General features: G+C 40.4%; 8 protein-coding genes and 1 non-coding gene across 13 annotated transcripts in view; 5 read left to right on the top strand and 4 right to left on the bottom strand.

Annotated features, from left to right (window-relative positions):
- nol4la (nucleolar protein 4-like a) overlaps positions 1 to 5,845 on the top strand; it is a 47,056-nt gene extending 41,211 nt beyond the window's left edge. For both annotated transcript variants that reach the window (XM_076275505.1, XM_076275504.1), the window contains exon 11: positions 1 to 5,845. This exon is cut by the window's left edge and continues 633 nt beyond it. The gene's annotated coding sequence lies outside the window, so the exon portion shown is untranslated.
- Positions 5,846 to 8,563: 2,718 nt separating this feature from the next.
- Positions 8,564 to 19,623, top strand: LOC143114398 (protein-tyrosine kinase 6-like). Its single transcript, XM_076275980.1, has 8 exons — positions 8,564 to 9,132; positions 10,244 to 10,365; positions 12,436 to 12,596; positions 13,239 to 13,407; positions 15,689 to 15,847; positions 17,771 to 17,952; positions 18,076 to 18,229; positions 18,495 to 19,623. Exons 1-8 carry the CDS (start codon positions 8,684 to 8,686, stop codon positions 18,728 to 18,730), a joined length of 1,632 nt encoding a protein of 543 aa, XP_076132095.1. The 5' UTR covers positions 8,564 to 8,683; the 3' UTR covers positions 18,731 to 19,623.
- Positions 19,624 to 25,910: 6,287 nt separating this feature from the next.
- ppdpfa (pancreatic progenitor cell differentiation and proliferation factor a) lies at positions 25,911 to 29,111 on the bottom strand. Its single transcript, XM_076276752.1, has 5 exons — positions 28,963 to 29,111; positions 27,035 to 27,132; positions 26,795 to 26,872; positions 26,553 to 26,643; positions 25,911 to 26,429 (listed from the first exon to the last, which is right to left on the bottom strand). The coding sequence occupies exons 2-5, from the start codon at positions 27,087 to 27,089 to the stop codon at positions 26,303 to 26,305; spliced, it is 351 nt and encodes a 116-aa protein (XP_076132867.1). The 5' UTR covers positions 27,090 to 27,132; positions 28,963 to 29,111; the 3' UTR covers positions 25,911 to 26,302.
- Positions 29,112 to 29,540: 429 nt separating this feature from the next.
- On the top strand, positions 29,541 to 29,612 carry trnae-cuc (transfer RNA glutamic acid (anticodon CUC)). The gene has a single exon. It is a non-coding gene; the product is annotated as a tRNA-Glu (tRNA).
- A 1,417-nt stretch (positions 29,613 to 31,029) lies between these two features.
- Positions 31,030 to 42,305, bottom strand: tpd52l2a (tpd52 like 2a). 4 transcript variants are annotated; one of them, XM_076277534.1, is made up of 8 exons: positions 42,150 to 42,305; positions 39,343 to 39,452; positions 38,969 to 39,117; positions 38,552 to 38,611; positions 36,511 to 36,558; positions 34,270 to 34,371; positions 31,572 to 31,620; positions 31,030 to 31,376 (listed from the first exon to the last, which is right to left on the bottom strand). In XM_076277534.1, the coding sequence occupies exons 1-8, from the start codon at positions 42,166 to 42,168 to the stop codon at positions 31,371 to 31,373; spliced, it is 543 nt and encodes a 180-aa protein (XP_076133649.1). In that variant the 5' UTR covers positions 42,169 to 42,305; the 3' UTR covers positions 31,030 to 31,370. The 4 variants fall into 4 exon arrangements, with proteins under 4 accessions (XP_076133649.1, XP_076133650.1, XP_076133651.1 ...); XM_076277535.1 differs by lacking the exon at positions 38,552 to 38,611; XM_076277536.1 differs by lacking the exons at positions 36,511 to 36,558; positions 38,552 to 38,611.
- Positions 42,306 to 42,384: 79 nt separating this feature from the next.
- Positions 42,385 to 44,242, top strand: wdr41 (WD repeat domain 41). Its single transcript, XM_076275707.1, has one exon. The coding sequence runs from the start codon at positions 42,510 to 42,512 to the stop codon at positions 43,860 to 43,862; it is 1,353 nt and encodes a 450-aa protein (XP_076131822.1). The 5' UTR covers positions 42,385 to 42,509; the 3' UTR covers positions 43,863 to 44,242.
- Positions 44,243 to 45,753: 1,511 nt separating this feature from the next.
- LOC143115002 (corticoliberin-like) lies at positions 45,754 to 46,209 on the top strand. The gene has a single exon (XM_076276840.1). It carries the CDS (start codon positions 45,754 to 45,756, stop codon positions 46,207 to 46,209), a length of 456 nt encoding a protein of 151 aa, XP_076132955.1.
- Positions 46,210 to 46,577: 368 nt separating this feature from the next.
- On the bottom strand, positions 46,578 to 59,474 carry dnajc5aa (DnaJ (Hsp40) homolog, subfamily C, member 5aa). The gene is made up of 5 exons (XM_076276931.1): positions 59,384 to 59,474; positions 52,043 to 52,177; positions 50,624 to 50,837; positions 50,215 to 50,386; positions 46,578 to 50,107 (listed from the first exon to the last, which is right to left on the bottom strand). Exons 2-5 carry the CDS (start codon positions 52,150 to 52,152, stop codon positions 49,998 to 50,000), a joined length of 606 nt encoding a protein of 201 aa, XP_076133046.1. The 5' UTR covers positions 52,153 to 52,177; positions 59,384 to 59,474; the 3' UTR covers positions 46,578 to 49,997.
- A 2,073-nt stretch (positions 59,475 to 61,547) lies between these two features.
- LOC143115001 (voltage-gated purine nucleotide uniporter SLC17A9-like) lies at positions 61,548 to 66,467 on the bottom strand. The gene is made up of 11 exons (XM_076276839.1): positions 66,308 to 66,467; positions 65,903 to 66,002; positions 65,269 to 65,393; positions 64,921 to 65,032; positions 64,692 to 64,788; positions 64,487 to 64,574; positions 64,339 to 64,373; positions 63,637 to 63,752; positions 63,138 to 63,193; positions 62,931 to 62,960; positions 61,548 to 62,735 (listed from the first exon to the last, which is right to left on the bottom strand). The coding sequence occupies exons 1-11, from the start codon at positions 66,465 to 66,467 to the stop codon at positions 62,593 to 62,595; spliced, it is 1,062 nt and encodes a 353-aa protein (XP_076132954.1). The 3' UTR covers positions 61,548 to 62,592.
- Between the last annotated feature and the right edge of the window lie 3,793 nt (positions 66,468 to 70,260).

Raw genomic sequence — 70,260 nt, 5'->3', positions numbered from 1 at the left:
AGGTGATAGGTGAAGACGAAGAGGAGCCATTTGGCTTTCACACTCAAAACAAACAGATTTTCCTCTTTTTTAAAAAAAAAAAAAGGAAAAAAAATACTCAGACTGTTCTCGCCACTTCCAGCTCTCTCAGCCCCTCGTTGCTTTGGTTCCCAGCTGGGCTCAGAGGTGGATGTGCAGCTCCTCGCTCGTGGACCTATGCATTGCACTCAGCACCGTTACGATAGAAACACAAGCTGACAACCCCCCCTCCACACACACACACCGCTCGGTCTTCTGACAATCCCGTGGCATCTCATTGGACCAGACCATCGCCTTGTATGTGTAGCACAGCTGCTGTCCTCCCCACTACCGCGAAATGACACATCTCGTAGACAGGGCTCAGATAGCCATCCCAGATCCAGATCCTCGGATGTAAGGGGGAAATGGAGGCAGGATGGAAGGCTGGAACAAACCTGTAACATCAACAGAAAAACAGATGGTGTGGAGACAGAAAGAGTGAGTTGTAGTGCAGGTTTCAGCAGTCTGTCTTCTGTCATAAGGACTTAATGTAGCTCTAGATTGACTCCATAGCCCTTTAACACGTCATTCTATCCATCGTCATCCTCTAATGATGTTTTGGGTGACGGGTCTTGATTCACACCTCATTCTCAGTTTTTTTTTGTATAGTTTATCACTTTTTAATTCATGCATTGAATTTTTCTCTGTTGTTTTCTGGACTCTGCTGCTACCAACCTGAACAGCTGGCACATTCAGACAAGCCTCTTAGCCTACGAATGCCAGAGACATTTACAAAAAAAAAGACCAAGATTAAAAAAATTTAAAGAAAAGTGCAAAACAGACAGAACAGCTGGTCTTTGCAGAGTCGCAACTGGCTCACTCTCTGTGCCACTACTTCAGGACTTCAGACTTTGAAACTCTGTCTCTTTGGGGCAGGACTTTACCTGGCTGTAAGGATTCCGGTAAGGATTCAAATTGTGACCCCACCCCATGCGGTAACTCACCTTGGTTGCCATCCGTCATTGGACTTGATTGCAGGCATGTAACGCCTCACAGAGAAGCTTCCCAGATGGCGTGTGACTCTAAAGGGGACCCAGCACCTCGCCTGGCCCAGTCAACTGCCTATACAAGGGTTTGCAGTTCAAGTGCCCGGCCCTCTTAGGTTAACTGCTGCCATAAGTCAAACTCTCTCTCTCTCTCTCTAACTCTCTCTCTCTCTCTGTCAGTCACACCCAAAATGCCATAACTGATGAAAATGCCGTATTTTTTGCAGATTGTAGCGTAGGCCTGAAGGATTTTCTTAGGTTAACGGATATTACTCCATTAGAGCCTTTTGTATCGTTTAGTACCATTGAAGCCAGAGGAATGAGACGTCAGATGTGGCAATGCTCCACACCAGGGCTTGCCAATAGTAAGTCTAGATGTAGTTTTGTGTTGATGGGTCACAAGTGCCATGTTCATAACCACCTTCCTTACTGCCTGTATCTCATCAACTGTTCACGGTCACCCACTACTTAAAGACCCGCTACTTTTTTGCTGTTGCTACAGACATGTTTTTTTTTTTCTTGCTGTTGCTACCTTTCAGCACTTCAGTCAGCGCTTGAGCGCAATCGTGTCCTGTAATTTGTCATTGGTCGCAGACCAAACACATAGCACATTTTGCAGAGGGTCCCTTGGCATGACACATTGCACACTATTCTGTTTCTGTGGCAAGAGGCTACGTGTCCCCTATGATGGGGGATTTAAAGATGTGTGTATACTCTAGGGTATGGGACAGGGAAGGGAAATGGGAATCGTGACAGTGCTCACTAATGAAAGCCATGGTCTTTGACCACTCTGTAACACAAAGTACATTTACAATTTAGCTAATCTAATCAACAGGAACTGACGATGCTATTGAAGTAGAACTTGAAGTGCAACCCAGATGATAATCAACAGAGATTTAGTGGATGCTGAATTCCTTACACATACACCAAACTCGAAACATGCACACATGCCTACATTTAGCATAGTAGCTGTACCCATAAACACACACGCACAATTAGTTGGATTGTGACTGACTGTTAATATATAGCTAGGCTGTCCCATTCCAGTTAGTTGGTCAGTTTGGCTGTAAGAGTTTATATGCAAAAGGAGCTATTGGACCAGCTGCAGCAAGTTTAGTGTCGTAGTACCTGACACTTCCGCCCAACCATCCCAGACAGAGAACAGTACTCTCATAAACCACTGTGAAACTCAACCCCTCATGAGAGCATTAGTCTCTTATTTCTTAGATGGAAATCGGACAAATCATCCCACAACTACAAATGACTACAGCTCCCATGATACATTGCAATGTATAGTCTTGTGTTGCGAAAGCTGCTTTTTCTCTGACCTCATGACTGAGTCACTTTCATTAGCAAAAAAAAAAAGAAACAAAGAAAGAATTTTGGGACTAATCAATTAGATGGAGTTAAAGGCACACATTGGTTAACAATAAAACAGATATTGTTTTATTTTAGGTGATGAAAAAAACAAATCTCCAGATTACCATTCAGTAGTGCCACAGCACCACGTTACCCAGTGACTTGAGTGAGAGCAGTCCCTGATAAGTATGGTAGCTCATTGCAATGTTGGATCCAGATGAGGTCTTTGTAGACTTCCATTACTACTTTCGTAGATGCCAGGCGTTATTCCTTGTAATGGTGGAGTTTCAAATAGTGCTCCTGTAACAGTCTCATTTCTCCTGTTGGTTTGCACATACTCGGACCAAATCACCCGCATTTGAGGAAAAACAACAACAACAACAACAAAAAAATGAAAACAAAGCAAAAGACAATCCTGGAATATGAGTCATTTTATGACAGTTGAAATTCCCAGGTAACAGCTAGATAAATTAGAGGTCTTTCTGAGTCTATGTAATGTCGGTGAGGATTTGTAATAGAAGGGGACAAACACAGCATATTTAATGACAGAGGGTGGGGTGGGTTTTTGTTGGCGGAGCACTCATCACTGAATAGACGTATGTGTATCTTATTTCTAGCTCTATTTTTGTTATCGATGTTTGCCATTGTTATTAATGAGACATTTTGGTTATCTTGTATTTGTTGTGTAAAGTATAAAGTGGTCTTTTCCAAGCTTTTTGTACATCACTGACATATTCATGATTTGCCCTGTATGTTCACAGTCAACATTCAAGGAGTGGGACTCAATGGCAATCACCCTGGCCACTACTTTATCATACAGTTCAATCTGACCCTACAGCAGAAATGCTCAGATATACTGTAATTAAAAACAGCATTTACTCATTGTTTGGTTTAACAGTAAGATGGGAAGATGTGACATAAAATTATGTGTTTGCTAATGCAAAACAAATGATTTTTAAATGAGTGTAACATGGTTTATTTTGTTTCACAACAAAGTTGTCATTTAAAACAACCTCCTGCTTTGGCGAATTATCACATATAACAGCAAATTTGTATTTTTGCCAGTGTTTCCTCTGCAATGTCTATGGCCAGGGTGATTACCAATGAGCATTTGTGTAGAGAAGGGCACCAAGGGCTTAATCTCTGAAAACTTAAAACCAGGGAAAGTGTTCATTTGGCCACACCATTACACGTCTCTCAATCAGCCTCATGAGGCACATCAATGTTACTGTGTGTGTATGTTTGCTGTGGTGATTCCAATAGAACACTCTCTGGTCCCTGAGTGTCTTCTTTTGAATTGTATTTCATTTCACGTTTTAGTTCAATTGCCAGTGAGATTCACATTTTAAATGACAGATGTAATGTAAAAAATTTTTTGGGGGGTTTTAAGCCCTGGGTTGAGGTTAAGCCCTGGGTGTCCGTGAGTTGCATTTCACATCCAAGGTGCAACTCAGAATTTAAAAAGCCTAAAATGAAGAAAGAAAAAAATGTTAAAACAATTCTTTTTTTAATTGCTGCCTAATGCAGCAGCAGTCGAATATGGTTCTAACCATTGCCTGTGTTATGTTTTGTTTTCTTTTTTGTGGTGCTTTGTATAGTTATTATGATTAATTATTGTTAATGTTATTATTTTGTTTGTTTCTACTTCTGTACCTTCTAGGAACAGCAGACCTATGCTCAGTTTCTCTTTGTATACCAATGTGAAGCTTTGTATTTTTTCCTTCTGGTTTTTGACTCAGTGAAAGTGTGATGTTTACATGTACAGATTTTAAACTGATTTTTCCTCCACTCCATACCCCCCCACCTCCCTTTCGCTACCTTCCTCTCTCTCACCCAGCCCAGGTAACTGTAATCAGACTCCAATCCCATGCTTTGAAAGGAAACGGGGCTTCTTTTTAGATGCAGAGAAGTCACGTCCATGTTTATTTGAACTGCAGTTGAGGTCCTTGCACTCTATATAGTCAGTAATATTTTTGCACAAAGAAAAAGCACAGCTGTGCTCAATGCTTTTCATGACAAAAGGTATACGTCTCTTCTAAAACCTCTTACGACCTTCTGAACCATCTGTAATCCATCACCTTGTGATGGAGGCTGTCACTACGGTCGAGTATGTCAACAGTCAACCACACCGACAAGCCTGGCCATTTTTGGGAATGTGGTGAAAGTGTATGGCTTTAACCCAGGAGACCTGAGTGTAGGGCGCACAGGGATGGTCGCCATCTGCCTTTACCACACGCTGTTTCTGAAGTGCTGTAACAAACAAACAAACCCAAAACCAACTCCCGTAGATGTTTTACCTCCTCAACCTTAAGGAGAAATGAAAATCACCCTACTTCTAGCGCCTTATGTTGTAATTCTCACAGCGAGATATAGCATTTAGGGTACAACTAAAGGCTTTGCAGACCAGGGGAGGGGGGTAAAGGACAGAAATCACACCTGGAGCCTGTGCAAGGGCCTTTTACATTAGACTCAGCGATTTCTGGCTTCCAACCTTGGGATGATGGCTTCAGACTGGGGGACCAGAGAGGGAAGGAGCTTCACATGGTGTCAAAGTGCACTATTCATACCTCTGCCCAACAATGCAACAAGACACTTGTTAAAGACGATTAAGCTAAGGTGGCCATCCAAGATTTAAAACAAAAAAAAAGTTTGTAGTTTTGACAATTCTTTCAGTATAGTGTTTGGCATATTGTGGACTTTTTGTGTGTTTTTGGGATTCTGATGTTTAATGGAAACGCCTTCAAAGGATCATTGTCTCTCTCTTTCTGCATGTCAGACCAAAGCTTTTTCCTGGGTTTGTAGATGCCGTGGCAGAGGCATGTTCCGGGGTGCGCTTTGACCTCTTGTAAAAGCTCCTTAGTGATGTAAAAGCCATTTCCCTCCCTCGGATAGTCTTAACAGGGGAACACAAGAACCTCAGGAAATGTTGAATCTCTGAGTTTGTTTTATATCGAGGCACATTTGTCTTGACTTAACAGTCCACGTTCTCTCTCGGATTCCATGTCATTTGTATTGGATTTACTATTGTTCCTTTTTTTATATTTATTATTGTGATTTAAAAGTGAAACATTTTTTCCAGTACTTGTGGCTGAATATTTTAATTCTTTAGAAAAGTGTTGATAAATATAAATATATATAAATATAAATATATGTGATGCGAAAATGGCGGGAAGATTCATGTCTGTTTGTTCCATGTAAAGAAGAAGAAAAAAAAAACAAAACAAAAAGAGGCTGAAAAATGGTCTGCCTCCTACATATCACTTTAAATGAGAGACTCCTACCCTTTCTGAGGTGACACTTTGACTTTTCAGTGTGATGTCGACGCTACAGTAAACTTGTTGGTTTCCCAACAGCCGCAGCATTGCTAGGTTCTTTCCTTGTGAGGTGTCTGTCACAAAGCTGAGTAAATGAATAAAACAGTGCCCTGAGATATCCAATGGAAACATGCTTGCGCCTGTGTTTTTTCTGCTTGTGTGTGTGTGTTTGGGGGTTGATTTTTGGAGTGCACAAAGCCTTTGTCTATCATCTCACATGTCACATAAAGCTACAGTATATTTATGATGATATACATTATTTAGGCCTAGTTTCTGCTTGTTAAATATACTGTAATTATACACCTAGATATAATATATTAAGTTAAGACATTTGGATTTAATAAGATTTATTAAGCATTTTATTGGTGCAAACACCACTTTAGTTCATGTTCATTATAGGGGGTTGATTTTGTTTATTTAAGAGAATCAAAGGTGACAAAAACACTAATATTTTATATCTCAAACAACCATTTGTAGTATACGAATCTACTGTATTTGTACTCTATCACCACAAATCCAGCTGGGTGTGAAATATAGGGTCATTATCAGTAGGCCTATATTATTGTTTCAGTGCACTTATCTGGTTTAAGTGGACACCATTCTTGGAACGAAATGTGCTGTAGTAAAGATAGTAGGCTTACTGCTTTAGTGGCTTCATCTGTTGATGCAAAGTTCTTTTCACACAGATGTGATCTCAATTTCGTCATGTGTAGGCCTAGCCTAATATTCAGTTATTATGACCGCTGCGGTGGTCAAATAGGTTTAGTCAGTTTTTTTTCTTCCTGATTTTTTTAATTGTTTTTTTTTTTTCCAGTGAACTTCCGTCAACGATTCCCGGGACACTGAAATTTGGTGCCCATGTACAGTAGTCCCACAAGGATAACACAGAACCGATGTTTTTCGTTTTGATCCATTGCCCACCCCGCCGCACTGGGCCCCCTGAAAGGATGGTAGGCCGGACACAGTTTTCTGTGAATATCTCGAGAACCGTAGGGCCTAGAATTAACTTTTTTTCGTATCTTGGTCTCAAGGGGTCATGTCAACCCATCCCATATCCACTCATTTGAGGTATAGCGCCACCTAGTTAAAAATGAAAAAGAAAAAACGAGGCATTGTAAACGCAGGTATCTTTGGCTGACATGTTCAAAACTGTACAACATTTGATGAGTATCATTATGACACCCTCTGAATGCATGCCAAGTTTCGTGGAATTCATGAAAAAAGTAGGCCTATATCCGTTTTCATATTAGCCAATAGGAGCCAATAGGCCTACTATAGGCTAGTTTAACTATAGAGCATTAGCAAATGGTTAACAAGCTAAGCTGTGATGGCAAGCAAAGGAAAAAGAAGCAAACATGATGGATCATAATGAACATTCATGCAATCATGGCTCCAAACGGGAAGTGTTAGAAAGAGAAGTGTGGTGAATATGTCGAGCAGAAACTGAAGTTGGTGACAATCAGTCCATGCACAGGTGACTAGTGAAGTTTCCATGGCACCTGCCAGCAATCAACAATGCAAAACAGTATGCACAATATACAATATGTGAAATTGTTCTACACTATTTAATCCTAGTCATAATGGTGGTACTTGGAGAGCCAATTGTTTTCTGAGGTGGTACTCATTGTAAAAAGTTTTAGAACCACTGATTTAAGGGGTTATTTTTCAAAAGTTTCCTCACAGGGGAACATCCCCCCGAACCCCCCTAGCCTTTGGGAGGCCCAAAAGTATTTTATGTCATTGGGCCCAAATTCTCCAGCAGCATGTGATACCTTGACTGGCAAAGTAGGCTTATGTGAGAAAGCAAGGGTGTGTGTGTTCGTGTAGCCTACTGCGTATGGTAGTGGGCCTATTTGGAAGAAAGTCCAGGGCCTTTTTTGTCCCAGTCCGTCCCTGCGCACACTCACATAATCACAAACACACACACACAGTATACAAGCATGCACACACACAGGCATGCACACACTCACGCGCACGCACACACACACACACACGTGCACACACACTCACGCACACATGCACACACCCCTACATCCACGCATATACGCACACTCACACACACACACAGACATAAACACACCCAGAAACACCTACACACACATACAAATACACACACATGCAGGCACACACACATACATACACAAATACACACACCCAACATACAAACACTAGAATGTTTTAAAAAGAAACTAAAAACTGAACTTTTTCATTCTGCATTAATTGATTAGTTTTTAGGTTTATTTTTATTTTTTATTTATTATTTATTTATTCTATTTTACCTCCTATTCATTCAGTGTTATTTCCCCTTGATCTATTTTTATTATTTTATTGTATTAATTACTATTGTTATTGCTGTTAATCTTTTATTTTTATTTTTGCTTCTTTTAAGCACATTGAATGACATTTTGTATGATAATGTGCTATATAAATAAACTTGAACTTGAACATAGATAAACACACACACAAACACCATTACCCCCCCCCACACACACACACACACACACACAAACACACTCACAAGCGCGCACGCACACACACACGCACACACACACAGAAGCATACACTAAAATAAACACACACTATGCACGCACTCATTTACACACACAAAAGTAGGAAATGGAGACAAATTGACAAGCATGATTTATTTTTGTGGCGAGAATGTGTGGGCGGCGGTCCTATTTTGTACCGCTCTGCGGTACATCTAGTTTTTGTAAGGGTTAGGCTATGAGACGTAAGCTAACCAGTTGGCTCTACACTGGTGACGAAGAGACTGAAAAAAGTAGCCTATGATACATGCCCTCAGTTTATTTATAACTGGCCAGGTTCATTTCCTTGTTCCAGTGATTTTACGCGAACCTTATTGCCTGGATTCCACTGTCTGCCCTTTAAAAGGTGCCGTGCACTTGTCACTTGACACTTCCGAGTCTGTCAGTCCTGGAGAGCGCGTGTGAACCATGCACTAGCAATATGCCTTTTGACTTGACAAAAATACGTGAATATTTCAACTGTTCAAATTGTCCTCCCTGGAAACATAAAAAAGACGGAGAAAACGGAGACAACCGTGAGACACATGACGGATACAACAACGATACATTTTCAGAGGATGAAGACCAAGAAGCTGAGGAAGAACCTGAACCCACAAAGTATTTCCCTCACAACTCCACAAAGCCAAAGAGAAATTTGCCGCCTCTGCCACTGCCACCAACGGATGAAAATCTAGGCATCTACAAGGCGCTGTGGCCGTTCGATGCGCGGGCAAAGGAGGAATTATCTTTTCAGACAGATGACTTGTTTAGAGTTACAGAGCGGACAGGGGACTGGTGGAAAGCGGAGAAACTCGTCAATGGAGAGGTGGTGGCCAGCGGTGTTGTACCCTATAATTATCTTGTTAAAGGAGACACATTAGAATCTCAGCCGTGAGTAAATACTTTTCCAATTTCGTTTTAGTATGGTTATTTTTCACGACGTGATAGGCCAATGTCTCTACTATTAGGGGTGTTGTTTTTGTTTTTGTCGATGGTAGGCTATGTTCAAATCACTCAGAATTGTACCTACTTTACTCACTATCTACGAACGATAAATTGATTGCGCTAATCATGACCATACTTGCCATTGAGGATACCGAGGTCTTTTTTCCATGCATGCTTCGGATACATTATGAGAGAAAGAAATATGTAGTTTATTATCAAGAAAGTCCTGATAAAGCCTCTGCAGCTGACAATGCAAATGTATTATTTGTTTATCATTATTTATAATATATGTATAATTTAGTAATATAGTTGGTAGTAATTTGGAAGTCATAAGTTAAACAAATGCTCTAATAATAAAAAAAAGTCTGACTTCCTGAAAGACAAAGTATGTTTCCAACATCATCAATCCTAAATACCATATGCATACTGTACACCTATGCAGACTAGTGGTTATTATGGACAGAGGGAACAAAAAAATCTTTTGTGTCAAGAAGACAGAGTTCCGGGGAACGAAACAAGAAAAAAATCTGCAGCATCAGAAGTGCCCAAGAGCACCAGTAGCCTCCATCATTCTCAAAAGGAAGATATTTAGAACCACCAACAGTTTTACTGCCTAGCCAAACAGAATAATTGAGGCTGAAGAGCCTTGGTCAAACAGGTAACCAAGAACGAAGTGGTCATTATGAATAGCGTCCAGAGACGAGACGAGAGAACCTTACAGATGGACAACTATCGTGCATAACTGTGTCAGGGACTGGTAGATGAGTCAGGAGAGAGGGAAAGATGGCTGCAGAAAGATATAGAGCAATCATGAGTGAAAACCTCCAGCTGCTCACCATGGGTTGAATGTTTACATTTCAACAAGACAATGACCTGAAGCATCTGTGGAGACCTGAAAATGGCTACACTGATGCAGTTCAAGTTGGTTGCGCTTGAATGATTCAGCCAAGTCAGCCAAGAAGTTAAGTCCTCAAGAAGACAGCTTCAGTCACCTCATGTATTATCACTGTAACTTTAGTTTAACATGTGATGTATTAACATGTGATGTATTTCCCAGGTGGTATTTTGGAAAGCTAAGTCGATTTGAGGCCCAAAACCTCCTCGTCACCTCTACAAATCCTGAAGGTGCATTCCTGGTGCGGCGCAGTGAGAAGGATGAAGTGGGATATGTCTTATCTGGTACTTTGGCCTTTGCACTCCTATAAAGCATAAGAGTTTACAGTAAACAGTTAATAGCTTCTCAGCAAATTTCAGTAATGAGTAACAATAGGGACACTTTGCAGATCTTATCAGACATTATCAAACTAAAATGTTAATAATGCTCTAGGTTTACAGTGAATGTACGTGGATCAGCACATTTCTTGTAAAGTTATGCAATATATTTTATGTCCTTTCATTTCTTCAATGACCCTGAATATCATGATACAACACAATAGGCTATATTTTGGCGATCTAAAATACATGGTCACTGGTGAATAGTTTAAACAAATTCTGGGGTTTGTTATGAAACGTTATCAAACGTCCGGCGCACTGGGCGCAAGAAGTTTGGGCCTTATGTTTCTTAATCAGTCATGGGTGTGTTTTTAAACCATGAGAGTGACATCTGTCATTCCCTTTAACAGCAAGCAGTGCAACTTCAAACAGTGCATTAGTATTTTGATGGTCACTGGCGCATTTGAAGGAATCTGCTGGCAGATAGACCGTATGGAACAGGTATTCCACTAAACCATGCTTTACTTAAACTACAGTATATAGCCTACACGCATCTGCCCTCATCTATTATTTGAACTCATTGGTAAAGTGAAGCTAACTTCACTGTATAACAGTTATACACAGTTACTTTCACTATTGACTGACAATAGGTTACCATTGAAAACATAGCCTGAAAAAAGCAACACTTACCCCAAAAATGTTCGAATGACTGAATAAAAAACCTAAGGATATTTATATTGCAGAGGAGTTGCTGCTTACATCTCGTGACAGTGCGTTTTCAGCTGCGCTCCATATGTGCCTCTCGCCTAATCACTTTTAAGCATCATTACCAATTTGCAAATTATGGTGAAAAACTACTCATTGTGAGACGTATTTCGTAATATCTTTATTATAATGATGTTTCCCATTGTAATCGTGTGCTTTGTAATGTTTTGCATGGTGAAAGTAATTGTGGTGAATAATTACTTAATATTAACTTAGACTGGCAAACTTCAGGAACACTCAGGAATCAGGTTTATTCTGTTACAAGCAGAGAGGGTAAAAATGGTCTATGGTCTATAGGCCATGGCACAGAGGCCACAGAGACTCTCTCTCTCTCTTCTTCAGTTTTCCATGTTCTAATTCTCATCAGTCTGACAATGCAAGTTAATCACTTTTGTATGGGTTAAACAAAGGAAGAATTGGCGGCAAAACAAGCCCACATGATTGGTTCTCCAGTTGGCATCAGACACACCTGCTCACACCTACTTCACACCTATCTGAAGAACATGAGGAGAGATATTTTATATATCAGAAATATCACTTATAGAATGTTCCAAACATTCTCACAATCAAATCATTACAATCCTTGTACTGAGACTATTACAATGATACCAAACATGAATATATTTACATTTCATGACACATGGATACATTATAGCAAGGTAACATCCTTTGTCTTGTGGATCTGATAGCCCTTGGAACCAATACATTAGCATTTCATTGGGGGAGGGGAGGATGTCTTTATTTAATGCCAAGATGGGCCACATGGCCACCAAAACCAGTCTTGAAACTCCAAAATAATTCCCATCAATGGATGTGCGCTGGTGGGCATTCCTGTGGACAAGAGAAGCAGGGTGTAGTTCACTGTTAATAATGTGCTCTTAAAATAACATATAAACAACTCGTCATGGATTTCTGACTAGGTTTCTCTTGGTCAGTGGCGTAATGCTTTTTAGGTAGTGTACGATAGCGATTTTTAGATAATGTGCTAGACCCCTCCTTAGGTTGTTAATTGCCACACCCCTTGGTTTTGCTCAGTAAAAGAGACGGGCATGGCGAAAAACTTGAGTGTACGATAGGAGCTTTGCGTCGTGATGATTATACGCTTTGCGCTGCGCTTTAGACCATCATGATAGGGCCCATTGACTCAGCTGACCTTTTGCTTTTGAATCATAGATAGGCCTCCTTTGATTCTCACTTCTCAGTGTAGGCCTGTAGATCTTGCCCATTCACACGTGTAGCAGTCATGTCTTGTTTTTTTTTGTACCCTTGCAGTGAAGGCAGATGATAAGGTGAAGCATTTCCAGGTCTTCCAGGGAGAGGAGGGGTGGTTCCATGTGGTTTCGAATCTGATGTTCCCAGATGTGGTGGCCCTGGTGACGCACTACAGAAGCCACTTGCTGTCCACCGTCCAGATTACAGAGGCCTGTGCCCAGGTAAGACCGTAAGACCTGTTAACTTACACTGCCAAGCCGGGCCTGATAAATACAGTATGTGCATGTGTGTGTGTGTGTGTGTGCATGTGTTTGTGTGTGTGTTGTGTGTGTGTGTGTGTGTGTGTATGTGTGTGTGTGTGTGTCCTGTGTGTGTGTAGATGTGTTTGTGTGGCATATTTTGTCTTGATTGTGACTGTGGTGTTCAATGTTACATCAACCTGCAACCTGCAGTAAGTGAGTACATACCGTAAGATGGAGGCTGCTGTAACATGAAACAAAATGATAAGAGGCACGCAACATTGGCCTTCATTTCTTTACTGATAACCATCTATCATGAAGGGAAGGATAGCAACAGTAGATTTGACACTAACACTAGAACAATTGCTATAAACAGGTCAGAAATTCCATACATTCTGGAGATGGGAAAACACCAGGTTTGCTGTAAACATCAATGAGTCATAAGCATTAGACGTGTGATTATGAAAGGCAGGTTTCATCAGACATCTCTGTCCTCATGTCTCACATTGTTATATATTTAGTCATCACAGTATCACTCAGGAAACCAGGACACCTAATTACAGTAGGAAACTGTAAGGAATGCTGTGTGTGTGTGTGTGCAACATAGGCTGTGTGTGTTGACAGAGGAAGCCAGAGCCACAGGATCTTTCCCATGCGACAGTGGAAGACTGGGAACTCCCCAAGGCTGAGTTCACTCTTGAAGAGCAGCTGGGCTCAGGTTACTTTTCAGAGGTGTACCGTGGAAAGTGGAAAGGCGTTGTCAATGTTGCTATCAAGGTCCTGAAGAAAAATGGTATGTCAGATGTATGGATATACTGTGTGTGTGTGTGTGTGTGTGTGTGTGTGTGTGTGTGTGTGTGTGTGTCTGTGTCTGTGTGTGTCTGTCTGTCTGTCTATTTATCTGTCTACGGTTTCTGCCTGTCTTCTGTATGTTTTACATAGTTTTACCATTACTTCATACAATAACATGCCCCTTTAAATGATTTGAATATTGCCATTCATATTGACATTGACATTGGCATTGATGGTAAGTTTTGAAGTACTCGTAACACTTTACTTGATGAGTGAGTTCATACCACATTCATAGCAGCTGTCATAAACTGCACATAAAGCATTCATGACTGTTTCATGAGACAAAACTCAACATTCATACCAAACCTTTCATGAATGTGGAAGACAGAACGACAACAACTTCAAAATAAAAAATAAAAGTCCAACAATCGCAAAGCAACATTGCCGTTTTTGTTCCAAACCTCTTACCTGATCACGTCACATCTGAGTCAATGGGCTAAATATTTCATGAATATCTTATGAAGTCTACATCAAATGTCACTTTACAAGTTGTGAAGTATTCATAATCACTGAGTTTAACACTGGGAGGTAAACTAGCCTACATTCAGCTGACCCATATTTTTGTAGCCTGGAACGGTTGGACATTCCCAGTAGCAAAAGATGAGAAATCATCTGCAAAGGTTACATCATAAAACAAATACATTTTTATGAAAAAATTGTTTGCTTGACCATGTTCTGTCTTTTTGGCACTAGAGCCCATTGACTCAGATGTGACGTGATCAGGTAAGAGGTTTGGAACAAAAACGGCAATGCTGCACAGTCATTTTTTCCACGTTAGTGGAAACCTGACGGGGAGTAATGCAGACTTTCCAGTCTCCCCTGTCTTTCAGTAGCTCCTGGATTACTAACCAACATCATTCAGTGCCATGTTTCCTCATGCTTGCTTGAGATACGTGGGTGGTGGAGGAAAGACTTCTTTTTCAAGCACAGATTATAGAGTTGAGATTGGCAGGTGGGAGGGCACCAAGATATACATTTTGTCTAATCAGTATTTATGTTATATACAGAATACCACAAAAGCTCTAGTTATAGTTAACTTTAGGTATAGTAATATGAGACATTGAAACAGTACTTAGTGTGGAATGAGGTTTTTACATGTCACGTTCAAATCAATTTGGATTTGCTGACTGTATACTTTGATATATCCACCCACTATTTGTATCTCACATATTCTCTCAGACAATCTTTGAATTACCCATATTCAGTGAATTCAGAATATAGAGTCACTGAGTTCACTTATGAATGATTTCAAATGTCTGTGAATCTTGCAGTGCTAACAAGAAGCCCTGAAGATGAAAATATGAATGAGTTGCCTTATATCAGATACACAGAAACTGACACCAGTACAACAGTGATAAATACATTTCATATTTTACCACACTGAGAGCATAGATGAATAGAAATTCCCTGACTTGTCTTATTCTCCTCTTACTCTCCTCCTCCTCTCCTCCCGTTCTCCTCTTACTCTCCTCCCGTTCTCCTCTTACTCTCCTCCCGTTCTCCTCTTACTCTCCTCCTGTTCTCCTCTTACTCTCCTCTTACTCTCCTCCTGTTCTCCTCCTGTTCTCTTACTCTCCTCCTGTTCTCCTCTTACTCTCCTCCTGTTCTCCTCCTGCTCTCCTCCTGTTCTCCTCTTACTCTCCTCCTGTTCTCCTCCTGTTCTCCTCCTGCTCTCCTCCCGTTCTCCTCTTACTCTCCTCCTGTTCTCCTGCTCTCCTCCTGTTCTCCTCTTACTCTCCTCCTGTTCTCCTCTTACTCTCCTCCTGTTCTCCTCCTGCTCTCCTCTTACTCTCCTCTTACTCTCCTCCTGTTCTCCTCTTACTCTCCTCCTGTTCTCCTCCTGCTCTCCTCCGGTTCTCCTCCTATTCTCCTCTTACTCTCCTCCTGTTCTCCTGCTCTCCTCCTGTTCTCCTCTTACTCTCCTCCTGTTCTCCTCCTGCTCTCCTCTTACTCTCCTCTTACTCTCCTCCTGTTCTCCTCTTACTCTCCTCCTGTTCTCCTCCTGCTCTCCTCCGGTTCTCCTCCTATTCTCCTCTTACTCTCCTCCTGTACTCCTCTTACTCTCCTCCTGTTCTCCTCCTGCTCTCATCTTACTCTCCTCCTGTTCTCATCTTACTCTCCTCCTGTTCTCCTCCTGTTATCTTACTCTCCTCCGGTTCTCCTCCTGTTCTCCTCTTACTCTCCTGCTGCTCTCCTCCTGCTCTCTTTCTGTTGTGTGTCAGATGCCCTGGATCACCGTGAGTTCCATCTGGAGACTCAGATTCTGAAGAGGTTGAGGCACAAGCACCTCATCTCACTCTTTGCCATCTGCACCGATGCCATGCCCTTCTACATCATCACCGAGCTCATGGCGAAGGGCAACCTGCTTCACTTCCTCAGAGGTTGTTGCCCCTCCCCCTTCCTTTAACCCCTCTCCGTCTGTGCCATCTTGTGTCAGTAGGACTTGGCGCATTTTTGGTGCATTTCTTAGTTTACTTTCCTCTTGCTCTTGAAATGAAATTGCCAAAACTACTAGTTTAACCTCCACATCATCTAGTCACTTATACACATCATAAAAGCAATATCTCATTATTTTGCACCAACAGCAAATGCTTTATGTGCATTATTGGTTCATTGCTTGAGTCATTACATGCAATTATGTTCAACCAGTTGTCAAATGTAATCTGTCAAGTATAATTTTGCCATTTCTATTCCATATATATTTTTTAAATATCCTCAAGATTCGTTAATTACTTATGTGTTTCACAATGGGTGAAGATAGAAGAATCAGTGAACAACCATTTCTTTAAGCTCAGAAGTGCATATCATGAATCTTCTTCAATTGTCAATACATATACATATGTATAGTGCTGCCAAAGGGTCGTTTCCTATATTCACATTTCTAATTTAGTGTATTTCCCCCTACTGTAAGATATTGTAGTACTGTAAAAAGGTATTAAAACAGTCTTTCATTCTGTTTGACAGTACTATAGGTCTTCCTTTCTTGTATGACATTGAATGACATCATCTGGTAACTATCTGCAATACAAACAGTATCTGACTGGATCTGCTCCTAGTTATTTTAATTCAATAATCAAGCCTTACATCCCCAACCGCCCACTGCGGTCTTCTAGTGAGCCTCTGTTGTGTCGACCAGTCATGAAAACTTAATTCCAGACTCTTTTCTTCAGTGGTTCCATGTTGGTGGAATGAATTACCCAGTGCTCTCCGTTCTTGTGGTAGTTTTGGGTCGTTTAAGAGGGGTCTAAAGACATTCCTATTCAACATATACTTAGTTGTTTAAGCACTTATGTGTTATGGTTTGTATAATGTTGTTTTATTTTAATTGGGCTGTTAATTAATATGACATTATTGTTTATTATTGATATTCTCCTTAATGTAGTCTTAGCATGTCATTGTTTTTATATTATTGATTGAATGGACATTATTGTTTTATTATTGCCTTTCCCCTTTTTTTCATTGCTTTTTTTATTAGGCTATTGATTGAATTGATTATTGTTTATTATAACTATTCTCCTTATTATATTTGACCAACATTCTAATCTGTTCTCTGTTCAATTTTAAATATTATTATGTTGTTTTGTATTTATCTGTCGCTTTGGACAAAGGCGTCTTTTAAATCCATAACCATAACCATAGTATTGTAGAAGTATACTGAATGAATTTATATAGATATATAGATTACTATAGATAGTAATAGAAGGGAAATTATTATCCTGGCCAATAATATTCCACATAAAGTAATGTGTAACATTGTACAGCTGAAATTGGTATGTCACACAGACAAAGATTAACATATCACATTTTCAATCATTTTCCTATACGTAACAAAATAGTTCTACTATTTTACTACTGTACTACTGTAATGTTACTGAAAACATGACTAACCATTTTAACTATCTTATTCATAATTAATGGTACAAGGACTTGTTACAGTTACATGCTTTTGCAGGTTATCCACTGTGTAGTGCAGTTTGTACTAATTGTATTGTGAAATGCACTTACTGTTGGGCAAACTTTAATGATTATTGGAGAAATGCACCAAAGTGACTGAGAACGAGTGTAAAGCCTACCCAGAAGAAAGGCCTGAATCTGGTCAAGCAAGTTTTTCTTTGAGATTTTTTTTTGTCTTTTGTCTTTCAACATATTATTTCTTCACCTACTTATGTATTCACATTCCTAAAATATGCACTGGTTACTTATTTTACTGGTTACAGCTTCTCTGTAAGTATTTGTTTTTATTATTTTTATTTTTTAACATTTGAGTAGGAGTAATCACTCATGTATCTCTCTCTCTGCTGCAGATCCAGAGGGACAGAGTATGGACTTACTCTCCCTGACGAACATGGCCATTCAGGTGTCCGATGGCATGGCCTACCTTGAGTCAGAGAACAGCATCCACCGTGACCTGGCCGCACGAAATGTCCTGGTGGGAGAGGGAAACATCTGCAAAGTGGCAGACTTTGGCCTTGCTCGAGTCATCAAGGTCGTCCATCAGACTAACTTTCAGTAGCTCTTTTTGTTTATATATCTATATATTTTAAATGTAATGTTAAACCTGTAATTTAGTTGTATAATGTAGTTACCTGTCATCAACATTTGACCTCAGGAGCCATTTTATGTTTCGGATGACAAGAAGATCCCGTATAAGTGGTGTGCTCCGGAAGCCATTAGCCACGGAAGGTTCTCGAACAAATCAGATGTCTGGTCGTTTGGAATACTGCTTTTTGAAATCTTCAGTTATGGAGGATCACCATACCCAAGTAAATGTTTGCACCAGCGTGGTAGTGTAGCTGTATGCATGTGTCTGATAGGTATTTCTACATGTGAAATTGTCAATTTGTGTACATACTACATTAGTGTTTAGAGTTATTTTTGTAAACAGACAGACAGACAGACAGACAGATAGATAGATAGATAGATAATTAGATAGATAGATAGATAGATAGATAGATAGATAGATAGATAGATAATACCTGATACAGGACATAAGCCCAACACTTCAGCTATGTTGTTTGCGTCTTGCAGCTTATGCAACCCATGAGATATTCCAGCTCATCAACAGCGGATATCGGTTGCCTTGCCCATCCAAATGTCCAAGGCACATTTATGACATCATGCTGATGTGCTGGAGCGATTCGCCAGAGGAACGACCCGACTTTAAGGAGCTCCGATCCCTTTTGCAGTCCTCTCATCGCTACGATGAGTGTACACCAGAGAGCTGTGTTGACGATCCAGAGGCACTAGGGGGCAGTGATGAGTGAGAGACAGAGCAGGATGCAACCATGTCTAGGGAGCAACCACACGGTGGCAGCCGTTGGAGAGAGACTTCACATCCATTGCACGCATGTGGGTTTAAGAACTGGGGTTCTGGGGTTCTGGTGGTGCCATGTGGGCTCTGTGGCAGACCGATATGCGACATGAACTAGGCAAACACCTCCGCCACATTCCTTTCAGTGGGCTGAAGATGTTGTGACATGTATTACTGTTTGGATCTGCGTGAGAATGCCAGTGCCTGTCTGGAACAATGTTGTTCTTACACTCTCAAACAGGATCTAGAATGTGTGTTTTTTTCTTCTGAAAACATGAATCTATGACCTAAATTACCAGAATGTGTTAAGTAATATATTATATATAATTAATTAATTGTGATGATCATTACAATGATCGGTAACACTTTACTTGAAGGTATATACATAAGAGGGACATGACACTGTCATAACTCTAACCCTAAGCCTAAGCTTAACCATAACCCTAACATGACATGATGACAAAAACTGAATGACACTTTGTCAAAATTCTGAATGACAAAAACCGAATGACACGTTTATGACTTGTTTGTAATGTTTATGACACGTTCATGACAGTGTCATGTTATTGTTATGTAGATACCTTCAAGTAAAGTGCAACCCAATGATCTTCCTTTCACTACCTTTTAATTGAGAACCCTCTGAATGATACCTGCGTATACTGCAAGCATACTGTATATGTTGAACAGTAGGTACTTTTGAGCCACTGCTGTCTGAAATGGGGCCTTGATAACAAAACAAACCCATGATGATTACATCATACATATACTACAATATGTTGTGACATATGAATATTACTCAGTGACATATAATACATTGACAGATGAAAATGCAGAGAATTGATTTTATAGCTGTCATTATTGTCTGGGTTTTTTTCCTCTTCATTCAGGTCTAATTGAAGGTCACAAATTATTATAGTGACAGTGTCACACATTATTAACAACCTCAGAAAAGAGTTATGTAAACAAGTAAAGTACGGTACGTACTGTGTGTTTGCTATTGTAGGGCCAAATTTGGTGGAGTGTCCCAGGTGATGTTTTTGCCAACTCCTACCTCCTGCCAACAAATTGGGGAATTCCTAGACCACCGACACTGCCATTTTCTCATCTGGGGGTCATGCTTGCGTGCTGGCAGTTTCAGATGCTTGTGGAAAACGTGAGGAAGGAACCTGATATGTTGCTCTCTGGTTGAGGCTCAAGACATGTCCCAATCACTTGGATTGAATGGGTTTTTCCACTCCTTACCACAAGGTTGCAGTAGCCTGCTTTGGCAACAGGGTGTCACTAGAGAGGAGTGTTTATCCAATCCAAACAAATATCTCAACCCAAAGCCTGGCACATTTCAATGCCCCAAGCTCATGTTCCAACTAGTTAAAACAAGACATCAGACAGAGACAGACATAATTCAGAAAGAGATAGATAGATAGATTGTTTCAACAAGATAAAGCTTGTGTTTCACAGTTCACTATGATAACAAGAATAAAGCATATTGCTTTAATTGCAAAGCCTTATAGTACTCCTTGCCCAGTATTACCATGTTACGGCCGGCTCGTTTACTGACCGCAACATAAAGGGAGACAGGCAACCAAGTTCCAATTTATAATTTTATTTATAATATTTATTAAGATTAAGCAAAAATAATATTACCAAACATAAAGTGTCTAGGGGGAAAATGAGTGTTGGTGTGCGTGTATGTGTGAATGCAATGTCAGCATCAGTATGTAAGATAACTAAATGGTAGACAAAGGAAGATAGCAAGATTAGAGAGAGAAAGAGTAAAGTGCCAGTGCAGAGGAAAGTCTAAATGGCGCCTGCAAGAGAGAAGAAAAGTGCCTAAAGGGGAGGAGAGGAGAACTCCTTATATAACCACACCCTGATGCAGGTGTACACAATCAACCTAATTTACCTAATCAGGCCCTACCTGCCCGTGCACTGACAAGGAGAGGCCTGAAGGGGGACAGGGGGTCATGACATACCACAATAATTGTGAATACTAATAGTGATTTATAACAAAGTAATAGTGAGACACAGATTGATTACAAAGTCCTTGAAACCATCTACAGTTACAATGTTCTCATCATTTCTTTTTACTGTGGAGATGCTGTCATGCAGACCTGCCTCTTTCTCTCATTGCTTTGCTCACATGCACATTCACACAACCAGATGGTCACGACCATGCTTTGTGCATGCCCCCTACGCATGCTGCACCAAAAATAGACCCTCAGTCGGGCTGTTGCTTTTAATACAGCAGGCAGCCAGATAAACCCGTCTCAGCACCTCGCCAGAAATGGAACGGTGTAAATATTACTTTTCAACTTTAATGGCTTTGGTTACTTCCAGTATATTCTCCTGTCTGACCACTGACCGGCAGGTAACCAGACACTTGGAGATGTCCAGCTTGGAAAAGGTTAAGAGTAGGGCATAGATGTTGGGTAACCTTTTTCAAACCAGGAGGTATTTCTCACAGGTCGTGAGTATATGTTTTGTGAGCTCTCACTGCTGCATGGAGGCAACAGGAGGTAGCAGCCGCCACGGCATTGCCCCCCCCTCCAAATTTGCCCCAGATTCCTCATTTACCCTGATGACCTCAATGAAGCGCTGTGGCAAATGTTCAAGGGGTGACCCCATATGCCTGTACGGGGAAAGAAATGCATCCCAGGGCTGGTGTGAAAGCACCAACCAGAGAGCTAGTAATGAGAGAGATAGGGCTAGTGGGCTATAGTTTCCAACATCACATCAAGGGGCCTACAAATGTGGCGGTCCACCGAGATTTGTCCCTGTATGCCTGATGACCAACACATCACTGGACACACTACCCCTGCTGTGTTCTGGTGGAGCGTCCAGCCCGTGGGATGAGAAGAGGGGGAAATGGAGACGAGTCTGATTAGTCACCCGGTCATGTCAGTCATAACTACTGGCACACACCTTGGTCATAAGCTGAACACGACAGCTCTTTTTACATTATTCAGTGGGTCAAATGTGGTCACCATGTTTCTTTGAGAGGAAGCTCTTGTCTCAATATTTCAATTAATATTTTTTTCCAAAACATATACCTACTAAAAGTCTCATCCTGTAAGTAAATAAAGCAGAAGAAAATACAGAGTATATTGATTAATTAGAACTGTTTATGACAACATGTTATTCACTAAAACCCATAAAATTGTGGGAGCTGAACTGGAGTGCATCACTTCAATATCTGACAAAGGACCCTGAACAAACTGATCAACATCTTGGACAATGAGTGTCATCCACTCCACAGCACTATTGTAAAGCAGAAGAGCCTGATCAGCTGGAGACTTCGCTCACTGCCTTGCACAACAGACAGACTGAGGAAGTAATTTGTCCCCAGGGCCATTGAACTGTTCAATGCTTCACCTAAGGGAAGAGCAGAGATAGACTTCTCCGCATAGTCTGTCTGCCTCTTCACCCCCTCCATGTTTGGATACTGTCTGTCCACTAGCCACTTTTTACCACTGTCTTACTGCCTCACTGTTTGCGTGCTATATTAGCACATATGCATAACCCTTCCCTCCATGCCACAGCTGAATTGTGGCCACACTTATACCTTTTTTTAATATAGTCATATATACATAATATAGTCATATATATACTGTATATTTAAGAATCACAGGCTCAGTCCCTGCCTCAGTCATTGCAAGCGCCTCTTGATTAATCACCCACTATGTGGATACTGTTTTTAGAATTGATTTAGTTTAAGTGTTATTTAGTATAATTTGTATTTTAGTATATTTAGTATATTCTTTATCTTCTACTGTCCTTATTGCTTAGTTGTGTTTTTTATATTATATACTTTTAATTACTTTTTTCTGCTGTTAGTGAATGTGTGTGTGATGTCTATGCTACTGAGACCTTGAATTTCCCCTAGGGATCAATAAAGTATCTATCTATCTATATATCTAAAAGCCCAAAAAAGCTTTAACCTTTCACACGGTTACGTGGAGTTGTTTGTCAAATCTAGGAATTTCTCAGTGCTTCCCTTCATTTAGAGTCATTGGGTGCGCCAGACAGACAGGGACTTCTCCAGCCGGCCCCATAGGTTTGACTAGAACACCCGTACCAATCAGAGCTCTCTGTTTTTTTTGTTTTTTTTTGTCATAGACAGGGATTGCGAGGTTACTCTGTATAAAGGTGAACATGTGTTTTAGGGTCTGCAAAGCAGCGGAAATGTGTGTGTGTTTGTGTGTGTGTGTGTGTGTGAGAGAGAGAGAATGTTGGAGGTATGAGAGATGCTTTTCACATGTTACTAAGCAGCAATAAACAAGAGAGATAAACAAACGATAATAGTTCAACATCAAAAGGGTTTTAAGCAAAGCTGATTATTGCTGTTATTATTTTTTGAACATTGATACGGTGGCCAACAAATTCATGTTTTGATAACTGTTAGCTTTCACTGGCTGACTGCCTTTGTTTTGATAGCAGCCCATACAAACACTCTTGAGAATATATTCTTGTAGTCCAGGTGCTGTTTTTCAGCTGATGTATACATACATGACACATGATACTGGCACTCTCAGTGGGCTACAAGGAAGCACATTTGTCAGTAACTTAGATCTAAACGTGGACTTCAAGCTTGGTACTTCAAGTCTGTATTTTGAGATTTGCCCAGGGCATCACCATGCCACGTGGCACTGCCACAACGTGACCAAGTAACCCCTCAGGATGCCACCCAAAACGCACGTGCGTGTTAAGACCCCCGCCCCCCACCCAAGTTTCACCGATGTATCCCAGGAGCTTTAAGAATGACTTGCTTAGTGGCTGCTGAGAATAGGAGCCATTGTGACACATGTGAAACACAAGGCAGCATTAGTGAGCAGTGGGTAGACGTTTATAAAATAAGGAGCACATTAAAGGAATCGAGATTACACCCATGTCCAGTTGCTGCTTAATTTCCTGTAATATATTGTTTATGGCTATTCAGACTACCTCCTATAATGGCCCCCAACAAAAGATAGATTTTGATCTCCAGGGTAAGGTTGTGTGAATTTGGTGAGACCAACCAAAGAATAAACTACATACATAATGTGTGTAACATGCATAATTTGCTGTTGATGATTTCCCCTCATGTTTTGATGAAATAGACGGTAATGAGGGAGAGCATGTAAAAATGTATTACATTTAGAAGTTTAGTTTACAGAACCGCTATATAACAGGGGTGAGGACTTGAGAGCACACTTAAATATAGCCCAAATATGGAGTTTATTTCAGTTCAGGTATTTGGAACAACATGTCTTATGCTTGTGTGTTTCTAGTCCATCAGAAAGAGAAGTGGACATTGGAGAGTGAAGGGTCAAGTGAGGGGCCGAGGGTAGGGAAACCTTTGGCATCTCTCTGACAACTCTTCTAGAGGAAAAAATGCATTTGCCCTTTCAATTGACTTTTCACCTACTGAACACTAAGTGTCTCTTGGTAGGCTATATGGTATGGAAGTCCTTTGAATTATTTTGGCCTCCCATTTTATGGCATATTGCCCTTCATTTAAGAGCAGCAGGATGTGCCTCTGGTCTCTGCTCTTAATTTTTCGGGACAGCGACTGCGCCTGCAGGTGGAAAACCGTAACGGTTTCCCCATAGTGTGTCACATCGTGCTCCCAATCGACAAACAAACTGCTAGGAACAGGTTGCACATCGGTCTCTTATCTGAAAGCACAGCAGAGCCCGAGGTTACACAACCAGGGATTGTGTGTTTGAGAGTGAACGAAGATGTGGGTGAGGGCCTGGTCCCAGTGGAAATAATAACAGATTAAGGAAAGATAATGTGTGAACAAGAGAACACAGGCGGGCCTGAGTCTGTTGCAGTGTTGTTCTTCCTGATCTGATCGTTGTATTTACGAATCTTGTGAAACAGATGTTCTAGCATGTGTTAACGGAAACTCCACTGAAGCTGTCAAACGTTATAGCTTTTCAGTGGAACCTCTTGATACTTGAGTTATGATACAAATTCAAATTCAAACAATGAATACTTTTTGTATTTCCAGCATTTCATCTGGCTTTTGCCAATAATATGCACATATGTCACATGTAAAGCAAGTCCTCGATCAACTGGTAACAAAATAGTTGTTGAGAAAAGAAAGCAAATGTCAACATGTATGACGAACAAAGGGAATTAACAACATAACAATATCATGATGTTCACTGTAGGTAGTAGAGCTCCTCGGTTTTGTAAATCCTGAGGATATGGTCCCTCTTTCTCTCTGGTGGGGAGACCTCACACATTGACCTCTCTTACTTAACAGAACTATAAATGTGCCCTATGACTGCTGCTTGCTGCTTGCCAAATGGAAACATCCCAAAGGAAAGGAAATTGGCCCAGTATCTTGGACCGAAAACTATGTCTCTTTGTAGGCTATATAGCATAACATCCCTCATTCAACCCCCACACCTCCAAACTATTTGCTCCTGGCTGTCTCACCAGCAGGTGCAGTATTATATAAAGGGTATTAGTGACTAGTTTGGATCTCATCTTATCTAACTAGGTATTTTAATCATGTCCAGGAGCTTTAAAGCCATGCACTCTGCGCTCAATCACACAGATGGTTGAAGGCCAGTGGAAAACAAACCTGACGTTAGTTAGTCAGTGTTTCCAGCTGGCAGATTAAGGGGTCACTCTGTACAATTAGATTGTTTTGTCTGTGCCATTGTAGCGCACAGGTGATAACAAAATAAAGTATATCAACAACAACTTATGTAAACCATTATAGACATAGTAGGAATAATTTGTTACAAATAATTTTTATTAGTAGTATTTATTATGTTTACAGGGATACTAGTACTGTTCACATGTGCTCTACCATGTAGAATGTTACTAAATGTATAAAGACTTCGTTACAACCAATGTATAGTTAAACCTTCGTAGTTATTACAAATGAAACATGGTTATAACCTGTGTAGAAAGTAGCAGAATGGTATTTGTTGTATTTGACTAGATGTGGATCAGCCATATCTGCAGATCCAATATCTAATATTTTCAATGGTAGCTTTAGAGGCGTGAATAAAATAGACTATAAGCAAATTCTGACTTTCCTAATTAAATAGGTAATCAGAGAAATCAATGGGAAACCTGACCAATCTGGTTATTGCTTTGACAAGGTTTTGAAAAGATAAGATGGTAAGCAGGAAGAAGCTTCAAAAGCAACTTTATTCAATGCAAACATGATGACAATGAGAGCACAGTAACAAACAGGATTATGCTCTACAGGCTTCAAGCCACAAAATGACAACTTTTTTGGCCTCTTTCACATTTTATTATATAGTAATTACAAAACCAGGAAAAATACTTACAAATAGTTTTACAACAGTCTATCTACAGAGTAAAAAAAGCTAATATTTAAAACAGAGCCACCAACGCCTGTATCTTCCTGAGATGGCATCTGGGGGTTGACGGATGGATGAGGTTAGGAGGGTCAAGCTTGGGGTCGGGCTAGAACAGGAGCAGGGTGGGTTAGGAGTTCCAGGCCCGGGTGGGATGGGGAGGTGTGGGGAGGGGTAGGGGTGGTGTTTGGGTGGTGGGCTCAGGGGGAGGGGGAAGTTCCTGCCTCCGCCTTCCCAGAGTCGCTGGTTTCGCTGGACTGCCTCTTCAGCACCATCTCCCTGGCTATGCAGGTCACCTGCCCATTGGATACGGTGTAGGTCCCGTCCCTGTACACCATCAAGGAAAGATAAATGATCTATTAGTTTTACATTCTGATTGGCACCCCTTCACCATTCATTTTAGAGAGTCAGGCTTTCTATAGGTTTCCATTGTTTCGCATGTTGACTTACTTCTTTGAGTCGGTGCCGCTGGGCATTCCAGGCTGGCCCTTTGCAAAGAAGAAGGAAGACCACCAGTGACCTGAGTCTTGTCTGGCTACACCTGAAACAATGAATGCAAATAAGTTAACGTATAAAGACTTGTAGGAAACTTCAGTAAAATTAAAATGGTAGTGTGATAACTACAAATCCATCATTTCAGTATATACTTTCAGTAATATGTTGCTTAGCATTAACTTTGTGGCCATTCTTACCTGGTGGGTGAGGAATGACCTCCCCTGAATACTCCGAACTGCCACAGGAACTGTTGCTAGATGTTGATCCTATGCGCCCTGCAAAAATGTATGAAAGAAATGTATGAGAAATGTATAAGAATGTGTACAATTTCACCCTTAATATAGGTAACTCAATTTTATTACAATGTCACTTCAAGATATTATAGGCTGATCAAAATAATATAAATTGATGAATAATTGCTTCTGACTCATACTCACTTCGGTAGTAGTCATGGGTGGCGATGAGAGATCCGCTGGATGGAATTGCTGCCATTTTTCTTGAAAATGTACACGTCAACCTTGTAAAGATGGAAAATCTGTAGGCAAAAATAAAGTGACCCACATGAGTGTTGGGAAATGACTGCAAAGAGATACAGGCATGAGGTAACGACTGGACAGATGGAGGTCTTTCAGGCAGAACAGCGGTCAAAGGATATCGGACTTTAACATGAGTTTTGTTTGCGTTCATTTAGTCAAGGTCTTCCCAGCAGGTATCATGCAATGCTTCATTGCTTCATATAACAAGGCTCCCCTATCAAAACTTTTTTCAGCTTTGTAGTTACGAAAAGGACTACAGAACAGAGTTGTAATTCTTGTAAGGACAACTCTATATCAGGTTAGTCTGCTACATTCAAGAGCTGGAGGCCCTTAAGAGGATGGGGTTTTGTAAATGCTTTAAGGGCAGTGGCCTGCTATGGCCTCTCTGCCTTCTCCACATTCCCCTACAGAACCTGAGTTCTGGTGTTATGTGCAGACAGCTGGAGCAGGAGTAGGATTCCATTCCCCCTCCAGACTTCTGCCAGCAGCTTAGGAGCCAGTTACTGCCCAGGGCATGGGTCCGTGCGTGCCTGGTGCATGCATGCACTAGCTCCTATTGTAGGCTTAGGTCTACTGAACAAAACCAACTACTGTGTCCTGTGTGCATACTACATTGCATGAACCACTCCTGGCTGCGTGACTAGAATATTTGGGGCTCCAACAGTACCCTTGACATTTTACAAGCCATAAGTATAAAGACAATTACATGATAAATATAGCTGGCTAAAATCCCTCATGGCACAAATGTTTTAGCCACTTCATAGCCAGTCTACTTCAGAAACAGTGGCTCAATTTTCCCCATCAATTTTTGCCCACTGCCTTTTCAATTAAATTGGAAAAATGTTGTGAGTGCTTTTGCCTGCCATTCTCATTGTGGGAAAGGACAAGCAAAGCGCCTGTATCAAGTTCCAGATTGAGGCGGATTTTAATACCGTGCGTGCGGGCAGGCTAATGCCCGTTTGTGCCACATAGCGCACCTCTCAAGGATAAATCGATAGCTCTCACATCTAGATGGAAGCAGCATGCGCATAAATGCAAAACCGACTTAGAGACGCTAGATTTGATATCGCCCACAGTAGGATAGCCTACTTGAAGGGACGTAATTTCGCACGTGCCACGTGCATTAAAAATCATTCGCACAGCTGGACAGACACACGTGACACTTGCAAAGCAGAGAGGGTGCCAGTGATGCCAAGGAGGACAGCGACAGCTGACACAAGCAGGCATACTGAGGTGGGGTGCATTTGGATGCTTACCTCACAACAACCCTTTTCTGGTAGAGAACGTGTAAATGAAATTTGATAGCCTACTTCTCCGTCTAATGATATTCATACTATGATAAAGAACTGAAAAACAACAAGAAAAAGAAAACAAAGCCTTTCTCAGTTTAACCGACGCAGACGAATCTGCCATGTTGCTAAAAACAAATGAGTCTCAGAATTTAGGAGAACCCCTCCATAGGGTATAGGCCTATAGGGCCTTCAATTAGGCTAAAACAGTGATATGTCAGTATTAAGCTAGACTAGGCTACTACTAATGATTGCAATGGCCTATACTGATAGACATCCATGGGTCCTTCTTTATCTTCAATCACAGATTTGATTTGACCTTGTCTGTGTCTCAATGCTACACCAACCTGTACAGGTGAGGTCAGCACGAAGACAACATTTCTGGAAAGACCTCTTGGTGACGGTTATATTTGTGTATGCTATGGCCCATTGGCAAATACCTATATTGGCTACATTTGGTCCCTATAATAACTTTGGCATTGGCCTGCAGACCATGCACACACCAATATTCTACACAAATTTCTCAAATGTCTTCCTTACCTTTTAAATATGGTGTAGCCTACGGTGATGTGGAAGGAACACCAACTGCGATTCAGGATGACGGTCGGAAGAGAAGGCGAGTAAACGCTAAGCGACAGGGCCCATTTGATGAGTTTGTCAGGTGAGACGCTCGATAGGTCCTTCTTTAGCTTCAGGTTTGATCTGGTATAGTGGGATGAACCTGTTTATAGCTTAGGTTAACATGACGTCAAGCTACGATCCTCCTCCTGGGAGGCGCTAGGACTAGACAGGCACTGTCGTGTCAGTTTCCATGCACGAAAATGTTGCCAAACATGAGGAACGCAGCCAGCTGTCGCTCTCTGCAGGGAGAAAATTCAAGGACAGAGAGAAGCACGTAAACAACATGATGCTGCCCATGCGTGTTTGACAACATTGTAACAGGTCTCATTGTGTCCGAGGCAACTGCCATTTCCATTAGCCTACCATTCTAATTTGATGGTAACCTTTTTAATTCATCATGGTTGTGATGAATTGGACTCAACATTTTCTCAATAGAACATAACCTTAAAATAACACCAAATACAATGAATATATCATCGTAGATTCGTGAGTGTACATCCCTGGTGGTCTAGTGGTTAGGATTCGGCGCTCTCACCGCCGCGGCCCGGGTTCGATTCCCGGTCAGGGAAGGAATGTTTTGTTCTCGTCCTGTTAACCAGCATAAATGGTTGTGTATTATTACTATAGCCTACAATCCGTAACACGTCAGAGAATTGTATGGAAATGCCACGGCACACATTAAGAAGTGGGAAACCGTATCCTAATAGGCAAGTAGCCTACATATGGCTGCGTTAGCCTACCTACAACGTGGAAACATTTAGTGGCACCTTATCGCCACCTATTGCCACTTTGAAAAATTCGTTCTGACTAACAAAATATTAACATGTAAAAAACCACACTATTAGGCATTTTTTAATCCACTCATTATTCTTTTGCTCTAAAATAATACCACAGACATAGGCTACTGTTTTCTATCCTTTATTGAAGTCACCAAAAGCAATAAATATCCATTGTAACTTGAATCAAAGTACTGTCAAAAATTAATATATGTATACTAGTACTATCATAATTAAAATGTGATCCCCATGGCCATTGATCATGACACAACCCACCCGACCTTACATCAGACACTTGACCTGTTAAACTGAGTGCTTATGCAAAATGTAGTTCCCACAAATGCACCCAAGGCCGCTATTGCAATGTGTATTTTAACTATTCCTTAAATGTTTTGACTGAGAGGTAACGTCACTTCATTTTCTGACAATAGTCTGATACAGCTTCTCCACAATAACACAAAAGACAATCTACAATGAGAAACAAACACCAGGTTTTAACATAAATTCTGGCAAATATAATCTTGCCACCCTCAAAAGAAAAGAAAAGCCCTATTGTGCATTTAGACATTTAAGTTACTGTGACCAGGATTTTGCATAGAATAAACCATCCTGCTCTTCTGACATCACAGTGGGAGCATAACAAATTGCTTCATGCACAGATTTTAAATGAGTGTAAAACGAATGGTTAAATGAGCCCTGTATCTGATTTCAAACAATGTAGTATCACTAGTGTTTTAAAAAACATTTGGTTCAAGACCACAATGTGGCTTGCAAACTATACATAGCCCTTTTTTACTGCCAATCAATCCAAGTCATAAATGAGACATCTTACATTCAATATAAACAAGTAACAATGTCTACAGAGGCTACAAATGTCAGTTGCTGCGGCGGGTCTTTTGTAAGTGTGTAAATAGTCTGGTTGTTTTAAAATGCCCTTGAAGACTGATCCTGGATTAGGAGCAGCAATTACAAAGGGTATATCATTCAAAACAGTCTGAGGTCTGCAAAGTCTAATAACATTTATCATTAAACATTCAAGCCAAAAAGCAGACAGGGTAGATTGTAAAACTACATTTATAAGAAGGGCCAACGTTCCTTTCCAAATATAAACGGAAACACAGACTGATACAAAAAGGTGAGTATATGCCAGACCAACTCCAATGTTAATTCACGGTAAAAACAACTAGAATTCAGATTTCTTTTCTTAGGTTTGGACAACGTATTTTAACTTCTGCTGCAAAATCTGAGCATAGATTTCATATCATTAAGGCGGTGCAGCATTAAAAGTGAACTGTACAGAAATGAACAAAAATAAATATATCTCTAGAGTTGAGTTTATCGAAGACAGTTCAGTTGTGCTTGTCCCTTTTCCGTATACAAATGTATTAGTACATTCACAACAGCTGGTTTAAGGAGTGCAGTTAAGAGGTTATATCGAGGGGTGTTTTCACTGGAGGGCTTGATACCATCAGATATTCTTCACCATGTCACCGGGCACAGGCTAGCTTGTTCTTTATCAGGAGTGAAAGGAGAGAGAGAGCTGAGTCCTTGTTACTTCTGTGGAAAGACAGAACAAAAATTTACAAAAAATAAGCAAACAGTCCCTGGGTGACTACCGTACAACATGCTCTTTATGCTTAAAGCCATACACCACTAGACTAGCTTTTTCCACATTACAATTAGAGGGGTAAAATGAAGAAATGGCCAAACTGGAGCAAGTCAGAGAAGACAGAGATAAGAAAGGCATCTCACCCTCAGGCTTCCCACCCGCTCTTCAAAGGACCTGAAGGAGGGCGAGCTCCTGCGAAGAGCAAAGGGAACACGTATGGCAACAAGTCTCTCTGTCTCGTTAGTAGTTACGGACACAGGTTAACAAACTAGCACAATCTTTCGTCATATCAGACTGAACATCACATCCTCACTTTTCTAACACAGAATACAATGTACATCTAAATATATTACAAACTCATTAATTGCCCTAATAAACCTAGCCAGTATTACTGGAATATGACAACATTGAGTGATTCAATAGCCAAAATGGAGTTTTGAAAAGATACTCCTCCATTGTTTAATTTGTGTTGTGAGTCTGAGTGAGATATGTGGTACAGGTGGCTGTGCGCACTGTGATGACATTCTATGACAATGCTTTACCTCATAGATGGCATACTTAAGGAGTGATGCACGGAGTAACCAAGTCTTCAGTGCGGAGGAGGCAGGCAGAGGCAGCGTTAAGGCAAGCAGACGAGGTTAGAGCCACAGACAGTGGAAGACAGAAGGAGCACAGGCCATGCAGCACATTCAGATCAATCCCCACAGCCAGATACATCTCAATTCCCAAAATGACGAAGAAAGTGTAAAGTTACGTTTTAAACCATTTTAAAGCATGAAAACAACTTCTGAGTGTATACTTTAGAGGAAAAGAAGTTTAGGGGTGTAATAAACTGCTGGAGTCTCTTTATGGGAGGTCCCACAGGCATTGTAGCAGGAGAAACATTATGCAATTCAGACTGATTTGGTCTTCTTCTCTCTTCAATGGGGCCTGTCTCAAAACGTTCAGCACAGTCAAGGTTATATCTTCCTGATACTGTTAACCATTTTAGTGTTAGCTACAGCAAGAGATGCATTGTGAAAACCCCATGGGAGCACACACAACTGTGCTGTTGAAGTATCAGTATCGGCTGATACAAACCATCAAAAAGTTAACGAAAGTTGTGGCCTGGTAAGAGAGATTTTTTTTTTTAAATACAGTGGGTCAACTGTATGCACATAGCAAAAATACCAATGAGCGAGTAATGATCAGCCGCAAACTGAAGATAATGGAACAGTTAAAAGGGAGGGTGGCTACCTCCATTTTCTGTTTATGACCTTAAATCAGTTGCCCAAGGGCATGTTAGCAGAGAAGCAAATAGTGTAACACAACCCAGTAAAAAGTGAGCCACTATTGTTAGAAAGTATATTTTTGGTTAGACCAAACTAAGGGAGCAAGTTAATCCCTAATGACTGCACTGTGAGACAGGCCCCTGGTGTAGAATGTTCAGTTTTATAACATATGACCACGGACCACACAATACAGATTCTTTAATACCATGCAACACAAGTACTTGAGATCCAGTCTACAAAGATACAACAGTGTATTCTTACTCTGGATTTGGTCAAACTAAACTAAACTAACCCCCTGTGTTGTGTGCTATACCTCCACACTGTCTTACCTAGGCGTGTTATAAAAGGGCAGAGCCCTGCAGAGCCATCAGGCAGCATTAAAGGAAGGAAACATGGCAGTGAGTGAGAAAGAACATTTTTCATGGTCACGGTCAAGGTCAAATGAAGACAAACAGTGACACACACACAATGCATAATAGAGCTGTATTTGGTATTCCACTTCAATAAGAAGTGGCAAATTTAGTTTATTTTCTCCCTTCACAGTAACAGTCTCTATCAGCTAAGTTGACTGTCTGAGGAGATGAAGGCCACAGATCTGGGCTGAACTACCAAGGCGGTCAAGGTCAAGGTGACAGAACATTGCAACATTGTAGCATATGACAGAGGTGGCTTTTAGCTAGATGGATGACAGCAGGCTAAGTAAAATAGCGATGTTTCAAAGCTAAAGTTCATCAGAATCTTGGGATACGCCCGCTTGACAACGGGAGAGATAGAACTAACGACTGGCCTTTGGCCGTAGCAACCATCCATTTAGAACTAGTAACGGCAGTTTGTCCTGTGAGTTGAGAAATTAGTTGATATGTGTCGGAAGAAATTAGTTCTACAAACAAGACAGTTTTAGCGATTAAAACGTTTAAATTGTAACAGGAAATGAACACAACGCAAGTGGCAACAGTGGAATAAGCGGGATAATGGACTCCACGGTGGTCTGTTCACAGAAGTTAATGCACGGTCGAGGTTGTAAAACGGCCCTCCGCTTCACGTCGGGGCCGTTTTACAACCTCGACCGTGCATTAACTTCTGTGAACAGACCACCATGTCGTCCATTATCCCTTACATGTTTCATCTCCCCCAGAAAAACCTAACCCACAGACAAGATTCAGTGTCTACATGTCAAAGGCAATATGATAATAGCTTTCTTTAGCTTTACTTGCTTACTTATCTTTAATAGTTCTAATAACTGTAATAGCTGTTTTTTTTTACTGATAGCAGTCTTCATCATGAAACTGATTTGTATCCAGGTCAACAAACCATTAGCAACATATAAAAAAAAAATCATTTGGAAGGCTATACCCCCACCTCCTGGTTAGTAGAGCTCAATCACAGAGATTTGTTACAAAGTCCAGTGCATACACATTAGTAGTATTAAGAGCATATTGTAGAAGCACTACTGAGCACATCTGATTATAGCCTCTATACAAATGATTGCATTAATATGCAGAGCCCATGACCCAGGGTGGAAAAGCAGTGATGTTTGGAAAGACTGAGTGTTTAGATGATGAAGTCTCACCTCATGGTCCCAATTCTCTCGCTGATGGCTGCACCCATGCTGGACAAGGCTGCGGAGGTCACCTGGCCTGCCTGGGAGAGAGTCTCCTGGGTCTTCTTATACCTGCAGAGTGGGAAATCACAGTGGCGAGAAACCAAGCAGGGGAAACAGAAGACAAGGGAGATGAGGTTCACAGAGAAAGGGGAAAGAGAAAGCGAGAGGGGGAAAAAAAAAAAACCACACACTAGATTTGTTTCTGTGAAGACTTCAAAGCGTGTGTGACAGTAGTGTCTGCATCACAGTTAGTGGCGTTTCATCCAATTCTGTGCGATGGGGAGTGGTGGTAGAGTATCACAGCTGGAAATGACCACAAGGCCTGTTTCACACTGAATGAGTTGGGTTTGCATGACGGCTTCAGAACGGCTTGATTTTCATTTTAGTGCCCACGTTCACGGGTAAGCTGTTCATGAAAATCAGTAAAGATTAAGAGGTTCCACAGTGCATCCAGTGTGAAACAGGCCTTGGAATAGAGGAACTTTTGCTGGCTCTCCTCTCCTACATTTGTACACATAACACAGGTGTGCACAGAGGCTCTCTGTACACTGGTGTTCAGACACATAATTATTAAAGAACAGAGAGCAGACAGAAAGGGAGAGGTTAATGTGTTACCAAGAGAGGGAAAGTTGGGTTTCCAAGAAATCACATACTTTGTTTTGACATACTCTGCAAGAACAACTTCCGAAACAACGCATCACCCAACAATTCAAATATTATCTTAGCATTACTGACTAAAATCTAATTCTCTCATCAATGACACAAAAGTAAATGTTTCAAAATCCTAAACCTTCAACTGCATTACTAATCACTTTCCTCAATGACTCCTGAATGAATCACCCTCAGTCACACAAACAAAGCACTCATCTTCCCTGCAGTCCAAACACACATGGGCTTAGTGGTTATAAATAAAGTACAGCACACTGAGACTGCACAGCTTCAGTGAAAGTTGTAAACAGGCATGTGCCGGCATGTGTAGACTAGACACACACTCACTATAAACTCCTGCTTAGACTCTTTTAGCATGGACCTCCCTGTTTTTGTGTGTGTGTGTGTGTGTGTGTGTGTGTGTGTGTGTGTGTGTGTGCCCACCATGGATACAGCTATGGTCTCTGTGCTAATATCATTACTTGTGTGCCTGGGCTATGCTAATCACAGTGCCCTGATCCAGGTTAACCCGCCAATCCAATCAGCTGTTCCCTCAGTCCTCTCTGTGCACTCCCATGTGAGAGGAGGGAGGAGTGATGCCGCTCTCAGGCCACCAAAGCTACCCATCCCGCCCCGCCATCCCAACCTGCCCTCCACAAGCCCTCTTGCGCTCACTCGAGTTACCACAGTGAATGAACACGCCCAGCCCAGTAGGGAGGGAGCAGGGGAGGCCTTAGGTTTCAGGTGGAGGGAACCGGTGTTCTCCCCTGTGCTGTACTGGAAAGCACATGCTAAAAAGCATGTAGGGGATTAGGCAACTATGGCTCCTCGAGGGCAGAATGCCGACACTTGGTCATGGAGAGACTCATTGCACAAACACAGAGTTTCTCTATGACATCTGATCACATGACCATGCTGTCAGACAGGGGGTAACCACAATGTCAAATAATATGAGTAGCTGATTTAGTTTAGAAGGTACTACTGACTTGGGTGGATTTCTCCTCCCTTACTTACTTCTTTTCTTTTTCAACATTTCCTCATCTAAGGCTTATTATGCCAATTCCACTGTGCTGCCAAGCACACAAAGCTTGATAAACCTTTCTTTAATTCCTAAGATGAAATGTATGGCATCTGAGCATCTTTTACAGCACTCTAATAAATAAAATGTATTATCATCATTATTAATCACACAGATTAGGGTTATTAATGAGTTAGAAACAGGAACAACTTTCAAGTCCATTGTTTGAAGTTCTGGCATTCAATATGATAAAGTACAGGTCTCTTTACTAATGCACTTTTTAGCGTGCATTAGTACCAATGTAATCAGTGCACCAAGTATTAATGTCCAAAATTTGAGGCCTTGAGCATAATTAAACTAATATGGTTGATACACAAAGAGAAGGTTAGCCTCAGATCTGAAACTAGTTCCCACCCGCTGTACTGTAGCCCTTGTCTGTTAGCATGTTAACATTCAGCCAAATGATGGCAGGGGAATGAAAAGAACTCTAAGCTAATTCTGAAATGAAAGCAACAACTAGCAACAGATGAATCAAAACTCACGCGTCAGATTGGCTTATGTCGTCCAGAGTGGCAGAGGCTGTAAGGTAACTACAGAGACACACAGATAGCTTTAGATTACAAGAGAAATGTCCTCCCACAAACACAAGCAGGGAATGGGTGTATAAACATAAACATTTAACACTGACATGGGATTGTGGGAGGATAGAGAGAGGAAATCCTTGTTATGCTCTCTTATATATGCTATTCACGGTTCTAAACTGATGCTACATACAGCATGACCTGGGAGAGCTGCTGGAACAAAATAATGACTTCCCTTCCCTGGACAATTGCAAACTTGTGCCACTAATAAATAACTGCTGGCATCAAGACAGGCAAGCAAGCATGGATGGTGAAGCATAAATATTTTTCAGCTAATTAGGGGGAAAGATGGCAAAGGCCTTTAGATTTAATGTCCTGTGCGATGCACCATTATTCAAAACCTCATTATGTAAAAATATGTGTTCGCTCATAAGAGAGGTCTAGAGGGATGTTAAGAATTATAATAAATAATTTCACTGGTAAATCTTTTATAAACAGGGCAGCTGGAGGACAGTTTGTTGAATGGCGTCAGTCAGTCCTAACATCATCTAACACCTTAAAACAAGTTTAGCAGACAATCAGCCTGGTAGGTAGGGGGCCTGAGGTCAAGCCAGCAACACAGGTGCCATTCTAAGGACAAGATTGGCTCAGATCTGACAGTTGTCACCACACTCTCATAATTACTCATTATGCTCAAACATCTTCAACATTGTGTTCTGGCCATGTGATGTGTGTGTATCCATGGAGGAGGATCAGGAGAAACTTAGAAGCCTTGTTCCTGCACATGGTTTATCCTGTGCATCTTAATTCTAGCAGATGCAAGGGTAATTGCCTTCTCACATTACATTACTCTGACATGCATGTGTCCAAGTGGCTCTACTCCGCTAAAGGAATGTCTGATCTAAGCCATCTTTGAAAACTAGGGGGAAATGCTACACGAATGAAATTAGCCAGCTAAATCTGTCTTTGATAGAAAAGATTGGTAAATTTCCCTGTCCACATGTTTTGGATACATTAAATAATGAAATACTACATTAGAAATGCACATGAAGGGACTCCATGAACCAGACAACAGTTAAGTGTTCTTCTGACTGTCCATATTCACCAGAGTCTTTTTAAGGGTCTGTCATGCAAGACAATACAGATGGTGGTAAACAAAGTATCTGGACTGGAGTCAACAAAAGTCAATTACAACTGCTGTTGACTGCTGCTCTACATCAAAGGTTCTCAACCTTTTTGGGGCTAAGACACACCAAAGGTCAAACTGAAACGCCAAAGCACACCAACTTATGGTTACTGATTATACATTATGTCACATAGCTTTTTTTTAAATTATATGGTATATGGTCACGTCATTATAAGGTATATGCTTAAGTCATGTTGACATGGATACATTTAAAAATAGCCCTATAGCCCATTTCATGAGCCTGTATAAAAACATATTGAGCTCCTCAAAATGTCATTGCACACCTCACTTTGCCTCAGCACACTAGTTGAGGACCAATGCTCTATATAACAAACTATGTCTACCATTTAAACTTCAACTTGCCTACAAAATGTATAGTATGGGGTTGTAATGTGCTATTTCTGCTTTTGGCGTATTTCACCATAGGCTCACCCTACAACAGTTTTTTTGTACGAGATTTAGCTGGCAACTCCAAATAAGCATAAGCTGTACAGTAGGCAACAGACAATAGATGTCTTAAAGGAACATGTCAATGTTTTATATAAGTGGATACATCGCCTTCTCTTCTCTGTCCCTTTTAGTTATAGGCTAGCTATAGGTAGACTGGTCTAACCCACTCCCAGTGAATTATGCTAAACTAGACTAATGTTGTCAGACTGGATTATTAAATGCACAGAGAAGAGAATGATATATATCCTTTTATCTGAGTCTGGGGTAGATAAGATGGCAAATAAGATAATTTTCCCAAAAGCTGATGTGGTCTTTTAACAAAGGGGAGCTAAGCTGAAGTTAAAAGAAACAAAAATGGTGACTCACGCATTTGAGTGGGTAATGCTTTCATTCCACTGTCCAAGTTTCTCTTTGGTTTGCACATAGCTAGAAATAAAAACCAAATCTATTTATTCTACTAGAGTGGATATGGGAATTATTTTCTTTTGTGCTAATTTGAGAAACCTAAAAGATTGACTTTCCTAAAACCAGCCTCTCAATTGCTTTGTACAACTGTTATCTTACAGTTGGTGTGTACACGTCATGTTTGATGAAAGGTGACTTTACAGAGATACATACAGCATAAATAATAGCAAGTGTGTACTTAAGCCATGTGACACGATACATATTCATATGTACATATTCTTAGGAGAGGCAAAGAATACTAGACTTTTTTTAAGCTGTATGGACTCGTTATAAGCTCCCATACTATGGAGGGACAGATCTGAGAGGAGAAGCACTCACGCATTGGAGGACTGGACATCCTGCCATCCCTTTGAGATGTTCTGTTTGATCTCGTTGAGCGGACTGATACCCAGTTGTCTTTTGATGTCTCCAGCATGCCTCTCCTTAGCAGCCAAGACCTGCCTTAAGGTCTGAATCTCATCCTCCACCTACAACAGAGCAAGAGTGAGCCCAACATTTACCCAAGGTAAGACTAGGAACGGCATCCTTTTTGTCATGTCAACTGGAATCAGTAGAAAAAGTCCATTTTGTACACTGTATGAAAGGGATCCCTCTTAACGCATGTGCGAGTCTACAATATTGACATTCAGTGCACACATGAAACACAGGGATGGAAATTACACCATACATCACATCCCATAATATCACCTTACCTTAGTGAGTTCCACTCTCAACTCCTCTGCTTCCTCTTCAGTGAGACCAGGGGGCAGGGTTCCACCGGTGGCACCCTCCATTGATCCGGTCATCCTGGCACTTCCAAAACCTTTAACACAAAAGACCAATTCATTTTAGCAACATAGCCTACCATTCACAATCAAATCTCAGAGATGAACTGTCTTACTACCCGATAAACGGGGATGACGGCACGCTCAAATCAAAGTCGAGCATTAGGCCACCTTACATTTTTTAATCGCTTGAATTGTAATACATTGTATTGTGTCTATACGTATGACTGTGCCCCCACCCCATCAGCAACAAGATTGTAAAGTTTGCAGATGACACGACGGTAGTTGGACTCCTCTCAGCCGAGGTGGGTGAGCTAGCATACAGGGACGAGGTGGAGCGTCTGGCAGTGGTGCTCAGTCAACAACCTGGTCCTCAACACCACAAAAACAAAGGAGCTGGTCATTGCCTTTAGAAAGAACAAGTCAGACATTCAACCACTCTTCATCGGCGGGGCCTGTGTGGAGAGGGTTCCGGTGTTCAGGTTTCTGGGCATTGAGCTGGAGGACGACCTGACATGGTGCGCCAACACCAAGGAGCTACTGAAGAAGGCGCAGCAGAGACTGTACTTCCTGAGAACTCAGAACACCCAGAATACCCCAGAATCTGCTTCTCGCCTTCTATCACTGCTCCTTAGAGAGTGTGCTCACGTATTGACTGTGTGTTTTGGTAGCTGCACATCCTCAGAGAGGAAGGCGCTTCACAGGGTCGTCAGGGCAGCAGAGAAGACCATAGGCTGCCCCCTCCCCACGCTGGAAGAGATCTACGCCTCCAGATGCCGTAAGAAGGCAACAGACATTTCAAAGGACCCTTCACACCCAGGTCAATGTCACTTTCAGCTCTTGCCTTCAGGCAGGAGATACAGAACAATGAAAACCAGGACAAACTGTTTAAAAAATAGTTTCTATCCGAAGGCAAGGCAATCATGGCCCTTAACTCTTCAAATTTGAAATAGTCTGTTCTCGGCCCCTAACCCACTGTGCAAATTCTATGGTGGAGTAATGCTCTTTTTACCAGTGAAATATGTACAGAACCATTCCTGTTCATAACCAGTGCAATATATGTTTATATTATTTTTATATTTTTATATATGTGCATTTTTTAAACTATTTATTATTGTTGTTATGCAAACCTCATGAGTTGACAGCACTTTCAAATATCGTTGTACCTTTGCAAAAAGTGTCAATGACAATAAAGACTACCTAATCTAATCTAATCTATTGTACAACTTCCAATGCATACTTATAGCTTAAGCCCGTTACCCGTCTCAAAGTCAGTAACATTAATTGTTGTCCAACCAACATTAAAACGAGTTTGACAGCATTTGCGTTAACAGTGAGACTCGCCTCGCAAGTAGGGGTGTGACTTTCAAAACCGATGTCTCGAATCAGTGTCGAGGCTTTGAAGCACAAGTGTTTCGAAACACTGCTTCGAAACGTGGTTCAAAACAGCCATGTCATGTGACCACTGCTTCGAAACATCGTTCAAAATCCCCATGTCATGTGACCAAAGTTAAGTGAACCTTCGGTGCATTTCACCGGTGTCGGCAGGCGTGCCCGTGCATTCAATTAACAGTGTAGACTATTATTAAGCAATAACTATGATGGTGTAGTAGTGGTTAGTGAGGGCGTTTTTTGCACGGTACGCCTAGCCCAGGCTGCTCAAATGTGGTTCGATCCCCGTTTGATTTAAGGTATTGTTTCAGATCGTATCTGTTTATGTTTTCTTACTTCATCATTAACCACACAGTTTAAACTCAGAATGGTCAAAAATCGAGTTTTTATAAGAAGAAAGTGATTTAGAGAACACTAGCGGCAGCAATAAGAATCTCTTTATTGTCACTTCATGTGGTCTCCCATCCAGTAATTGACCAAGGGCATGACTGCTTAGCTTATGACAAAGACTGAACACAGGTAACACAGCAAGCCACACACTTTAAAGACTACATCTACAATACGAAGCATTTCACAGATTTGTTTCACCCTAAACAGCTCTGAGGTGTCGGAATTGTTTCGAAGCTTCGGAACAATTCGGCACAGTGTTTCATAAAGCCTCGCTTTGCCCATCCCTGCTCACAAGTCATCGTGTTAGGCAACCATTAGTCATCAAAAACGTCCGCATACATGCAGCCATACAACCCCCGAAAGAAAAGATGCTAGACTCAAGAGTGCTTTTCTAATCCTGAATTCCATACCAAGTTGTCCATTGACAGTAGCTGTGTCTCATTTCAGGAGCCATTGATTAACGTTGACTACCGACTGTCTCTTGATTATCGGACGAAACCTCACTGCCTGCGTGATTAATGTGAGCGTCTGCGAAGTCATTTTAATGTTCTACACTGACAACGTGAAAAGACACACGACAATATTTTTCATATCTGCAAAGCTAACGTTAAGTTACCAATCGCGACAGCAGTTGCCGCACCAGTTGCGTCAGCTAGCCTACTTTCCAACTTAGCTAAATTAGCAACCACTAGCTAACTGACGCGATGTATAAGTATACTCTTTTGATCCCGTGAGGGAAATGTTCAAACAACTATCACGACCATTTAAACCACGACGAAAACCCAAATAGTATGAAATACCAAACGATGAATAACAATATATTGACAAAGATATTAGGTTACGCAAAGATCAGTATCGGCAGGCCAGCTAGCCAACGTCAAATCAATTAGGCTAGGTAACTTAACCATAACGTTAACCAAAGTTAGCTGCGTTTGAGTACTTTGAAGTCTTACCATTATTAACAGAATCCATACTTAGAGGGGTATCACCGAAACACCTGTCCCGAAGAGAAGGGGCTGTTATCGAAAATCACTAATTCAGTAAAACTGAAAGCAAGCAACCGTGAGTGAATGCACAGACCTCACTGGAATGTTTACCTTTAACGTTGCCCGTTTCAATTTAGAAATGTGTCATCACTACGCGCCACTTTTCCGGAACACGATGATGACGTTTAAAAAAACAAAAAACATCAGGATATGTTATGGTGTCGATGGACCTTTGCTGATGGCATATTGAAATGATATAACAGAAGACATCTAGGAAAGGGTAATTATTCTGTCTGTCTTATCAAGATTGCATCAAAAAAATCGATCATGTTGCGATGGATTCTTGGTGGTCGTGAAGCACAGGGTGTAGTGGAGAAAAACTCCGTGCTGTTCAGTGGGGAGGAACAACCCAAAAACTGTTTCACGGAGCTGCAGGTCTTGAAAGGACACTTTGATATTGTTAGATATGTGGTGCAAATTGATGATATCAGATTTGCATCTGCCGGAGATGATGGTCTGGTGTTGGTGTGGAATGTGGAGACAGGAGAGCGACTGCTAGAGCTGAGAGGACACACTCAGCAAATCACTGCACTGGTGACATACACTATCACCCAAGAGGAAGTAACACACACATTTCTTATCACAGCCTCGTCTGACCGATCAGTCAGTCTTTGGGATCCAGACACTGGAAATCGTGTTCAGACAGTATCTGACCTACAGTCTTCAATCAAGTGCCTCTTAGTGCTGGAGTGGCACAACATGTGGCTTTCTGGAGGAAATGACTTGTGTGTTTGGAATAGAGGTTTCCAGCTGCTTAGCCAGACTGAACAACACAGCGACACAGGAGTCACTGCCATGGTGGAGCTTCCCAGGAACTATGTAGCAGCTGCAGTGGACAGGGAGATAATCATTTATGAACTCAAGGTTTCATCCACGGGGTCAGATGTGTCCATCACAGCATTCCGACACTTGGCCAACCATCAGGACAGCATCAGAGCCCTCATCAATGTTAGTGATAAGTTATTTGCTAGTGGCTCTCATATTGGTGAACTCATCATATGGGATTCTATTGAATGGACCATTCATGCTGATGAAGAGATTGTTTTGGAGGAATTTCATTATGATGGGCCAGAGATCAGGCTGGGGTCTCAGAAACAGAGTGACATGTCCATCCAGCATCTTGTGTCTGATGGAGAACTTGTAGTTGTAGCAGTGGGTAGCGGACTATATGTTTATGATATCCAAAAAAAGTGTGTAGTGGCATACAGAAAGGTGGCCCATGATTCTGACATCTTGCACACTAAGCTGCTGTCTCCAAGTAAGCTGATATCATGCTCTGAAGATGGAAATGTAAAGATATGGGAACTTCAAGACCTCCCACTCGCCGCAGAGCCTGCCTCAGCAGGCTTCTTTGGAATGTGGTCCTTCGGGCGGTCCAACAAGCAAGGTCCATCTCCGAAAAAGGCTCTGGAAGACCCAGGCCTCAAGACCCTGGAGTTCATGGGTGATTTAATTGGCCATTCTGGAGCTGTGCAGATGTTTCTGAACTTTGGCAAGAGAGGCTTGGTGACATGCTCCTCTGACCACCTGCTGATCATTTGGAGGGATGGGGAGATGCAGTCCCACTTGCGTAGTCTGGAACTATTCCAGAAACTTGAAGATAATCAGGGTCTGTATTAAATAGAACCTCACAGACCACAACCAGCTCTCATAGTCTTTTATGGACATATTTAATATTATTTGATTTCATTTGTGTGTTGTACATGCACTGCCCTAAATATACAATAATAATGTAGGAAAATGTTATAATTGTGATTTGTGCCTGAAGTTCATTTGAATATTGTAAATCAGTCTGATCTTACGGTAAAATTTTATCGTCTGTATGCATTTTATTAACCGTTAAATCTAAAACTCACTTGTGTTTAGATGGATTGCCTTGTCTTCTCTATTGAATAAATGTTTAAATGAATGTATTAAATCTTATAAGAGCAAAAATATAAATGGTAGTAAAACAATGAGACGCTACAATAAATTCAGTATGATTATTCCCCTTTTTTATATACATATTCAAACTCTCTTGTTATTGATTATTTCACTATAAGCCTACTTGTTTTTTATAAGCTATGACAACTGAGTGTTACACATAAGCCTACAAATTGACATCTATAAGAGGACTAGCATACACCATTGAATTGATGATGTAGTCGCAAGCAAGGACAATTACTCAAAGATTTAAAAAACAAAAATGCAGTGCCCACAAGTGAAGTCAGCCAATACCACATTTAATTTGGAATTATAGCCCCTATGTAAATAAAATCATTAAAAACAAAACATTAAAAGCTGTTATTCTGATGGAGGCCCACATAATGCCTACTCATCTCACCTTTAATATGTGTGGTCCATGGTTTTAAAGTGATGGAGTGGTAGTCATAGAGTGATGGAGTGGTAGCCATAGAGTGGTAGAGAAGTTTTTTGTTGTTTGGTTTGTTTCAGACAGGAAAACAACATTATGAACAAAAAAGGGTCTGAAAGGGTTTAATTATGAGATATCCATCAGAATAAAGTCCTTGTATGCCAGATAAGTGTTTTGGGCCCCTTTTCTTTAAACTTATAATAAGCATGTCATAAGTTATGGCACATGCCATCAGCTATTCCAAAATCTAAAGACGGAATTGTAGTCTCTTATGCCTATGCAAGCAACTTACTCTGGCTGTTTATCATGTATCTATGATTTGAAAAACAGTGGGATCATCATGATAAAAAACAATCCTGTGTACTAAAAAAACACTGGGACAAAATGAATGTCTTAAATGCTAACAAAATATGGTATGCTATTTCCAAACAACAAAACAAATTCAACATCTGTTTAATTTGTTATTCATAGCATTCTGACCAAAGATACTGACATTAAAAACCTCCCACAGGAAGAGAATACTGTCAGATTTGAAATGATAATTTTCTAGCTGCTCAGTCAGATGAAATAGCATCTAAATATAATAATATGAATAATATGAATAATACCATACAGGGTTCAGGCTCAAAATACAAAAACAATATTGTGTTTTACATCAATACATTCCCTAGCCTATAATTATGTCTCACTCATGGTCTGAAAACAATCTTGGTTCAGTGAACCATCCGGTCCCATTTCTCTTCTGTCGTCATTTGTTATGTCTAAATCCGACAGATTGACAGACATGGTAACATGTCCCAGAGGTGCTTAGTGGTTCATATGGGATTTAATTCTTACACTGTATACTCATTCTATAAAGCTATACCCACCTCTTATCAGACACACCATCCTGATCTTGTGTTGAAGGCTTTTGTATATCTCCGGTCTTGGTAAGTGCACAAAACTGCAGAACTTTGTAGATATATTAATGATTTGACACAATTGCATTTATTCATCACTCAACAGTCAACATCAGTTATATTTGGACACCTTTTGTGTCATTTATTATGTACCAAAGCTTGTAGATTTTGTAATATAGACATGGTTTCAGGTGTTCAAAAAGGTGTACTTCATATTAGTGTTCATTTTTAACCTTTTAATAGCTAGTTTGTGGCAGACATGAGAAAGGCCATCACCCCCTTGCTTGTGTATGGCATTCTGCTCTGTGCCTACTTGCCATGGAGTTACTGCCACCCAGTGGACATCTTGAGTCCCTGCAGCAGGAGATTTCGTCCCGCTTTGTGCTCTGGTTGGGGCTGTAAACTGAATGGAGTGGCAGGAGATCCTTTCCCCGGACCATCTGAAGATGAACTGGATTTTACTGGTGAGATTCCATCGCTGCCAACTAACAAAAGCCCAAGCGAGGAGGATCCAGAACTCCAGAATTTATTTGTAGAGGAACAGAAAGGGGGGAATGCAGATTCGCGGCTGAGGAGGATTGCATCGGCTGGAAAACCAACTTCACTGGATCTGACGTTTCATCTCCTGAGAGAGCTGATGGAAACATCAAGATCAGAGAAAATGTCACAGAAGGCGCAAATGAACAAAAAACTACTCCACACTCTTGGTAAATAAATCTTGAACAGATAAAAAGCTGATGGTTATTTAAAAAATTAAATATTTATAGATTGCCGTAAATTTATTTATAGCTCCATGCTCTGTAATTCCAATTCAGCTAGAAGAAATGTTGGACACTGATTTGTATTATGCTGTGAAAATGCTGTCTTCTTATTCTCAAATCATGTTGACTTGAAATAATCAAATTATCTTAATAATATCGTAATAAAGTTTTCAATCCAATAGGTATCCTTACTGACTAAGACAAGACATTGATACAATAGCATTTCTGTAACACCTGTGGTTTTTGAGAGAAAACAACACACTGTATTTTTAAATGTTCAGAAACATTTATTTTACAACAGCAAATCAGATAAATGTTTTTTTTTCTCTTCCAGACATACAATAACCATGCTACAACATAAAGGTCTGTTATTATACCTCATATTTCAGTGTATGTACATGAGACCTTAACCATTAGACCATGGGTAGCATAGCTTCGCCACATCCAAATTACATACAATTTGAAGCTAGGACAGTTCATCAGACAAAATAAGATAATAAAATAAAAAACGCATCAACTTACCATATCACTATTATTACACTAAGCACTGTCTTCGTTTTGAAGACTCTTTTTTTTCTAAAGAATCTTTTTCCTGATCTTTTTCTTCAGTACAATAGACTTCTTTTTTACACATTGCATTCAACTCAAAACAAGTTGCATTTTTCCAACATATCGATAAAGAAGCTGTAGTAGCTGTCAGATGTTTTGGGGGGGAAAGTGTGTGAAATGCAACGTTAGGGACCACAGGGGCCAAAACGACCACTGAGAGCAAGTAATTAAGAGCAGAAGAGAGAAGGCAAGGAGGCAGAGGAGGAATGCTCACAAACTCATTGTAAACAGTTCAAACTCACATTATTGGCATTTCACAAACAACAACAAAAGAAGAGTACGTATGGCTGGATATGGCTGGTTTTTGTGGTCAATCACAACAATGTCCAACAATAAATAAACAAACAGGAAATTAGAAAATTACCAGAATCTGATTGTGGTGGCTATCATCTTATAAAATAACTAAATTATAGCTTTTGAGAGTGATATTACAACATAAACATGATGTGACAACTAAATGGCTGAGAATGAAATGACTTGCGTATAACTGCGGCTCAGTGTTTACATTTATGAGATCAACATTTTATTGATATTTAAATTACATATTGAAACATCTGTTATTGGTCACTGGAGGAACTGCCAGTGGTTGACACTCACTGTGATCACTTATGATCTGATTATGAGGAAGCTGTTACTCTGTACTCCATAGCATAATGGGGACCTACCCTACGGTACGTAGGAATTCCACTTCACGAACATGAAAACAACACCAACAATTATACACCTTATAAAATGTCATGATTATACAACATGATGATGAAACAAAAAATGGAACACAAAATTTGAAAAAAATAAATAGTACTTATTGTGGCCTGATGACACAAAATATGTCATGGTGTAAAAAGATATCAGACAGGGGTCCTTGGCTGCAGACATTTAAAATCAGCTCATTTCCATAGAGACAAAAAATAATTCAAATGAACTGCTGTGAACACAAGAGGAAGTGATAAGAATGTTCCGTTACGTCAAATCAGTGCCCAATCTGAACACATTACACTCTTAATCTACTGTATGTTGGGAAAGGACTCTTCCCATCAGACTGCACAACTGGCCATTTTGAGTTTTAGTCTTAAGATGTCTCTTTAGATCATGAGGTTGTGAATATCCTCACCTTACTGTAAAGTAAATCTTATAATAATCAGTTCATATATTTCCACCAAATCTAAGTACAACGGTTACTTAAACATCACCACAATTAAAGAATGAGTACACCAACAGTGCAAAAACCACAGGTGAATGTCATTTTGACACATGTAACCCAACCCACTGCATCCATTTAATAACAAACCCCTTTCCTGTTCTTGATAAGATAAACTATTCCCATGAAACAGATGCACAGATTACAAGACCTGTCCTTAACCAATGAAGCTCTAATGTTCTCAATCCTGAGAAGAAATGACTCCAATAATTATATCCGTATACAGTATATTAAACTTTGAAGGTATCTCTTCAGACACTGGTGGTAATTGATTTTAAATGTATGATACAGCACTATATGGTAAACAGCCTTTGTCACACACAGAGGATGCCACACAGAGGATGCCTTATTGTTGTAATCTTCCATCCAGTGGTTGTCAAGGCTTCAATCAACCAGAGGGGTGTGGCACTCGCAAGAACAAACAATCACAAGCACTACAAACAGGAACTCACTTATAAATATGAATGGAAAAAACTAAATCCAAACAATTACGAAGTAAAAATGAGCAAAATATACATATACTATACAGACACATCCCTCATGTGTGTATATTGTATATCTTTACATGTTTTTTTGTATTATTTTCTTATGCATAATCCTCAACACTCAGGGGAGAGGTGTGGAGGAGGGAAGGAATGACACAAACACACATGGTTTTCCTCCGAATTCAGAGACAACGAGAGATAACATGACCGTAAGAAGGAGCCATCATGTAAGACAACTGCATGCCAAAAACAACCACGACATAAAGTCATGCCCACCTAACCTGCCAAAAGGCATCACTGCAATGTGGGTCTCCTGTTCCCTCGCACCCCTGTGTCACAACACGACAACATGATCTGTTGGTTGGCTAGTGCTTTGTAAAGACCCGTCTTTCAGTACACTGTCACACACTGCATCTTCTGCAAGAAGGTGTTGTCTTACAGTAGCCATCCTAAGGTCTCTCTGGTGTTGTAAGTATTGTAGTGTAAAAATATGAGTGCAAGAACAAAAGTTAAGGGCTGTTTGAAACAGGGCTGAGTCAACCCAGTTGATTTTGCAGGCAAGTTTACAATAAGAAGTGTCTAAGACTGGATAAAACATGAGAACTCATGTGAATGACAAGCAGTGTTTTGGCATAAATTGGCATAGAAGTTTGTGTGTGTGTGTGTGTGTGTGTGTGTGTGTGTGTAGTGTGTGTGTGTGTGTGTGTGTGTGTGTGTCTGTCTGTGTTTTGTGTGTTTTGTGGTTTGTCTCCCAGGAAGGTGTTGTTGAAAGCTTGGGGCATGTGAGGGAAGAGACGGCATGCAGCTTTGGGCATAAACAAACAAACAAACTAACAAACAAATAAACAAACCAACAAACAGAAGGACCAGATTCCTCTTCAGATCCAATACCTCCCTGAGCCCCAAACACCTCACACTACGCCCAGTAGAGCCTGCCGCATAGCCTACTGTACTCGCAGAACGACACAACATGAGCATATGCGGTGAATGAAAAACACACGCCTTCATAAACACCTACGACTAGAGAAAACATACATGAGAAAGACCCTACCTAATGAGCAAACAGCACATGCTACAGGACACCAGGACTGGGAAGGGATTGTGGGATGGCAAAATCAGGATCAAAAGGCCAAAATGAAGTGGCAGCAAACGATAGGAGAGGAAATATCATTTCTTCCCTTTTTTTGCTACACAGATGGGGGTAATGTGCCACTCAAGGACAAATGGAAGTGGTAATGGATTGGCAGGACAGGGACAGGGCAGGGCTGGGGAGGAATGGAGTGGGGTGGAGTGGGGTGGGGTGGGATGTCTTTAAAAAGTTCAGGTTGCGTGCCACCGTCAGTGGCACGTTCAATGTTGTTCGGACGAATCGTTCCTCGAGCTCATCATCACTCAAGTGGAGCAGGGAGGAGGGGGGACCATGTGTGGTAGGCTGGAGGTGGAGGGTGCATTAGTTAAATCCGGTGTCGGTCCGGTAGGTGGCGTGGTGACCGTCGGACGTCAGCTGGGTGGTCTCTGTGGCTGAGGGCTGCATCACGATGGGCTCACCGCCGCCAGCCTCTGTTGGGGAAGAACGCACACCCACTGGGGTTAACTGAATCAGCACACCCCAAACCCGGCGCGTAGCCAATCGTGCGCTTCATTGCAAGCTCAGTCTTATCTCTTACCTCGCTCATCTGATTGCAGCTGAGCCTCCAGGTCTTCGGGAGAGACGTAGAACTCAGGGTCCTGGCCCTCAGGGGGTCTGGGTTTACACTTCCCGCAGCAGCAGTTACAGCAGCAGCACAGACAGCAGCAGAAATAGCAGCCTGTGGCCACTCCGCAGAGCACAAACAAGGCCTGCAGAGGGCGTCAAAGAGACAGCGCAAAGAAGCACAGAAGAGAAAAAGGATTGGAGGTGATACGACAGCAGAAGGCAGAAGGCCTCAAATAAATAAATGAAGATCATATCACATAGCATCATATCATATCAATGCCATAGAGGAAAAAAACAGAAATGTGAAATCCCATCAGGCCATGCAATACTGTTCTGCTCTAAAATGTCCGATTCTTCTTGCCATCCTTCTGTGGCCTTACCTTGGCCCACCAGCTAGACAGGACGAAGTAGGTGTTGACGTTCTCCTCCCCAAACTGCTCGGCCACGTAGAGCCCCAGAGAGCCGTACTTATCATAGATGTTGCGCTTGGTGGCGTCGGTCAGGATAGCATGGGCGCTGTTAATCTCCTTAAATTTATCTGATGCCTCAGGGTTGTCTGGGTTCTTGTCGGGATGGTACTTCAGCGCCAGCTTCCTGTGAGAGGAAGGACCATCAAGTGATCAAGTGACATGACAGTTTTCTTTGTTCTCCGGGAAATGCTGTCATTCTTCAAAAGCCCTGACAAATTCAGCCTAATCTGCATATTAACATGCTATAGCATTCATGCTATTGCACAACTCTTCTCTTAATGTTTGAGCATTCAGTGGTAATTCCTGTGTTTCCTGAGAAACCTACACAAATTAAGTTTGATCAAATGTCTCTTAATTTCATTTATATAGCAAGACAGTTGACAGAAGATGCTCTGTGTAGTCTTGAAAGCATTAACAAGTGGTTAGTTGCTTCTTATAATCACTTCCAATAGTGTTCCACTTGGCAAACCTGCTTGGCAATGTTTTGCATCCTGTTTTTTTTTATCACCCTAATGATGTCTAATGTTGTTTATAATAATACAATAAATCAAACTGCCAGAGTTGTTAGTGTAAGTGGGGTAGTGAAACTTGCAGAGAGCTTTATTAGCATATCGTCGTCACCAGTCAATCTCACCTTCAAGATCCTAATCTCCCAACTGATCTAAAGACAAAAGTCACAGCCTCTTCTATACCACTCTTTTAAGTATCACCATATAATTTTGGAATCTTCCAGAATATCCGTCCTCCCAAGCGCAACTCAGGACAACATGTACTATATCTCTCCACATCTAAACCAGTGTGTTTGATACTAGTGGCAAAAGAGTGCATCCAGTCTTGTATGTGGCAGCCAGGCAGCCAAGTCGCTTCTTCCATCTTCCAAATACCTAATGACTGATGTTGTGAGACTAGAGGCCTAATCACCATGGCAACGCTCATCATACCACCCCTTGGTACCTAGACTAACATTGGGAATAGGGGTTGATGGTGAGAAACATATACCATTACAGACATAAAAGACCAAATTTAAAATTTAAAATTAGGTTAAGAATTTGTCTTGATTGTCATCTTGAATTCATGTCCACATGAGAGTCGGAGAATGCTGATTTTTATAGTCCTTGTGATATATGAAAATTCATTTTTCATAAAAGCAAACCTGAAACCTGCTACAGTTGCACAGTGTCGAGCCCTGGTTAGTTCCAGAGATGGAACCATTGCAATTTTTACAAGAAAAAAATCTTTACTAGACATCTTTAGGGAACTAAACTATTTCACAAAAGAGTGCACCTTAATGGTTAAGGTGACCGCACTCCATGAGGAATACAAACTGACCTGTAAGATTTCTTGATGTCGTCGGGTGTAGCCAACTTGTCGACGCCCAAGATGTGGTAAAGTGTTTCTCCAGAGGTGGAGAGGGAGCGCTGTCGCTGCTGCTCAGCCATGATGAGAACCTACCTCCTCAACAATCTGTTGGATTGCAACAGATTACACAGAGAGAGAGAGAGAGAGAGACAGTGAGGACCAAACTATACAAGCTATCGCTGCAACCAAAACTGTAATGTGACACAAAAAGAAAGATTATTTTTAGGGACAGCAAAAACATGCCTGCAAAACATGAAAGCCAGAGAACAATGCAAGCTACCACTTGAGCTCAGAATGTACAGTACACAAGATACATACACAAACCAAAGCACCTAAACTGAATCCAGCAGTGCTTGACAAAGTAGAGGAGAAGTAGAAGTATGTATTTGGTAAAGACCTAGATACAGAATCAGCTTCTCAAGAAAAAAAATGCACATTTAACTAAGACAAAACGTACTGACTGACCTTCATACAACAACAATGTTATATGGTACACTACAACCTAGTGATTTACCAGTATAAGTTTTCTGTGGCTGATGGTGCCAATATAATGCTGAAATTCTTTTTTGTATTGTAAAATTGAACACTGGTCTGAGCTGCATGAACCTTATCTTTTGACCAGTGGTTCTCAGTCCTTTTTGAATGAACACTCCATGGGCATCAGTCCACCCCCCCCCCCCCCAAGCCCAAACACACACACACACACACTGTCACCGCAAGACAGGCACAAACAAAAGGAGCTATGAATGTTGGATCTGTACATCATAGTGTTGTCTAATTTGATTGGCTTGAATAGATCATTTATAAATCAATCACCTCTTAATTTTGCACACTATTGAAATGGCCAATGAACCAGCCTGGTAGACTTCAATCAAACAGAAAATAAAAGAGCTTTATTGGCATTACGGAAACTCACATTGCATTGCCAAAGCATTTCTAATTATATAGAATGTTGGTGTGTGTGTGTGTTTCACTGATTAAATGAACCCCTCTCTTCAGCAAGCATTTGCATATCTTGCTTCTACTCAGTATTGCACTCATACTGTCCTGCCAAAATGACAGAACACAATTTTGTGTAGAAATTTTCAATAACAACTTTTGGGTCTGGTTGTGCCAAGCTAGATGTACAAAATTGTGTGGATAAACAATTGGAACACAATGGAAAATGGTTTTATAAAGATGTGCTTCTCTTGATTTCATGTTAATGTTTTGCTGTTGCTTAATGTTTTAATATTGTCATTATTTTATTTTATTATGCCCATTATAAAGCAGTTTGTGTGGAATACTAAAGAAGTGCTTGTCACGTAAATTGGGACAGTTTTTGACAGAAAAACACTTAGTATTCTGAAGGCCTACTTTACGTGACACTTTTAGAATCTTTGGACATCAAAAACATCAAGAACTCCTACCTCAATCTGATGCATGGTCATATAAAATGGGACAGTCAGTTGCAGTCAAAAGGGACATCAAACAATTATTTGAAGCTTAATTGAAGAACAAGTGTATTTCTTGTTTATTTATTTTTACATGGTCAAATTAATTTATCAGTTCAGTTATTAAGTCAGGCATTAACCTTATGTAATGCAAAAATGGTCCTGCTCAGTAACCATATACATACAAAGAAACAGAAATGGCTAACCACAAGTTGTTCTAGTCAAATTAGTTTAAAAATAGACTAACTCGACTAGCTTGCATTTTGGTGAAGCTGAAAGTGTATCAAGAAATTTTGGTCAAAATAAGCATGGTAGATATCAGGCCCAGAAAGGTCATGTGCTAGCTTATGTTTTTCTAATGACAATGACATAGCCCAAGTGTTCTGAATAAGGGTCAGTACATGCAAGCACTCTTCTCTAAAGTTACATCCAGTTACACATACAACACTAATGTTTGCCATCAGAATGGTCACAATAGGGCCACTATCATTAATCCACAACAGCTACTATAGGATTGCGGCGGTACTGTACACTGAAATGGTGATCTTTTCTGAGACAGTTATCACACTGTCTGTCACACTGCATGTCTGTGATTTTTTTGCTTTATGAGCCTCACAAGCACTTTGATCTGCCAATACTGATTATGAAAAAAAGGCATTAATCGACCTGACTGGCCTGATCAATTGGTCAATCACGATAGGCACAAATGCTTGAGCAACATGAACCTTATGAACCTACAATAATATTGCTCACATCATGTTTTGCACCTCGACTAAGACAAATGATCAGTTCTCAGTGACAATGACTGCCTTCTTGGAATGCATTCGAAGACAGATGGACAGACACACACACACACAAGTAACAGCCAAAGACAAATTAACAGATTATGCTCATAGGGTATGTCTGTACTGCAATGGGGGCAGGTCACCCCCAAAACGCCACATACCCACCCCATCCCCTGCTGACGGCTGTTTATGTGTATGTGCCAGCGAGGCTGTCACTGCCCCTCCACCCAAACAAAAGGCCAGGGATTAATACAGGCTAATCCAGCACCAGCTAGAGTGTTCTCAGCTCCCAATCGCCTTCTATGGGGAGAAGCAGGGTTCCGGGGGGGTGGGGAGGGGGGTGGTCCCACTGCTGTTGTTGACATATTGAGATGTGATGTGATCTTTCATTTTTGGCAGTTTCTTGCCAAAGACCATAACTCAAAACTTACCCAAATATACAGTCCATGACGATTTGAAAAGTCTGACCAGAAAAACGTGTGGCTATAGCACTCTAATAAATACATCTAAATAGCATTTATTATTGTGCATTTTGAAAGAGGTTTATGGCAGCTAATAAATCTTATAAATTCAAATATTGCCAATCTTGCCATGGTATTATAGTAACAGCAACAGCATATTAACATTCTAATCTTTACATACATACAAATGTATTAATATCACATCCACATTGCTTTCATCACAATGCCTGCCTCGTGACCTAAAAGGACACAACATGACATCCCAAAGACGCTGATTTGCATAAAAAATGAGTGCAAATGATTGCTGGTCCATTTGGCTTAGCATGGGGGCTTCCATCTATGACACAACATTAAGCACTTCCATAGAATTAGAATCAAAAGAAGATTTTAATTCACTTTTATGGGTGGAATCATACCCTAATTCAATATACATGGCATAGGCAATGCTCCATTCTCCTCACTCCATTGCCTCCTTTAGACTACCCCTGCTGATCCTTCTCCCCCTCATTGTCCCTCTGTATTTCTCTATTCAGTATAACTGATGAGCTATTATACCTTTGTGCTTTGATGATAATTTGTTTGCTATAACATGTAAAACAATTTCAAGTCTGACTGTCATGCTGAATTTGTAGGTCTAATTCTTCACTCATCTGTGTATGTTTAGGCTATGCCCTGTTGTGGTGGGATGACATGAAGGATGGTTGAAAGAGAGCACAGTGCCCAGACATAGCACACACCCATACACCCTGGATGTTTCCTTTCATTGATGAAGTGCTCTGCATTTCCAAGATGTTGTGCAGTGATGCTGTGCTTTAGTTTCCATGGAAACGGTCTATAGCCTATTCCTTGGCACTAAAGTTCACTTACTTCATGTCAAAACATTTTTAAAACGTGGCTTTCTAGCCCTATGCTGGTTTCCCTCCTGAAATAAATTAACCAGATCAACATAAATATAAATAAACCTCTAGACATATGATTCATAGCCATACAAAGAGAAATCTATGTACTGTTCAACTGTTCAAACTAGTATTGTCATATGTGGTCCACACATATGGGCACTATCGCTAAATGACAGTTTTGCTACTGTGATTCTATATTTGCACATCTGGAATCAAGAAAGCACTGATTCAGCCAGTGATAACAGGTTAGTTCGAACAACCTGTTTTGTATAAAGTACCAACTGTATAAATACCATACACTTCTGTTTTGAGTTCATATTAAAAAAATGCATATCTTGTACATCTAGCTTGGCACAACCAGACCCAAAATCTCTCAGTTGTTATTCAAAATTTCTACCAGTATCCAAAGTCACTGCATGTAACTAAACCGTCTCACCCAGCAACCTACATCTTTCTTATTAGACCCCAAGTCTGGAGGCTGACCATGGGCGGGATTTCCCCAGCCCATTATAGATCCATGCCATAACACAAGCTCCCTTCTATCTTTCTCTGCATAGATATTTCTGTTCTGAGAAGATCTAAAAATGTGGGTTACCACTTACCAGCTATGAATATGCATGACACATATCCCTGGGTTGCTTAATATTTTAGGTAGGCCAAAGAACTGTTGTTTGGGGTGAAAGTATGTCCATGTAATTTCCACCTCTTGAGAATGAATTTTAATAAGTAAAATGATATTGAAGTTACCGTGGCACTTAATGGAAATTGAAAAGAAACAAAATACCCTAAATACTCATCTGAAGGTGGACAGAAGTGCGTAGATTTCTCTTAACTCTCCAAAATAGAAATACCTCTGCACCAAAAATAACAGTGACTGGGTTCTAACAACAAATGAAAAAATGATGACCTGCATGAATTCAGAATTTGACAAATACCTGGAACTGTAAATGGCAGACAATAGAGCTCAATTTGTTACATTCAGCACTAAAGACTGGAAGTGAATGGACACTAAAGCAAACCCCTGACTTGAAGATCTAAAATACAACCACCGTTTCAGCTAATCAGCAAATGGGACACAGATCAATAGGGTAATTTAAAAGTTACATAAAGAGGCACATGTCAGTCAGTTGAAGTGGTAATATGTCACCAAGATATACCAAATAATACACTACTAAACAAAACTACAGATCAATCATACCACAAAAATGTACAACATAGCATACCTGGAAAGGTCATTGACTGATATTAGACGGATTTTTATTAAGAAACAGTTATTTCAGAAACAAAAAGGGGAGTCTGCTTTGGACTATCAAACGTATATTCTATCTCATCAAGATGCTGTTCATGCATGGAAATATAATAGATTAAAGACACTGTAGGCTAAACAAATGTGAATAAGAAATGTAAAATATGACTGATGAAGGTGAAGTTTAAAATTGACATGAATTGACAAAACTGACATCTGAACAAAGGCCATACAAAAATTGTTTAATGCCTGGCAATGAACTGGGGGTGACATCATAATCACCCTACATTTCACACACCACAGGTCCTTCCCATGGTTCATCTGTGACTCACCTCCCCTGGTAGGTCTGTGCAGTCAGAGAAATGTAACCCCATGAGACAACCTACATCCACTGAGTGTAGGCAAGTGGCTCTCAACCAATGTACTGAGGCTCATGGGTGTGCCGCGAGGCAAAGTAAGGTGTAGGCCTACCATGGATTTTTTAAAGAGCCCAGTGTTTTTGTACAGACTCATGAAATAGGCTAGAGAGGTATTTTAAATGCTTCAATGCTTCTTAATGAAAAACATTTCAGGTAGTCAGAGATTTACACCTTTTTTAAATCTGGTCTTTAGCTACCATTCTCAGCGTGATTCCATTAAGTGAAGTTGAGACCCATCTCGCAACTCCAGGGCAAGATCACCATAGTTTACCTTATAAGCCCGGTTGTTAGGATATGTTGAAACTGTTAGATTTTTTTTTTTTTTTTTTACCTTTTCACCTGCCTGTTGTAATATATCAGGTCGCCACCAATCTGAGGACTCTCACAACTTTAGCAGCACCATTTTCCCCTTGTCGAGCAACAGTATAAAATTACCTTTCCCAATCTGTGAATAATGTTATGACTTGCCTTTCTTTTGTTCTCAGCTCATGAACACTCTGTATGTAGACACAGAAAAATATGGGCATATGAGAATGAACTCCACCGGTAATAGCCTATAATAATGTGTGTGACATTCATCAAAATTAGTAACCGTTGGTGTGCCTTGGCGTTTTGGTTTAACCCCAAACAGGTTGAGAACCTCTGGAGCTACATCTGGGTGTTTCACATTTGCATTCATTTTTGTAACACAACCTACATTTCGTTGCACAGCCTGTTGAGTTGAGGTAGGCTATTGTGTTTTTGTGTAGATGCCATTTAGTAAGTGTCATTTAGGGTCTGAGTTTTTATTGCGAAATATAAATTCAGTTAAGAGATAGTTAGCACGTTAGGCTAGGCTACTGCATGTAAAACAAGCAATTTAAGCTACAAGTTACTGTTACAATTATTGTTATACGATTTGCCATTTTTAAAATGGTCGCCACGTCTAATTTTAGACAGCCGGTAATATTTTGTAGGTCTATGGATTATTTCAGGGTCAGTTGACATAGATATGTCAAGCTCGTAGTCATTTAAACAGACAATGACATAATAATCGTTTAATCGGGAACTGTCCATTCAGCACCATAGTCGTGTCTTGACATAGGGCGCTGAGTGCTATCCTCGTAGACTTCCTGCTCATAAACTGTGACTACGGCCCCCATCGCTTCGTTCGTCTTACACTAGACTATATAACATGCTTAGTAGATCTGAAACCAGAACGTCAATAATATGGTGTTGAGTAGGCCAGTGTTAAGACATAGGCCTATCTAGAAACGCAGCATGTCATACCCTCTGACGTCAGTATTTGAAGTGCAATGAAGCTACGATGGAAATACTAGGAATTGGGCGAGTCGTAGGCCTACCCTACACAGAAATGTCGAAACGATTCAAAATACAGCCAGGTCATTGCTTTTCTGACTGCGCTTTGGTTCGTACGAGTATGGTTGAATCCATTAAACAGCAATATTGTACAGTATCCACGCAGCCTTAGGATAACGCATCTTAGGCTGGTACACATTGGCCTGCATCCACACCACAGCATCCAACATGACAGCGATGGTCACCAAATGCGCGCACCGCATTAAAGGATTGTCAAAAAAGGCGTAAGGTGTAAGGAAATATACTGACTCGTATAGTAACACATTTGAGTAAGGAACCCAATCGTTTTTAGTACCAAATCATTTCGTTATAGGTAAAACATCGATACAAACGAATTGCCAGGTAAATCACGGCCATCAGATGCGTCTCAAGATATAAAAAAACCTCTGATTGCGTTGAGATTTGAATCGATGCCGACTGATAGTAATAGTCTATTGCAGAGATAAATGTGCCCAACGGTATCCCCGTTTCATGATTGTAGTTTGTCTTATAGCCTAGAGCATCATTTGAAGGGGTTGTATTTAGAAGCTCATATCTAGCCAGCTACCGCATCACCGAGAAGTGCACTAGCAAACCATAAGCATCCATATTGGTTAGCCTGCTAAGGTTAGCTTGATACAGAAGACAGGTCTGGGTAAGTCAGCATTAAATTAAGGGGCAGAAAACAGTGAAGAAAATGTCTCGTAGACCTTCATAACATGTTTCTTACCTTTTTGTCGGGCGTGATAGATTTGACTTGCGGTGATATTTCAGTGCCGTTTGGCTTAATAGCCTATGAGAAACTAGGCTGCATCCCAGTATACGCACACACGTCCAAGGCAAGCAGCTGCAGCAGTAGAATACTAACCCCTCCTTCCATACACCCACGTATAGCGTGCGCGTTCACAGCACTGGGGGTCTCCTCTGTGCGCGTTACCTGTGGTGGTGATCTCCTCCATCCCTATCAACGAGGAATCCCGCAGTCAGGAAACGAGCCATTTCTGTTCCTCCTCTTTTCTTGCTGCATGGACTGACACTTAACCTAACATAAATCAAATCTGCAGATGTAGAAATGTAGAAAGAATCTGAGAAGTTTATGTGACTGTTAAGCAAGTGCAGGAGGCTACAGAATGTCACATTATTTATGTGAAGCAGTACATGACTAATTAAAAAATAAATAATAATATACAAGTTAAAGAAAATGGACTGATTAGTAGAGGTGGGATAAAGGCACTGTTTGGCATGCAACACGTGTCTCAAGTCCTATAATGCTAAAGTCTGAGTCAAGTTCCAAGTCAAGACAGAGAGGTAAGTCCAAGTATTACCAAGGCCAAGTTGCAGTAAGTCCAAGTCTAAGTCCTAAACAAGTCACTGTTGTATTATGCCACTAGAGTTCAGTAGGGTGACAGCCGCAGGAAAGAAGCTTCCTCTGAACCTGATGGTTTGGGTGCCTCCCGGAAGAGAGTGGGGTGAACAGTCTGTGGTTGGGGTGAGAACAGTCTTTGATGATGCTGCATGCCTTACACAAGCATCGCTTGCCCTTGGTGGTCTCGATGGAGGGGAGTGAGGAACTGGTAATGCGTTAGGCAGTTTTCACCACCCTCTGCAGGGTATTTCGATACTGTCAAGTAAAGTATAATTTGTCGGTAACACTTTACTTGACAGTATCGAAATAAGAGTGACATGACATTGTCATGAACACATGACACTGTCATGACACATGAACCCTAACCCTAATCCTAATCTCTAACCTTAACCCTAATCCTAACCCTAACTCTAACCCTAAACCTAACCCTACCCCTTAACCTAACCTTAATCCTAACCCTAATGTGTTATGACAAAAACCAAATGACACTTAATAACAGAAGCGTTATGTCATAAAAGTTTATGACTTGTTTATGACACGTTCGTGACAGTGTCATGTCACTTTTTTTGTCGATACTGTCAAGTTAAGTGTAACCGAATTGTCTATAGACCGGCAAGAATTGTCCATAGACCTGCAAGGATACAAGAAAATTTCTGCAGCATTGAAAGTGCCCAAGAGCATGGTAGCCTCCATCATTCTCAAATGGAAAATATTTGAAACAACCAACAGTCTTCCTAGATCTGGCCTCCCAGTCAAACTGAGTAAACAGGGACAAAGGGCCTTGGTCAGACAGGTAACCAAGGACCCAATGGTGAGATCCAGAGATCCTTTGTAAGAGAAGTTCCTTAAGAGAAGCTTACAGAAGGACAACAATCAGTGCAGCACTCCACCAATCAGGCCTTTATGGTAAAGTGGCCAGATGGAAGCCATTTTTTTGCTGGGAGTATGCCAAAAAGCACCTGAACGACTCTGTCCATGAGAAATACAATGAAACAAAGATTGAACTATTTGGCCATAATTCCCAATGGCGTGTGTGGAAGAAACTAGGCTCATTAGTCAAATGATAAATGGTAGCATGTTCAGTGTGTGATGATCATCCATCCCATTTCCTTTAGATAAGAGACCCTGCATTTCATGCAAAATAACGCTGAGTTGCACATGTTGGTGAACTTGAGGCTGCTGATGTTGGTAAGCCTATGGGCAGGAATTAATTATATTTTAATTAATAATTCTGTTTAAGATACAAATAATTTTACCCATGGCGCATATCAGGTTATTACAAGTTGAGTCCGAAGTCATTAAAATCGCGACTTAAGTCTGACTCGAGTCCAAGTCATGTGACTTGAGTCCACATCTCTGTTGGTTAGGCTACATCACTCACTCCGCACAATTATCTTACCAGCTTTGCTTAAGAGGATATTTGCAGTGTTTACACAATGAGCTTATATTTTCCATGAAATAGTCATGTAACTCAAATAATCAAATGTTCAACATTTCATATGTCATACTAAATATGGGTTTGCAGAATATCACTTTCTGTTTTTATTTACATTTTACACATTGTCCCAACTTTTTACTTTTTGTACATGAGGTTCTAGATGCATCCACACACTCACACACAATGGATCACTTTCAACGGAGAAATGCTGAAAGGTGCAACACATGGACATAAAATAATCTTGAATCTTACAAATGGCATATCATCCACTCTTGAATTTCTGCACATTTGTACAGGGACACATAAAGCATTTAATTGGTAAAGACGTCAAAATATGGCATGTAATATCACACACACACACACACACACACACACACACACACACACACACACACACACACACACACACACCACACACACACGCACGAACGCACGCACACGCACACACACACACACACACACACACACACACACACACACACACACACACACACACACACATACAAAGGGGGGAGGTTGGGGGTAATAATTAAAAACTACTACCATAAACACAAAATAAATAAAGTAAACGGACAGATATCTGGGAGGGTCTCTTTTTAGGTAGGCTAAATTGCCTTTGCCTGTGGAGGTGCTCAATCTGTGCCCTCACTAGGACGGTGCCCTACGCAACTACCTAAATGGACCACATAAGTTGTCTATGCCTATAAACCCTGTGTGATATGCCCCATATGCATCTGCATGCACTGCATATGCAAATGGAGACCTTACTGCCCTCATCTGACAAAAGGGGGATATGACAGACCTGCATTTTCGCAGGCTAAAACCAGTTATTGCGCTGCAAGCTGGATTTGTAAGATATGAAGAACAGCATTGAACACTGATGTCCATAACAGCACAAATAACAACAAATGATTCCGGACTACATTTGGGTAGTCTGCTAACAATAAATATATTTTCAATAATACATCTGCACTTTAAAAAATCCCTCTTTTTAAAAAAAAATATGTATATGAAAACATTTCAAGCTTTTTTCTTTTTTTACCATGTCATAACCTTCATGTTAGATACTAGCCTGGCAGTATTTCCTCTGTAAGTGTCTGTAAGCCATAGTAGTCCATAGTGACATGTTACTGTCCTATAAGTCCAAGCGGCGTGCCTCTCCAAGCAGCAGGAACATTATGAGACCCATCGCATTCACCAGAGTCAGAAGGGAAAACACACTGGCCCAGGACCGTGTGAGTTCTATGAGGTATCCAGAGAAGTACACCAGCAGGAGACCTATGCAGACCAGTGAGAGAAATGAATGGCACATTCTCTGATTCCCAAATGGGATATTCAGAAAACCAGAACACCAAGCAGACGTTCAATTCTACTAAGTAAAGACTGAACTAGTCGTAACAGAAAGTACTTTGCCATGAGTGGCCAGTTCTGAATCATTGGCCCTGTGCTCTGAATCATTGTTTTGAGGTGTACCTGAGAAAGCACCACAGGTGTTCATAATACCTGTGCAAAAAGAAAAAAGAAAAATAAATGAATTCCACATCAATGAATGATTAAGTAAATAATACTCTCAAAAGAACTAATGACATGAAACATGATGCTGCTGAGTCAAAAGGCAGACAAAAAGCTAAATAAAATGTGACCTAAGCTAATGTGCGTAACAAAAGATGAAAGACTAACCAAACAGAGCTCCGGCACAGGATGGGGCCAGGTCGTGCACGTTCACAGTCACACCACTGTAGAAACCCATATTGACATTATTATTACTGTTTTGCTTAATGTTGGCTTAACAACTTTTAAAAAACGGTTTACTGTTCATTTGAACTATTATAAGGTTCATACATTGCTTTGGACAAAAGTGTCTGCTAAATTCAATAGACATAACCATCACCATAACAGACTTAACAAAAAACAGTTCAAGAAGCATCAAAGCATGGGAATCATGCAAAGACAGTCAAATTACACAAAATAAGATGATGAAATACTGTTTTATTATAGCATTACAGAAAATATGCCTGTTCAGTTTATTTTCTATTGGTAATTTCTTCAAACATGTTTTTGAAAAAGTCCTATAATGCACCTTTCATGCAACTTGTTTCTTGCTGGTGGCCAAAATATATTAACATTTAATATGTAAAGGCACTATAATATATTTATAAATGATTTCTAGGATTCTTGCCTGCTGTTGAATGTTCCCAGGCCAACAGCTGCAGAGACCAGGGCAACAGCTAAGGTGAAGGAGGGGTTTCTGCATAACATCAGCAGAAACATGCCACTCAGCCCCATGGAACAAAACTGAATACGCCCCAGAAAACAATCGTTAGGCTTCCATCACATCTAAACACACACCAGCAATCCCAGATTTAATGTAACCACACATCACAACTGGCAATTCTGAGCAATTACAGTACATTGATAATGAATATACATTGGTATTAGAACAAAAACCTAGATTGCCTAGGTTTCCACAGGAATGCGAGACGAAAGCTAATTACGATAGCAAGTGGGCTGAATGCAAGCCACAGCATGCAGATCTTCATAGCAGCAAGACATTAATAGCAGAACCCTAAAAGAGTTAAAGGGTGCACCATATATTTCTACTTAGAGCCTTTGCATGCTGTTTGCATGTTTGATTGAGAACACCTCAACATTAAGTGTATTATTATAAATTAACATTATCATATTATGGTGAAATTCTTACTATCCATATGTTGTGTTTCAGTCTGTAGGACCTTTGTTGAGTAATTGTTTCACATAATGTCACAAATAATGTACAAACACGTGTAACTCAAAATTATACAAATGGGGCATTTTTACTTCAACATGTTTGTGGTTAATTTAACGCATATAACGATAGATACTTTTTTTGCCTTATACATACCTGCATCATCTTCCTGACATTAACTGTTTTGTATCCTATGAAAAAAAATGGCTATAATGAGGTCATATAGCCAATGTATTTGTGCAAAATGGATATTCAGAAGCCCATGGAGGATATTGAGAAGCCATAGAGGAATCTCATAATTTACCCATTTTGATGAGGTAACTGGACAAACTGCCTCCAATCAGAGATGAGACCATGGCAACAAACCAGGGAACCACGTTAAACACCCAGCCCTGCAGACAAAATGTCTAATGATTTCAGGAAGTGCAAGCAAACATACAGGCTTTAGTTAAAGACTGTTTGCATAAATCAATTACACATGGCTTTAAAAATGGCAGAAACAAACTAACCTTAGCATGAGGGTATGTTTCTTTGAAAAAGGTTGGGAGCCAGGATATAAGCGTGTAATAGCTACTACTGAAGCACAGATGTGCAAAAACCATGGACCTGATGGGGGAAGGGAGGAGGAAAAGATTTGATGCCAGGCATATGGAATGGATGGACAGACAGACAAACAAATAGGGACACAAAAAGAAAAGAATAACATAAAGCAAGCAGAATGTCTAGCATTTCACTCACAGCACAGCAGGCTCCATGCAGAGTTTCAGCCAAAAAGATGCCGATTCCTGTGGGCTCAGTTGGTGCCCATGGTTAGATGACATTTCTGGAACTTCTGGCATTCTGGCTGGTGCTGAAATTTTAAACAGTCACCACAGACATACACACAGATGTGCTCGGTATAAACACAAACATTCAGCTTTAAAATGGCTTTCCTTGTTTAAGATTTACATTAATTCATTGTATTGCATTCATAGCTAATTAGTAATGACTTAGTAAGCTACTCCAAATAATGTTTGCAGTTTTGCAAATGTATGATTGCATTGTGTCATTCTCAACACTGGAACAGAATGGACACTGCATTTCTACCTTTCAAAAGGTACTTCCACACACTGAAAGCCCACATGGCGGAGAGGAACCCAACTATGGTGAACACAGGCTCCCAGCTATACCATTCCAGAATCACAGAACCTACTCCACCTACAGACAGCACCCTGACGGCAGACACAGAACAACACACAGAGATATTATTAGCAATAATAACGCCTCTCATTTAATCAGATATTAATAAATAGTTTGACCGGACCTAACTGTTGCATAATTCCAAATATATTGGCAACATAAAAAGTAGCTAGGTTTGATTAGGGTTAGCTGTGCAGTCTGTTGGCTTCAATTTACTACACTGCAGTCCTAACATGTTTGTAATGGATTCAGTTTCTGAGACAGCCGCATGAATGGATTAAAAAATGAGAGGGATTTAACCAGTCTTTCATTCAATATTGTGATCACTATACAACTTAGTATTACCTGAATATAAACTATTGCTAAATCATTTTAGGCTACATTGTTTGGGTAAAAAAACACTTTGTTGTGAATTTCTATGAAGTTTACAAGATGGTTATGTGATGAATTATGTAACAGAGCATAAAAAAGATAATGAAATGGTATGTGTGAGTGGGATGATCTGAGTGCCATTTGAGATGTTTGAGTTGTGTCCTCTCACCCCAGGTGGCAACCACAGCCAATAATACTCATCACAAAGCCTCTCTCTCCATCCTCCACTCGCTGAGCACACACACTGGTCAGACATGGGTAGTGCACACCTGTGCCACAGGTAAACAGCAAGGTTCATTATTAATGTCACAGGGCTTACAACAAGGCAACTTTCAAAGTTGTTATATCTAATTATCTGTTTTCAAATCTTAAACAGCCTGAATTCAGGCAATATGCCTGTGAACATTAAACCCTGATATCATTCAATTTAAAACAATTTAACTCCATTTACTTAAGTCAATCTGTACACTTTTTTAGTTTAAAAGCATGGGAAGTCAGGAATCCACTCTGAAGTCTGTTCATTCTTAATTGTCACATTATGAACAGTTCTCATTTGTCACATAAATTCCTTTACCTTGAAAAAGTCCCATGAGGAATCTGGCCGTTGTCATGGTGATCAGGGGGCTGACATTCAAGTGCATTAAAACTGGTGTAAGAGTTGCAATCGACGCCCAAGCTATGGTAGACATCAACAGAACTCTCTCTCCACCAATACCAAAGCATGAGTCTCTCATTAGTTCATATGTGACAGGCATATACTGTAGATGCACATGAAGAGATACCAGGAGTGGTGGTAGCATAGTGGTCAAGGAGCTGGCATACAGTAGCCAGAAAAGTTGTGGGTTCAATTCCCAGCTTCCACCATTGTGCCCTTGAGCAAGGCATTTAAACTCAAGTTGCTTGTAAAATAATACATACAGTGCAACCGGAAAGTATTCAGACCCTTTCAAGTTTTTCACTTTTATGTTTCAGGCTCATCTTAAAATGGATTCAGTTCATTTTTTCTCTCATCAATCTACACATAATACTTCAACAGGTGTTTGTCCTTCTTTATGCTTCTCTCATCTTCTCAAAGGAACTCTGAATCTCATTCATAGTGACCATTGGGTCCTTGGTTACCTGTCTGACCAAAGCCTTTTGTCCCGGATTACTTAGTTTGGCTGAGCGGCCAGATCTAGGAAGACTGTTAGTTGTTCCAAACTTTTCCAGTTGAGAATAATGGAGGCTATCGGGCTCTTGGGCACTTTCAATGCTGCAGATTTTTTTTTGTATCCTTGCCCAGATCTGTGTCTTTACAGAACCCTGTCTCGCAGGTCTACGGACAATTGTCTTGACCTTGTGGCTTGGTTTTCACTCTGACATACACCATCAACTGTGAGACCTTATATAAAGACATATCTGCCTGTCCTAATAATGGCCAATTAATTAATTTAGGCACAGATGGACTCTAATCAACTTGTAGAAGCATCTCAAGGACCATTGATAGAAGTAGGATGCACCAGAGCTCAATTGCAATTGTCATAACCAAGGGTCTGAATACTTATGTAAATGGAATATTACAGAATTTTATTTTTTATAAATGTACAAAACACTCCAAACACCTGATTTGTGGAGTGTTGGAGTGTTGTGTGTAGATTGATGAGAAAAAAACCCTGAATTGAATCCATTTCAAGATGAGTCTGAAATATAACAAAATGTAGAAAACTTGAAAGGGTCTGAATACTTTCCAGTTGCACTGTATGTAAGTCGCTTTGGATAAAAACATCTGCTAAATGAATAAATGTAGATCTAGTTTCTGTTCTAGTTAAAGCAACACCAAAGAACTTTCCCTCTGTAGCACGCATGCTATTTGTTTATCCAGCACCGGCTTTGCAAATAACGATGTCCACAGACAAGGTAGAATATGTTGCACGATTTATAAAAAAAAGTAGCCTATGTATTGCGACATCAGATGCAAGTCAAATTTGTAGTTTCTTATGTCTCATTCCATTGAACTACAGATCCGCTACCCGATCTGGGAAACTTATATAGTGCGGTTATAGCCGATAGAGGGCCGCGAAGCAAATGCAGAAGTGCCGTTCACCCTGTTACAAGTTGATGAACGACTGAAACGATTTTGGAAACATTATTTTAAGGTATAAAAAACTCTTTGGTGTTGCTTTAATGCAGTATTGTTTAAAATGGCAATGAGCTCGGTAACACTTTCTATGAAGGTTGTATTCATAACACCCTATGAATGCATTCATAATGTTTTATAAAGTGTCTATAAAGCATTGTAATGCTCATTATTACCATTTATATGTATTCACAAGTCGTCATAACCAACTTCATGATGCATTATGACAGCTAATTATGAATGATTATCATTTTAATCTGAATAATGCATTATAAATATGTCAAGATCTGCCTACTCACTTGTCAGTTTTATGATGCATCATAACTACTTTGCTTTGCTAAATGTGTATAGTGATGCATAAAGAGTTTTGACTTCTACTGTAGTCCTATATGTCTATAGCTATAAGTATATGTAATAAAGTTATAATAATGTATACATCTCCCTACAGCACACAATTATAAACAGCTATGCAATATCATAAGTGTTATTTGTCAGCTCTAAGTAAAGTGACAAGAATATGACCCTATTATCCTACAATGAAATGAGAGCCTGGACAGTAAAGACAAAAGGAATGCATTTAGTTCACTTTATTTTCATTTAAACCAAAGGTCTATTTTGATTCGAACGATCTTTCATAATGACCCAAGATAGATTTCAGTGGCATTGTGAGTTTTATTTTAATAATAACCACCACTACAAAATATAGGACCATGCCGTGCCACTTTTTTGGCCTGTCTCATTGTGTTTGTGTAATGTGCTCAGAGCATTGATAATCAGTCTGATTATGTGTGTTGATTTAAATGAAAATAAAGTGAACTAAATGCATTCCTTTGGTCTTTACTGTCCAGGCTCTCATTTCATTGTGCCTCATATTTGTTTATAATAACCTTATATCTATTAATAACAACACATAATTTGCTCTACTTTACCTAAAGCTGACAAATAACACCTATGACATTAACATAGTAATTTATAATATTGTGCATATGGGGTAAAGATGCTAGACTCGGTACTTAGTTCATTGCACCCTTTAATTACTCAGTTAACTTATATCTGTTAATAAAAGGGTCATATTCTTGTCACTTTACTTAGAGCTGACAAATAACACTTATGATATTGCATAGCTGTTTATAATTGTGTGCTGTACAGAGATGTATACATTATTATAACTTTATTACATATACTTATAGCTATAGATATATATAGGACTACAGTAGAAGTCAAAACTCTTTATGCATCACTATATGCTATATTTAGCAAAGCAAAGTAGTTATGATGCATCATAAAACTGACAAGTGAGTAGGCAGATCTTGACATATTTATAATGCATTATTCAGATTAAAATTATAATCATTCATAATTAGATGTCATAATGCATCATGAAGTTGGTTATGACGACTTGTGAATACATATAGATGGTAATAATGAGCATTACAATGCTTTATAGACACCTTATAAAACATTATGAATGCATTCATAGGGCGTTAGTTATAATACAACCTTCATAGAAAGTGTTACCATGAGCTCTTATCCACTTCTCTAAAAATAACTAAGTGGGTATGTGCACTGCAGATAGTCTTTAATGCCATAACGATGGCCAGTTAACTAATCATAACGAACCAAACACTTCAAAGTTTGACGAAGAAGTCACACTGACATAACCAACTAAAACCTTATCCAGCATGGTCCGACCCCAATCAGGCTTCAAAGCGTAATCACTCATACTGCCAAAATAAGGCACAGAATCAACGTTCTAGGCTGCACCCAAGCATTTCTGTCATTTTTTGAACAGCTTGCCTTATACCCACCTGTCACTGACGTGACCTCCAACAATCTGAGTGAAGCAGTAGCCCCAGAAGAAGCCACTCATCACTACACCAATCTCTGTCTTGCTCCACCCGAACTCTGTGGCCATGGCGACCGCACACACTGGCATGGCCATCCTGGCACAGTACAGCAAACAGGTGACGAGAAGAAGCATTATGGTCCATGTTTGAGCCAGTGATCTAGAGAAAAGACAAATATATATATATAATTGCGTGACTATAACATTAGCTGCTAGTCTTATGACAACAAGACGATTACTTTGCTTTTGCTTAGTGTAAGTCTACTTCAGAAATAGGATTGAAGCTGTAATTAACGAAAATGCTGCAAGACCAGATCTTCCTGTCAACAGGAATTTAGGTCAGTCAGTCACATTCAAGTTTAAGCCAGAAGCTATGTCTGATCTTTCTTTTTCAGAAATTCTGATTTTAAACTCAAAAGTAGTTTGAAAAATGTATCAGAATATGTCTAAGAAATATATAGGCAACAATCACAAATCCTACAGAAAACATGCATTGCATTAACATTAACATGCACAATAAACTGACCAAAGGAGAATAAATGTAGATCTAGTTTCTGTTCTAGTT

This window comes from Alosa pseudoharengus, unplaced genomic scaffold (genome assembly GCF_046254945.1).
Source record: "Alosa pseudoharengus isolate Yale_2024_CS ecotype anadromous, Long Island Sound unplaced genomic scaffold, YU_APseudo_1.1 YU_APseudo_1.1_scf_9, whole genome shotgun sequence".
NCBI lineage: Eukaryota > Metazoa > Chordata > Actinopteri > Clupeiformes > Clupeidae > Alosa > Alosa pseudoharengus.
This window is presented reverse-complemented; position numbering and strand designations above follow the sequence as displayed.

Bases quoted from the DNA above. Each gene is read 5' to 3' on its own strand.
- LOC143114398 (XM_076275980.1), top strand. From the start codon at position 8,684: ATGCCTTTTGACTTGACAAAAATACGTGAATATTTCAACTGTTCAAAT. The intron at 15,848-17,770 runs GTTGTTGCCCCT...TCTCTGCTGCAG, and splicing joins CCTGCTTCACTTCCTCAGAG to ATCCAGAGGGACAGAGTATG. The intron at 17,953-18,075 runs GTCGTCCATCAG...ATTTGACCTCAG, and splicing joins GCCTTGCTCGAGTCATCAAG to GAGCCATTTTATGTTTCGGA.
- ppdpfa (XM_076276752.1), bottom strand. From the start codon at position 27,089: ATGGCAGCAATTCCATCCAGCGGATCTCTCATCGCCACCCATGACTAC. The intron at 26,873-27,034 runs GTGAGTATGAGT...ACATTTTTGCAG, and splicing joins CACCCATGACTACTACCGAA to GGCGCATAGGATCAACATCT. The intron at 26,644-26,794 runs GTAAGAATGGCC...TCATTGTTTCAG, and splicing joins GGTCATTCCTCACCCACCAG to GTGTAGCCAGACAAGACTCA.
- tpd52l2a (XM_076277534.1), bottom strand. The intron at 39,118-39,342 runs GTAAGGTGATAT...GCTCTGTTGTAG, and splicing joins TGAGAGTGGAACTCACTAAG to GTGGAGGATGAGATTCAGAC. The intron at 36,559-38,551 runs GTGAGTCACCAT...GTGTCTCTGTAG, and splicing joins AGCATTACCCACTCAAATGC to TTACCTTACAGCCTCTGCCA.
- wdr41 (XM_076275707.1), top strand. From the start codon at position 42,510: ATGTTGCGATGGATTCTTGGTGGTCGTGAAGCACAGGGTGTAGTGGAG.
- LOC143115002 (XM_076276840.1), top strand. From the start codon at position 45,754: ATGAGAAAGGCCATCACCCCCTTGCTTGTGTATGGCATTCTGCTCTGT.
- dnajc5aa (XM_076276931.1), bottom strand. From the start codon at position 52,152: ATGGCTGAGCAGCAGCGACAGCGCTCCCTCTCCACCTCTGGAGAAACA. The intron at 50,838-52,042 runs GTCAGTTTGTAT...TTCCTCTCACAG, and splicing joins GACATCAAGAAATCTTACAG to GAAGCTGGCGCTGAAGTACC. The intron at 50,387-50,623 runs GTAAGGCCACAG...CGCCCTCTGCAG, and splicing joins TGTCTAGCTGGTGGGCCAAG to GCCTTGTTTGTGCTCTGCGG.
- LOC143115001 (XM_076276839.1), bottom strand. From the start codon at position 66,467: ATGAGAGACTCATGCTTTGGTATTGGTGGAGAGAGAGTTCTGTTGATG. The intron at 65,033-65,268 runs GTAGAAATGCAG...TTAAAATTTCAG, and splicing joins GTGGAAGTACCTTTTGAAAG to CACCAGCCAGAATGCCAGAA. The intron at 63,194-63,636 runs GCAAGAATCCTA...GGGTTTCTACAG, and splicing joins CTGGGAACATTCAACAGCAG to TGGTGTGACTGTGAACGTGC.